The sequence below is a fragment of the Vigna unguiculata genome, chromosome 6 (genome assembly GCF_037176805.1).
Source record: "Vigna unguiculata cultivar grain cowpea cultivar isolate G323 ecotype 2 chromosome 6, ASM3717680v1, whole genome shotgun sequence".
Lineage (NCBI taxonomy): Eukaryota > Viridiplantae > Streptophyta > Magnoliopsida > Fabales > Fabaceae > Vigna > Vigna unguiculata.
This window is the reverse complement of record NC_140797.1, coordinates 2,602,234-2,674,322: the sequence shown is the minus strand read 5'-3', so window position 1 is coordinate 2,674,322 and position 72,089 is coordinate 2,602,234. Positions and strand designations below refer to the sequence as shown.

Below are 72,089 nucleotides of genomic sequence, written 5' to 3'. Positions count from 1 at the left end.
CAACCACATTTGTCTATTTGAGATGCTAGATATTTTACATAATTTACTTGTCTAACATTGTTTGTCAAAATAAATGGATCAAATGGTTGGTACCTTGAGCTCATGTGAATGTCCACAATGTTATATTTAGGATCCACTCTTGTACCTTTTCTATAGGGATCAAACCATTCACAAAAAAAGAGTACTACTTTCTTCGGTTTATTAGAAGTATTGTACTCTAATTCATATATTCAATAAATAATCCCATAAAAATCATCTTCACCTCCTTCGGTAAGGCCTTTCACATGAACACCACTATTTATAGTCTTTTTTCATTTGCTCCATGAATTAGTATGGAACTTGTACCCATTCAGAAGTATGTGTGTCATTCTTTCACACATTTCATAGGCCAATTTGACAAATCTCTTAGTTCTTGGTTCCGAGCACTTAATGGCTCGTTATAAACCTACAAATACAACATGCATAAAGAATTATGTTACGTGAAAGCATAATTGTATATTTAATGGTACGATACATACTTGATATTTAAACCATTGAGTAAACTCTGAATGAATACAAGCAGGAACACTCATCTCAGGTATTTGCTCGGACATAAGGAATGAGCTGCCCAAAATAAATTATTACAATGGTCAATTTAAATAGGCTTATGTATAATTGACCACAAATTTATTCACAAACGAGATTACAACATACTCAAGATAGGATTTGACTTCAGTGCAATTGTTTAACACATGAAGATGAACATATTTGAAAGGCTTTAATATTTCTTCTGAAGTGATGGTCATTAGGTAAGAACCTACGGTGTGAGTCAAACCAAGAACTTTTGCGTCCATAATTTAATATGAATGACTTATTGTGCTCCATGCAATACGGACAAGCTAATCTACCATGTGTGCCCCAACCAGATAACATCCCATAAGCAGGGAAGTCATTAATAGTCCATATCAAACATGCCCTCATCATAAAATTTTGTTTTCTTGAAACATCATACGTGAAGATACCAACCCACAACTTCTTCAAATCATCAATTAAGGGCTCTAAGTAAACATCAATAGAAGCCTTTGGATTGGATGGCCCTGGTATAAGACAAGTAAAAAATATATACGTTTTTTACATGCACAATTCAGGAGGAAGATTGTATGGAGTAACAATCATAGGCCAACAAGAATATGGTGTAGATGAAGCCTGAATATACAAGTTAAATCCATCTGAACATAGACCAAGTCGCACATTGCGTGGATCAGAGGCAAAGGTTGGATGTTTACAATCAAAGTGCTTCCAGGCTTCACCATCAAATGTGGTGCGGTTTGCATAGAAGCAAATATTCTTTGCAATCTTTGGATTATAGACAAATAGAACATTGACTTAGCTATAATTGGTTTTTTGCGCCTTGATCCTTGATGAATTGGGTGATATCTTGGTTTGTGACAAAATTTACATTCAAGCAAAGCTGCATCTTTTTTTCCACTATCGTTATCATAAAAGAGCATACAACCACTCACACAACAATCAATCTTCTTAGCCTCATATCCCAATTTTGAAACTAACTTTTTAGCATCATAATAAATTTTTGGCAAACTCATATTTGGTGATGTGAGATCTAACAAAAGTTTGGTGAAAGCATCTAAGCATTGGTTAGGAATATTCAAATTAGACTTATAAGACAAAAGTCTAACACATACTGACAATTTAAAGTCTACCGCCCCTTCAAATAAAGGTTGATTTTCCTTAGCCAACATATTATAAAACCTTTGGGTGGTTTCGTTAGGACACTCTTCTAAGTTAGTGTCGTTCGGTTGTTGGGCTGAATCAACACTCTTCTAAGTTAGTCACCATCTCTTTGATGTCACACAATTACTCCATTTCAACACTACGTACACCATATCTAAGTACAAAATTATCACCTTCATGTAAATCAACACGTGGTATATCTTCACCGTGTAATGTTCAAATCCAGTAATTTGGTATGAACCCTTTTTTATAAAGATGAACTTTGACAATCTCATCTGTCAAAATCCTTGTACAATCACACTTAATGCAAGGGCATCTAATCCCACCTTCAAGCTCAAAGTATTTAGATTGTCTTGTTGTTCGTACAAACTCTTCAATGCCTATCACAAAAGACTCCTTCAATCCTCTTCTTCCACTATAACAACGATCATACATCCAAGAACGATTGAAAGGAGGTTAGCCCACGTTCTATAAAACAAGAAATGCCTTAAATTAGAAGGGAGAATTGAAATTTGGTGAGACCTATGTCTCCCCGTATTGGTTAAAATCATGTCATTGTGGGGATATATCTCAGTTATTAATTAAGTAAGATATCCTAAGTTTAGCATAAGGCTCTAGTCAATATAAGATATCACTTTCTTAGGTTGTCAAAGTGGAATTTCAACCCGGTAATGATTGTGATATATGGTAGGATTTTTTCATCTAAATGTTTGAAGCAAAATTCACAGTAGTAGGATGCTAAATTCAAGTGCTGGTGATTTTGGTTTTGGTTTTTTGGTGCTGGTGCTGGTGATTTTTTCATCTCCTACAGGTGCTGGTGATTTTGGTTTTTAGACATTATTTGTTAATAATTTTGAGGTAACCTATGTTTCGAAGCAAATAATGAAGATTATCCAGCTTATGTTAAAAAAGTGATGTTGTTTTGGATGCTAGAGGTTCATACTGTTTACGCCATCTAAGAAAACATGTTGGCCATTATGATTTGAAGTTCACAAAGTTACTTTTGTGAATCATTATAAGGAGCAGAACAACTCATCTATGCTATGTTGCGCTATTAGTGCAAAATTCAAGTCCTATCCTGTGAGTTTTTTAGCTTATTATAAAGGGATGTAGTTATCATCTAACCAATTAACATAATCATTTGAGTTTAATAAATTTTATTCAAAATGTTCTTATTCGACCAAAATATGACTTTCTAGCTGAAAGCAAAATAAATAAAAGGAAAAAGAATAGAAAAAGAAGAAGAAAAAATAAATAAAGGGAAAGATAAATGTCAACGGTTGGTCAATGGAGCTTTGAAATGAAAGTTCTGAATCACAATTCCCAGCAATATTTATAAATGCACTTCAACATAATGCACTTCAACATAATGCAATAATTTGTTGTGTTTTCAATGAACCACTGAATTATCAACTTAACCTAAAACTATCAAAATTTTCATTTTATAATTTCCCAAAGTATGTCGTGCATATTATGGCATCCTTGATTATTATAAGAATCCAAGTATCAGCATCTTCTACTTAGCTACCTCATTATATTCACGCAAGCATTGTATACAAAAAAAAAAACAAGTATAAAGTGTTGAATAATCAAAACCAAAACTACACGAAATTAGGAATCAACACATTTAGTTCAAAATTACTCGAAATCCCTAATCAAACAACATCATCCAACCAAAAATAGTAAATTAAGATTCAATTATAGGACTGGCAAGAGAAAGGGGAATATAGACACACCTAGCAATGGCTCAACTCTCTCACAAACGCCTCCCAATATTTGTTGATTCAATGCATGCAACTAGCAATGTCTGGAAAACAAAATCCAATCAGAGTGAAAATTGATGGAGAAGGTAAACCACAGAATAAAAATGGCGGCCAACAGTAGCAAGATCGCGGGAGGACGATAGTGGCCCTAGCTCAAATCGCTCAACCCACAAATGCACAGTCACAGCGGTTTCACGGTAGCCCTCGACAACGTAGCACTAAAGGAATCACAGCGACGACCTGACGAGTGAACTAGTAGGATAACGACATTGAGGGAGGAGGACGATGACCCTTGCTGAGATCACTCAACCCATGAACGCGCAGTCACGACGACCCTCGACAACATAGCACTAGAGGAATCAGAACGACGACTGGACGAGCGAACTGGTAGGATAGAGAGATTGAGAGAGGAGGAGGACGACCCTTGCTGAGATCACTCAACCCACAAACACGTAGTCATTGTGGTTTCACGGTGGCCTTTGACAACGCAGCACCAACGGAAGCACAACGACCAACGTATTCGTGAAGTGGTAGGATAGCGAAATTGAGGGAGGAGGAGGATGACGATTGTTGAGACGAAACTGAAATCGGGGGAAAGAGAAAGAGAAATCCAATTTTAATTTCATCGAGCACTATACCGCGGATATGATCCATCCCTAAACACACATCATCTGTCGGTAAATAACTCAACAATTTAAGTTATGACCTTACTGACGAATATATCCATCGGTAAAATATCCAACCATATCCGTTGGTAATTCCGTCGGTAAATCAGAATTACCGACGGACACATCCGTCGATAAATTATTCAACTACATCCGTCAGTAAATCCAAAAATCTGACGGAATCACATTCGTTGGTAAATACCCGTCGGTAATATGCGATTTTCTTGTAGTGCATGTGTCCTCCTCTTAAGGGAGAGGATTTTTGCCTTGGTCTCCAAGTTTGTAGAACTAGGGTTTTGCTTCTCCATTTTGTGAGGCACCTTTAGGGTTACCTAAGCTTATAAAATGGAGGTGTCTCCCCTATGTAAAAACTGTTGGTATCGTGTAGCAGAATGACTAGACAGTGGTAGAAAACCAAGAGGGGGTGAATTGGAATTTTATAAAACAATAAAAGAATTTCTCAAAATATTAATGATTAACTTAAAGTGACAACTACTTTAAATGCAACTGCAGATAAATAAAGAGTTTAGGGAAGAAGATAAACACTGATATTTATATTGGTTCGGATCGAAAGACCCTTCATCCAGTTGTTAATCTTTTAAACAAAGAGATTAACTCAATCACTATAATAATCAGAGTAAAAACAGATTATAAAAGAGTAAAGGATTAGAAAACACCTCTCTTGAACAACTACAAGAGATGAACAAAAACTCCGCTTGAGTCACATAGAGGATGACCAACTTTCCTAGGAACAACACAACACTCAATCTTCTAAGAACTCACTTAAAAAATGTTATACCTCACTCACACTAAGCTTTTCAAATTTTAAGAATCTCACAGAGTGTAACATCCCTAGGGAATATTACTTAAAATAAATATTTTAAGTAAACATTTTCATTAAATAATCATCTCAATAAAATTCCCAACGTGGGAAAAATTTATTTCATTAAGTTATCGCGTCAAAACTCATAACGGGCTCATAATTCATTATAAGTTCCCAAATTTTGCATTTAAACATAAATTACAATTCATTTAAAACCCTAGAGCTACTCCCATGCTAGCCCCTCACTCCGTCATCTGAACATCCTCAGCACCACCTGCATCAACATCTGCTCCCGTGTAACGAATTACACGATCATCGCCACACACAAACAGAAAGGGTGAGCTGAGAAAATAAAATAACAAGAATATAAACACAAGACAGTTCATTTACCCATCTTAATCATTATCTATAAATCTTGGCCAAGACCCTAACCCCAAGACTTATCAGTCTTCAAATCATACAATTGGTTAGCCTTGGACTCGGGAATCTGATGCTCACACGAACCTGCCCGCTCGTGGTCCTGCCTCTACGAACCTCCCCGCTCGTAGTCCTGCTCTACGGACCTACCCGCCCGTAGTCCAACACATGTGATCCACCAGCCCCCGTACCTCCCCGCACGTGGCATCTCTCAACGTGAGCACGGAACATACGAACCTCCCCGCTCGTATCCCCACGTGAGAGTAACTTGATATGAACCTCCCCGCTCATATCATCACATGTCACACCATCCATGAACCTACCCGCTCATGGCACAGCATCTCCCGATCCAAGCAAAGCATCAGTTTCAGTTAAAAATAGCACACCAAAATACACAGAACACAGCGTTTCCGCCAGGCCAGATCCACACGCCGCCAGGCGAAATTGCTCCAGACCGCCTGGCGGTATTCACCTTCCGCCAGGCTCCTGAGTTCTCCCAGACCCCACTGTTTTCTCGTCACCGCCTGGCGGAGCAAACCTTGCCGCCAGGCGCCACCCAGTGCAGCGCACTCCCCTGTTAAGACCATCGCCTGGCGGTTATCAGCGTACCGCCAGGCACCATACCAGAACAGTGCTTTTCTGGTTTATGATACCCCGTCACCCCAAATCTACCATTTACTCACTCCCAAAGTTCACAGGAGAACTCCAATATTAAGCCCACGCATAGGTGAATTTACAACTAATCATATGTAACCAATTATATGTGTTTTTACCTCTATTATTCCACTCCCTTAAGTTCTCTTTCATCTAACAAAATCGCAGACATATAATAACCACTCCATCCATCCTAAGGCTGCTATCATTTCAAATATTCTGCCATCACACCCCTAAACATACTGCATGCTCTTGTCAACTCTCAGTTCCTTACTTCTCTACTACCCAAACCATATACTCCTTCCCTCTTTTGCTTTCTTCCATCTTCTATTCATCCTTGACCAACATTCCAATACCAAACATTTCCTATTTCCCACCCTTGCTCACATTTTCCTTTGTTTGATCATCAATCTACACTACATTTCCTATTCCCCACCCAACACACTCCAGATTTCTCACACTATCCTGATAGGACACTGTCGCCTGGCGGCCAATCGTCCACCGCCAGGCGGTGCATCAGTTCATGGGTATCATACCCAGATTTTTTTGCACACACGCTCAACACCCAAGATTCCAGAATCTGATTTCCGCTTTCGCCTCTAAGAATAATCATCAATTTCACATAATTTTATTGCGCACGCTCTCCTTCATATCACTCATCCCATTCCATTAGGTTTCCAAACATCGCATTACATACCCCATTTCAATAATCAACGAATTCCCTCTTTTATCCCACGATTCCTACACTAATGTCAATTTAACGCGTGCCAATACCAGAAACATCGGGGTCTTTTACGACCTCGCAACTATAGCCAGAAATTACAATCAACACAAAACAACATACACACAGGGCAATCAAACAGTGTCAATACAGCGTACATCGCCTGGCGGCTCAATCCCACCGCCAGGCAGTTCATAGCAGAAACAACTCAATTAGGTCAAACTGATGTGCCGCCTGGCGGCACCTTCATGCCCGCCAGGCGGTTTCTGGGCAGATTCCCAGAATTTTGCGCGAAACAGCGTCAAAGTGAAAGGGAAACTCATGCATTCTTATACAACAATACATATTAATCAAACACGAAATAAAACACAACAGACAGCTCCCCTAACCTGGATTCTTTGCCCAAATTCGACTTTGTATGCCTATCCTCTCACTAAACCTCCTTAGCCTTTGTTTCCAGTCCAAGCCTCTGCGATTTCAGCCCAACCACTTCTCCCAATCAGTCCCAAAACTTCAGAAACGCCTCTGCTTATGAGTACCACGAACCCTCACTGCTATTTCCTCTCTTTTAACCCTTGCTCTTACTATCTCTCTCCCTTAATTACTCCTTTAGATGCTTATACGAGTTTTAAAATAAAAATGATATTAAGGTTACCCAATTTGCTTAATTACCCTCTATTTTCCAGCCCTTAGGTTACCCCTCCTTGGCTGCTAAGTCTTTAACCTTTCACATTCATGCACAAGAAAATTTGGCAAAAAGAAAAGTAATTTAGTTCTCAACAAGGTTTGAACCCACACCCATGCACATACCAAACCAAGGCCAAACCATTCAACCACTTCATATTTCATGATAATTTCTTACAATTTTAAGGATTTATCATGCCAACACGCATCCAATATAAAACACACAAAAACACACAATTAAATAACATCCAAGTGGCACACATAGGACTCGAACCCAAGTCCTCACACACAATTAAAGTACTCTCAACCACTTGAGCTAGCACTTTTCCACGTCATAACTCCTCGCATTTATTGCTTTAAATATTCTCATTATTCGTCCTAATTAAATAATTAATTAAATAACTATTTAATTTTCCCGGATCTTACATTACACCCCCCTTTTTAAGATTTTCGTCCTCGAAAATAAAACTTACCAGGGAATAAGTACGGATAGGATTGCTTCATGCGATCCTCCATCTCCCAGGTCATCTCCTGGGTAGTCTCATCCCACAGCACCTTCACAGTCTTAATTTCCTTCCCCCGCAGCTGCTTCACCTGTGAGTCCAAAATTCGCACTGGCCCAGTGCTCACCGTCAAATCCTCCCGAATCTGAATATCGTCCGACTCTAGTATGTGTGACGGATCTGCAACATATTTCCTCAACTGGGAAACGTGGAACACATTATGCAGATTCGTCAGGTGTGGTGGTAGGGCTATCTCATAAGCTGCAACCCCAATTCTCCTCAGGATCTGATAAGGCCCAACAAATCTCGGTGTTAACTTCCTCGATTTGATGGCCCTCCCAATACCAGCCGTTGGTGTCACCCTGAGGAACACATGATCTCCAGCCTCAAACTCGAGAGGTCGTCTCCTCTTGTCTGCATAGGACTTTTGTCTGCTCTCTGTAGCCTTCATCCTCTCCTGGATCGTCCTAACCTTCTCGGAGGTTTGCTGTAAAAACTCAGGACCCAACACTAATGATTCCCCATCCTGGTTCCAACACAGTGGCATCCTACACCGCCGCCCATACAATGCCTCATACGGAGCCATACCGATGCTGGTGTGATAACTGTTGTTGTATGTGAACTCCACTAAGGAAGCATCTCACTCCAACTGCCCATATGATCCAATGCACAAGCCCTCAACAGATCCTCCAAGGACTGAATGGTACGCTCCGACTGACCATCAGTTTGAGGATGATATGCAGAACTCATCCTCAGTTGGGTCCCCAACGCTGCCTGCAATGACTGCCAAAAAGCGAGAAGTGAATCTCGGATCTCTATCTGACACTATACTGGCCGGCACTCCGTGCAACCTGACCACTTCCCTCACGTACAACTCAGCCAATCTATCCATTGACCACTTCTGATTGATAGCAAGGAAGTGAGCACACTTTGTCAACCTGTCCACTATTACCCAGATTGAGTCGTGCCCCTTCACAGACTTCGGCAAGTGAGTGACGAAATCCATGGCAATACTATCCCATTTCCACTGAGGGATGTCCAACGACTCAAGTGTACCCCCTGGTCGCTGATGCTCAATCTTGGCCTTCTGACATACCAAGCATGATGCCACATAGTCTGCAATGTCAGTCTTCATCCCATTCCACCAGAAGGACTGTTTCAGGTCGTGATACATCTTAGTCATACCTGGATGTATGCTAAGACGGCTTTTATGGCCCTCCTCTAGAATCTGTTTCTTCAACCTCCAATCTCCAGGCACACAGACTCTATCTTTGAACCTCAGAATACCATCCGTCCCAATCCGGTAGTCTTTCCCCTTCTCAGTCCCTATCCAACTCACAAATTGCTGTAACTCAGCATCATCCTTCTGTCGATCACGGATAACTCCCAGTACATCACTAGTCAGCGTAAGCACTCCACATTTGATGCAATCTCCACTCAGCTGCATACCCAGATTCATATCCCGGAGCTTCCCAATTAACTCCAACTCCTTCACCATCATAGCTGAGATGTGCATCCGTTTCCGACTCAAGGCATCCGTAACCACATTAGCTTTACCAGGGTGGTAAAGCAACTCGAAATCGTAATCCTTGAGATACTCCATCCAGCGCCGCTGTCTCATATTTAGCTCCTTCTGATCGAACAGATATTTCAGGCTTTTATGATCACTAAATACCTGAAATTGGGAGCCATACAAATAGTGTCTCCATGTCTTAAGAGCGAACACTACAGCAGCCAACTCCAGATCGTGGGTAGGGTAGTTTTTCTCGTGCACCTTCAACTGTCTAGAGGCATAAGCCACCGGCCTCTTCTCCTGCATTAATACACAACCCAAACCCTGATAGGATGCATCGCAGTATACCTCAAACATCTTGCTGGTATCTGGAATAATCAGAATTGGAGCGGTAGTCAACCTCCTTTTCATCTCTTCAAAGCATTCGTCACATTTATCAGTCCATGAGAAGGGTTGATCCTTCCTAGTGAGTTGAGTTAATGGACTCACCATCTTAGAAAACCCTTCCACAAACCTCCTGTAATATCCAGCCAATCCCAAAAAGCTTCTGACTTCTGTTACAGTTTGAGGTCTCTCCCATTTCAACACCGTCTCAATCTTACTCGGGTCCACTGATATACCCCGTGAAGAAATTACGTGCCCCAGAAACTGTACTTCGTCCAGCCAGAATTCACACTTGGACAGTTTCCCGTATAACTGATGTTCCCTCAGTACCTCCAACACAACTCGCAGATGGCCTGCATGTTCCTCCCTATTCCGAGAGTAGATGAGTATGTCATCTATAAACACCACCACGAATTTGTCCAGATACGGTCTAAAGATGCGGTTCATATAATCCATGAAGACAGCTGGGGCGTTTGTCACTCCAAAGGGCATCACGACATACTCGTAATGTCCATATCTCGATCTAAAGGCTGTCTTCTGGACGTCCTCTGGCTTGACTAAGATCTGATGATAGCCAGACCTCAAGTCAATCTTGGAGAATACTCCTGCCCCTCTGAGCTGATCAAGCAAATCGTCGATTCTAGGCAGCGGGTACTTGTTCTTTATCGTCAACTTGTTCAACTGACGATAATCGACGCACAGCCGAGAACTACCGTCTTTCTTCTTCACTAATAACACCGGGGCTCCCCACGGTGAAGCGCTGGGTCGGATAAATTTCTTCTCTAGCAGGTCTTCTATCTGACTCTTCAACTCTGCTAATTCAGCTGGTGCCATTCTGTATGGCGCTGCCGACACTGGACCCGCTCCAGGGATTAGATCAATTGAGAAATCTATATCCCGGCTGGGTGGTAACTCGGGTATCTCATCTGGAAATACGTCGGCATATTCATCCACCACCGGTATCTTACTGATCTGCTCTTCTGTACTCATCTTCTTCTCTTGGGCCACTATCACGAAACAAGTCGCCCCATTCTCCATCTCTTTCACTGCCTCTCCAGATGTCACCAACTCTATCCCCTCTGTTTTTGGGAACACAATTCTGCGCCGTCCACAATCAAGTACCACGTGGTTGATAGACAGCCAGTCCATTCCCAGTATGACCTCCAATCCCTCCAAGGGCAGACAGACTAGATTCACCTTGAAGCGTCTGCCCTCCACTTCCATCAAGCATCCAACACAGGCTATGTTTGTTGAAACCTGTCCAGATGCGGGTGTCGAGACTATCAACTCGCATCCGAGGTCACGAGTGGACAACCCCAATTTCTTCACACAGTCATGGGATATGAAGGAGTGCGAAGCTCCTGAGTCAAATAACACTAGCACACTGTTACCATAAAGCAAGCAATGGTCCAGAATCAGATTACCTGACCGGGTGGCCTCTGTGCTAGTCATGGCGAAAACCCGGCCTGCGGCTCTCGGCCTGTCGGAAGAGGATGGCTGAGGTCGTGATGTTGGTGCAGTCTTCCTATTAGGACACCTATCGGCAAAGTGTCCTGGCTGATCACAGGCATAGCACTTACGAGTGCTCATGCCACTGCCTCCGCTGCGGGCGGGTCTAGTACAATTTCACTGAAGATGTTCACCCCCACAGTTATAGCACCTCGGCCTCCACGAAGACGCGGTGGGTCTACTGTAGGGCTTCTTCTGGAATCTGCCCTCAGTACTATTCCTCTGTGTACGGTTCACCTGACTGGGTCCTTTCTCCAGCTGCTCCACACTCTTGGCTTGCTCCACCAAGATAGGGAACTCTCGCACCCTCAGTGGCACTATGAAACGCCTCAATTCATGCTTGAGGCCGCCCTCAAACTTTCTACAGCGCCACTCCTCTGTCACTGTCTGAGAATAGAATCTCGAGAGGTACTCGAACCTCTCCACATAATCCTGCACTGACAAACTTCCTTGCTGCAGGGTGAGAAACTCTGCCTCGCGCTCATGTTTAGCGCTATCCGGGAAATACTTCTCCAAGAACCTCGCCCTGAAGCTAGTCCAAGTCACCTCTTCAGCTCGGTTTATCATCTGTTGTTGCATATTCATCCACCAATACTCAGCCTCGGTCACCAGTAGAAAGGTGGCAAAGTTAAGCTTCTGGGCCTCCGAGCACTCTATCACCCTGAATATCTTCTCGCACTCTCGGAGCCATGCATCCGCCTCATCTGGGGTGGCTTTCCCAGTGAACTTAGCCGGTTTGTGACGCATGAAGTCCTCCATGGTCACTGGTCTGACAGGCGGAATCATAGCCCGCGGGGGCGCTGCCACAGGCTGCATAGCATCCACCATCCTGTGGATCGCATTAGCAATCTCATCAGCGCCAGCGGTATTTCTACGCCTCCTGTTTGCCATTGCCTGTGCACGCCACATATTTCAGCTGTTAAAATCAAACAGCTAAAGATCAAATTATACTCTATTAATTCTAGCAACTAACACACATCAATCAATTTCACACACAAACGTCAACTCACTCCCCAGTTTGCCCCAAAAGCATCAAAACGTTTGCTCTGATACCAAATGTAACATCCCTAGGGAATATTACTTAAAATAAATATTTTAAGTAAACATTTTCATTAAATAATCATCTCAATAAAATTCCCAACGTGGGAAAAATTTATTTCATTAAGTTATCGCGTCAAAACTCATAACGGGCTCATAATTCATTATAAGTTCCCAAATTTTGCATTTAAACATAAATTACAATTCATTTAAAACCCTAGAGCTACTCCCATGCTAGCCCCTCACTCCGTCATCTGAACATCCTCAGCACCACCTGCATCAACATCTGCTCCCGTGTAACGAATTACACGATCATCGCCACACACAAACAGAAAGGGTGAGCTGAGAAAATAAAATAACAAGAATATAAACACAAGACAGTTCATTTACCCATCTTAATCATTATCTATAAATCTTGGCCAAGACCCTAACCCCAAGACTTATCAGTCTTCAAATCATACAATTGGTTAGCCTTGGACTCGGGAATCTGATGCTCACACGAACCTGCCCGCTCGTGGTCCTGCCTCTACGAACCTCCCCGCTCGTAGTCCTGCTCTACGGACCTACCCGCCCGTAGTCCAACACATGTGATCCACCAGCCCCCGTACCTCCCCGCACGTGGCATCTCTCAACGTGAGCACGGAACATACGAACCTCCCCGCTCGTATCCCCACGTGAGAGTAACTTGATATGAACCTCCCCGCTCATATCATCACATGTCACACCATCCATGAACCTACCCGCTCATGGCACAGCATCTCCCGATCCAAGCAAAGCATCAGTTTCAGTTAAAAATAGCACACCAAAATACACAGAACACAGCGTTTCCGCCAGGCCAGATCCACACGCCGCCAGGCGAAATTGCTCCAGACCGCCTGGCGGTATTCACCTTCCGCCAGGCTCCTGAGTTCTCCCAGACCCCACTGTTTTCTCGTCACCGCCTGGCGGAGCAAACCTTGCCGCCAGGCGCCACCCAGTGCAGCGCACTCCCCTGTTAAGACCATCGCCTGGTGGTTATCAGCGTACCGCCAGGCACCATACCAGAACAGTGCTTTTCTGGTTTATGATACCCCGTCACCCCAAATCTACCATTTACTCACTCCCAAAGTTCACAGGAGAACTCCAATATTAAGCCCACGCATAGGTGAATTTACAACTAATCATATGTAACCAATTATATGTGTTTTTACCTCTATTATTCCACTCCCTTAAGTTCTCTTTCATCTAACAAAATCGCAGACATATAATAACCACTCCATCCATCCTAAGGCTGCTATCATTTCAAATATTCTGCCATCACACCCCTAAACATACTGCATGCTCTTGTCAACTCTCAGTTCCTTACTTCTCTACTACCCAAACCATATACTCCTTCCCTCTTTTGCTTTCTTCCATCTTCTATTCATCCTTGACCAACATTCCAATACCAAACATTTCCTATTTCCCACCCTTGCTCACATTTTCCTTTGTTTGATCATCAATCTACACTACATTTCCTATTCCCCACCCAACACACTCCAGATTTCTCACACTATCCTGATAGGACATTGTCGCCTGGCGGCCAATCGTCCACCGCCAGGCGGTGCATCAGTTCATGGGTATCATACCCAGATTTTTTTGCACACACGCTCAACACCCAAGATTCCAGAATCTGATTTCCGCTTTCGCCTCTAACAATAATCATCAATTTCACATAATTTTATTGCGCACGCTCTCCTTCATATCACTCATCCCATTCCATTAGGTTTCCAAACATCGCATTACATACCCCATTTCAATAATCAACGAATTCCCTCTTTTATCCCACGATTCCTACACTAATGTCAATTTAACGCGTGCCAATACCAGAAACATCGGGGTCTTTTACGACCTCGCAACTATAGCCAGAAATTACAATCAACACAAAACAACATACACACAGGGCAATCAAACAGTGTCAATACAGCGTACATCGCCTGGCGGCTCAATCCCACCGCCAGGCAGTTCATAGCAGAAACAACTCAATTAGGTCAAACTGATGTGCCGCCTGGCGGCACCTTCATGCCCGCCAGGCGGTTTCTGGGCAGATTCCCAGAATTTTGCGCGAAACAGCGTCAAAGTGAAAGGGAAACTCATGCATTCTTATACAACAATACATATTAATCAAACACGAAATAAAACACAACAGACAGCTCCCCTAACCTGGATTCTTTGCCCAAATTCGACTTTGTATGCCTATCCTCTCACTAAACCTCCTTAGCCTTTGTTTCCAGTCCAAGCCTCTGCGATTTCAGCCCAACCACTTCTCCCAATCAGTCCCAAAACTTCAGAAACGCCTCTGCTTATGAGTACCACGAACCCTCACTGCTATTTCCTCTCTTTTAACCCTTGCTCTTACTATCTCTCTCCCTTAATTACTCCTTTAGATGCTTATACGAGTTTTAAAATAAAAATGATATTAAGGTTACCCAATTTGCTTAATTACCCTCTATTTTCCAGCCCTTAGGTTACCCCTCCTTGGCTGCTAAGTCTTTAACCTTTCACATTCATGCACAAGAAAATTTGGCAAAAAGAAAAGTAATTTAGTTCTCAACAAGGTTTGAACCCACACCCATGCACATACCAAACCAAGGCCAAACCATTCAACCACTTCATATTTCATGATAATTTCTTACAATTTTAAGGATTTATCATGCCAACACGCATCCAATATAAAACACACAAAAACACACAATTAAATAACATCCAAGTGGCACACATAGGACTCAAACCCAAGTCCTCACACACAATTAAAGTACTCTCAACCACTTGAGCTAGCACTTTTCCACGTCATAACTCCTCGCATTTATTGCTTTAAATATTCTCATTATTCGTCCTAATTAAATAATTAATTAAATAACTATTTAATTTTCCCGGATCTTACATTACACCCCCCTTTTTAAGATTTTCGTCCTCGAAAATAAAACTTACCAGGGAATAAGTACGGATAGGATTGCTTCATGCGATCCTCCATCTCCCAGGTCATCTCCTGGGTAGTCTCATCCCACAGCACCTTCACAGTCTTAATTTCCTTCCCCCGCAGCTGCTTCACCTGTGAGTCCAAAATTCGCACTGGCCCAGTGCTCACCGTCAAATCCTCCCGAATCTGAATATCGTCCGACTCTAGTATGTGTGACGGATCTGCAACATATTTCCTCAACTGGGAAACGTGGAACACATTATGCAGATTCGTCAGGTGTGGTGGTAGGGCTATCTCATAAGCTGCAACCCCAATTCTCCTCAGGATCTGATAAGGCCCAACAAATCTCGGTGTTAACTTCCTCGATTTGATGGCCCTCCCAATACCAGCCGTTGGTGTCACCCAGAGGAACACATGATCTCCAGCCTCAAACTCGAGAGGTCGTCTCCTCTTGTCTGCATAGGACTTTTGTCTGCTCTCTGTAGCCTTCATCCTCTCCTGGATCGTCCTAACCTTCTCGGAGGTTTGCTGTAAAAACTCAGGACCCAACACTAATGATTCCCCATCCTGGTTCCAACACAGTGGCATCCTACACCGCCGCCCATACAATGCCTCATACGGAGCCATACCGATGCTGGTGTGATAACTGTTGTTGTATGTGAACTCCACTAAGGGAAGCATCTCACTCCAACTGCCCATATGATCCAATGCACAAGCCCTCAACAGATCCTCCAAGGACTGAATGGTACGCTCCGACTGACCATCAGTTTGAGGATGATATGCAGAACTCATCCTCAGTTGGGTCCCCAACGCTGCCTGCAATGACTGCCAAAAGCGAGAAGTGAATCTCGGATCTCTATCTGACACTATACTGGCCGGCACTCCGTGCAACCTGACCACTTCCCTCACGTACAACTCAGCCAATCTATCCATTGACCACTTCTGATTGATAGCAAGGAAGTGAGCACACTTTGTCAACCTGTCCACTATTACCCAGATTGAGTCGTGCCCCTTCACAGACTTCGGCAAGTGAGTGACGAAATCCATGGCAATACTATCCCATTTCCACTGAGGGATGTCCAACGACTCAAGTGTACCCCCTGGTCGCTGATGCTCAATCTTGGCCTTCTGACATACCAAGCATGATGCCACATAGTCTGCAATGTCAGTCTTCATCCCATTCCACCAGAAGGACTGTTTCAGGTCGTGATACATCTTAGTCATACCTGGATGTATGCTAAGACGGCTTTTATGGCCCTCCTCTAGAATCTGTTTCTTCAACCTCCAATCTCCAGGCACACAGACTCTATCTTTGAACCTCAGAATACCATCCGTCCCAATCCGGTAGTCTTTCCCCTTCTCAGTCCCTATCCAACTCACAAATTGTTGTAACTCAGCATCATCCTTCTGTCGATCACGGATAACTCCCAGTACATCACTAGTCAGCGTAAGCACTCCACATTTGATGCAATCTCCACTCAGCTGCATACCCAGATTCATATCCCGGAGCTTCCCAATTAACTCCAACTCCTTCACCATCATAGCTGAGATGTGCATCCGTTTCCGACTCAAGGCATCCGTAACCACATTAGCTTTACCAGGGTGGTAAAGCAACTCGAAATCGTAATCCTTGAGATACTCCATCCAGCGCCGCTGTCTCATATTTAGCTCCTTCTGATCGAACAGATATTTCAGGCTTTTATGATCACTAAATACCTGAAATTGGGAGCCATACAAATAGTGTCTCCATGTCTTAAGAGCGAACACTACAGCAGCCAACTCCAGATCGTGGGTAGGGTAGTTTTTCTCGTGCACCTTCAACTGTCTAGAGGCATAAGCCACCGGCCTCTTCTCCTGCATTAATACACAACCCAAACCCTGATAGGATGCATCGCAGTATACCTCAAACATCTTGCTGGTATCTGGAATAATCAGAATTGGAGCGGTAGTCAACCTCCTTTTCATCTCTTCAAAGCATTCGTCACATTTATCAGTCCATGAGAAGGGTTGATCCTTCCTAGTGAGTTGAGTTAATGGACTCACCATCTTAGAAAACCCTTCCACAAACCTCCTGTAATATCCAGCCAATCCCAAAAAGCTTCTGACTTCTGTTACAGTTTGAGGTCTCTCCCATTTCAACACCGTCTCAATCTTACTCGGGTCCACTGATATACCCCGTGAAGAAATTACGTGCCCCAGAAACTGTACTTCGTCCAGCCAGAATTCACACTTGGACAGTTTCCCGTATAACTGATGTTCCCTCAGTACCTCCAACACAACTCGCAGATGGCCTGCATGTTCCTCCCTATTCCGAGAGTAGATGAGTATGTCATCTATAAACACCACCACGAATTTGTCCAGATACGGTCTAAAGATGCGGTTCATATAATCCATGAAGACAGCTGGGGCGTTTGTCACTCCAAAGGGCATCACGACATACTCGTAATGTCCATATCTCGATCTAAAGGCTGTCTTCTGGACGTCCTCTGGCTTGACTAAGATCTGATGATAGCCAGACCTCAAGTCAATCTTGGAGAATACTCCTGCCCCTCTGAGCTGATCAAGCAAATCGTCGATTCTAGGCAGCGGGTACTTGTTCTTTATCGTCAACTTGTTCAACTGACGATAATCGACGCACAGCCGAGAACTACCGTCTTTCTTCTTCACTAATAACACCGGGGCTCCCCACGGTGAAGCGTTGGGTCGGATAAATTTCTTCTCTAGCAGGTCTTCTATCTGACTCTTCAACTCTGCTAATTCAGCTGGTGCCATTCTGTATGGCGCTGCCGACACTGGACCCGCTCCAGGGATTAGATCAATTGAGAAATCTATATCCCGGCTGGGTGGTAACTCGGGTATCTCATCTGGAAATACGTCGGCATATTCATCCACCACCGGTATCTTACTGATCTGCTCTTCTGTACTCATCTTCTTCTCTTGGGCCACTATCACGAAACAAGTCGCCCCATTCTCCATCTCTTTCACTGCCTCTCCAGATGTCACCAACTCTATCCCCTCTGTTTTTGGGAACACAATTCTGCGCCGTCCACAATCAAGTACCACGTGGTTGATAGACAGCCAGTCCATTCCCAGTATGACCTCCAATCCCTCCAAGGGCAGACAGACTAGATTCACCTTGAAGCGTCTGCCCTCCACTTCCATCAAGCATCCAACACAGGCTATGTTTGTTGAAACCTGTCCAGATGCGGGTGTCGAGACTATCAACTCGCATCCGAGGTCACGAGTGGACAACCCCAATTTCTTCACACAGTCATGGGATATGAAGGAGTGCGAAGCTCCTGAGTCAAATAACACTAGCACACTGTTACCATAAAGCAAGCAATGGTCCAGAATCAGATTACCTGACCGGGTGGCCTCTGTGCTAGTCATGGCGAAAACCCGGCCTGCGGCTCTCGGCCTGTCGGAAGAGGATGGTTGAGGTCGTGATGTTGGTGCAGTCTTCCTATTAGGACACCTATCGGCAAAGTGTCCTGGCTGATCACAGGCATAGCACTTACGAGTGCTCATGCCACTGCCTCCGCTGCGGGCGGGTCTAGTACAATTTCGCTGAAGATGTTCACCCCCACAGTTATAGCACCTCGGCCTCCACGAAGACGCGGTGGGTCTACTGTAGGGCTTCTTCTAGAATCTGCCCTCAGTACTATTCCTCTGTGTACGGTTCACCTGACTGGGTCCTTTCTCCAGCTGCTCCACACTCTTGGCTTGCTCCACCAAGATAGGGAACTCTCGCACCCTCAGTGGCACTATGAAACGCCTCAATTCATGCTTGAGGCCGCCCTCAAACTTTCTACAGCGCCACTCCTCCGTCACTGTCTGAGAATAGAATCTCGAGAGGTACTCGAACCTCTCCACATAATCCTGCACTGACAAACTTCCCTGCTGCAGGGTGAGAAACTCTGCCTCGCGCTCATGTTTAGCGCTATCCGGGAAATACTTCTCCAAGAACCTCGCCCTGAAGCTAGTCCAAGTCACCTCTTCAGCTCGGTTTATCATCTGTTGTTGCATATTCATCCACCAATACTCAGCCTCGGTCACCAGTAGAAAGGTGGCAAAGTTAAGCTTCTGGGCCTCCGAGCACTCTATCACCCTGAATATCTTCTCGCACTCTCGGAGCCATGCATCCGCCTCATCTGGGGTGGCTTTCCCAGTGAACTTAGCCGGTTTGTGACGCATGAAGTCCTCCATGGTCACTGGTCTGACAGGCGGAATCATAGCCCGCGGGGGCGCTGCCACAGGCTGCATAGCATCCACCATCCTGTGGATCGCATTAGCAATCTCATCAGCGCCAGCGGTATTTCTACGCCTCCTGTTTGCCATTGCCTGTGCACGCCACATATTTCAGCTGTTAAAATCAAACAGCTAAAGATCAAATTATACTCTATTAATTCTAGCAACTAACACACATCAATCAATTTCACACACAAACGTCAACTCACTCCCCAGTTTGCCCCAAAAGCATCAAAACGTTTGCTCTGATACCAAATGTAACATCCCTAGGGAATATTACTTAAAATAAATATTTTAAGTAAACATTTTCATTAAATAATCATCTCAATAAAATTCCCAACGTGGGAAAAATTTATTTCATTAAGTTATCGCGTCAAAACTCATAACGGGCTCATAATTCATTATAAGTTCCCAAATTTTGCATTTAAACATAAATTACAATTCATTTAAAACCCTAGAGCTACTCCCATGCTAGCCCCTCACTCCGTCATCTGAACATCCTCAGCACCACCTGCATCAACATCTGCTCCCGTGTAACGAATTACACGATCATCGCCACACACAAACAGAAAGGGTGAGCTGAGAAAATAAAATAACAAGAATATAAACACAAGACAGTTCATTTACCCATCTTAATCATTATCTATAAATCTTGGCCAAGACCCTAACCCCAAGACTTATCAGTCTTCAAATCATACAATTGGTTAGCCTTGGACTCGGGAATCTGATGCTCACACGAACCTGCCCGCTCGTGGTCCTGCCTCTACGAACCTCCCCGCTCGTAGTCCTGCTCTACGGACCTACCCGCCCGTAGTCCAACACATGTGATCCACCAGCCCCCGTACCTCCCCGCACGTGGCATCTCTCAACGTGAGCACGGAACATACGAACCTCCCCGCTCGTATCCCCACGTGAGAGTAACTTGATATGAACCTCCCCGCTCATATCATCACATGTCACACCATCCATGAACCTACCCGCTCATGGCACAGCATCTCCCGATCCAAGCAAAGCATCAGTTTCAGTTAAAAATAGCACACCAAAATACACAGAACACAGCGTTTCCGCCAGGCCAGATCCACACGCCGCCAGGCGAAATTGCTCCAGACCGCCTGGCGGTATTCACCTTCCGCCAGGCTCCTGAGTTCTCCCAGACCCCACTGTTTTCTCGTCACCGCCTGGCGGAGCAAACCTTGCCGCCAGGCGCCACCCAGTGCAGCGCACTCCCCTGTTAAGACCATCGCCTGGCGGTTATCAGCGTACCGCCAGGCACCATACCAGAACAGTGCTTTTCTGGTTTATGATACCCCGTCACCCCAAATCTACCATTTACTCACTCCCAAAGTTCACAGGAGAACTCCAATATTAAGCCCACGCATAGGTGAATTTACAACTAATCATATGTAACCAATTATATGTGTTTTTACCTCTATTATTCCACTCCCTTAAGTTCTCTTTCATCTAACAAAATCGCAGACATATAATAACCACTCCATCCATCCTAAGGCTGCTATCATTTCAAATATTCTGCCATCACACCCCTAAACATACTGCATGCTCTTGTCAACTCTCAGTTCCTTACTTCTCTACTACCCAAACCATATACTCCTTCCCTCTTTTGCTTTCTTCCATCTTCTATTCATCCTTGACCAACATTCCAATACCAAACATTTCCTATTTCCCACCCTTGCTCACATTTTCCTTTGTTTGATCATCAATCTACACTACATTTCCTATTCCCCACCCAACACGCTCCAGATTTCTCACACTATCCTGATAGGACACTGTCGCCTGGCGGCCAATCGTCCACCGCCAGGCGGTGCATCAGTTCATGGGTATCATACCCAGATTTTTTTGCACACACGCTCAACACCCAAGATTCCAGAATCTGATTTCCGCTTTCGCCTCTAACAATAATCATCAATTTCACATAATTTTATTGCGCACGCTCTCCTTCATATCACTCATCCCATTCCATTAGGCTTCCAAACATCGCATTACATACCCCATTTCAATAATCAACGAATTCCCTCTTTTATCCCACGATTCCTACACTAATGTCAATTTAACGCGTGCCAATACCAGAAACATCGGGGTCTTTTACGACCTCGCAACTATAGCCAGAAATTACAATCAACACAAAACAACATACACACAGGGCAATCAAACAGTGTCAATACAGCGTACATCGCCTGGCGGCTCAATCCCACCGCCAGGCAGTTCATAGCAGAAACAACTCAATTAGGTCAAACTGATGTGCCGCCTGGCGGCACCTTCATGCCCGCCAGGCGGTTTCTGGGCAGATTCCCAGAATTTTGCGCGAAACAGCGTCAAAGTGAAAGGGAAACTCATGCATTCTTATACAACAATACATATTAATCAAACACGAAATAAAACACAACAGACAGCTCCCCTAACCTGGATTCTTTGCCCAAATTCGACTTTGTATGCCTATCCTCTCACTAAACCTCCTTAGCCTTTGTTTCCAGTCCAAGCCTCTGCGATTTCAGCCCAACCACTTCTCCCAATCAGTCCCAAAACTTCAGAAACGCCTCTGCTTATGAGTACCACGAACCCTCACTGCTATTTCCTCTCTTTTAACCCTTGCTCTTACTATCTCTCTCCCTTAATTACTCCTTTAGATGCTTATACGAGTTTTAAAATAAAAATGATATTAAGGTTACCCAATTTGCTTAATTACCCTCTATTTTCCAGCCCTTAGGTTACCCCTCCTTGGCTGCTAAGTCTTTAACCTTTCACATTCATGCACAAGAAAATTTGGCAAAATGAAAAGTAATTTAGTTCTCAACAAGGTTTGAACCCACACCCATGCACATACCAAACCAAGGCCAAACCATTCAACCACTTCATATTTCATGATAATTTCTTACAATTTTAAGGATTTATCATGCCAACACGCATCCAATATAAAACACACAAAAACACACAATTAAATAACATCCAAGTGGCACACATAGGACTCGAACCCAAGTCCTCACACACAATTAAAGTACTCTCAACCACTTGAGCTAGCACTTTTCCACGTCATAACTCCTCGCATTTATTGCTTTAAATATTCTCATTATTCGTCCTAATTAAATAATTAATTAAATAACTATTTAATTTTCCCGGATCTTACACAGAGCACCACTTTGCAGTCATAACACAAGAACTATGTATCTTAAAGAGGTACTTTTGAAGTTGGAAACTGAGTTCTATTTAAAGGGGTTCTCGAAAGCTAAGTTAAAAATGAGGAGTTGAGCTGAAACTGCCAAGGATAATCGATTACCACTTTAGATAATCGATCATTCTAGTGGTTTTCGAAAACAAAGTTTTGCAGCGGTAATCGATTATCCAAAATGGCAATCGATTATCTCATGTACATTTTTTAACAAATAATTTTATAACTACTAGTGGTAGTCGATTACCAGAAATGGTAATTGATTATTTCTAGTCGTTTTTGAAGAGCCAAGTTATGACTGCCAGTGATAATCAATTATCATTCGTGGTAATCGATTATCTTAAGTGGATTTTCGAAAAATAAAAGTTTTAAGTTGGTAATCGATTATCATAAGTTGGTAGTGATTGCCACACTGATTTTTGCGAAAATTTAGATTTTCTTAGAGGAGTTGCGAGCTGGCTATTGTTCTAACAATCTTACAACTAACTAGAGAAAGTTAAGCCTATTACAAAAAGAACTTTAAATATAAAATGTACTGTCTTCGATATATTCAAGTATTTTCTTCAAAATCTTTATCATCGTCAAAATCTTTTTAAAAAATCTTCTTCTATTGTCAACAATCTCCCCCTTTTTGATGATGATCAAATAATTGTTTAAAGTTTATGTAATTTCTGCATTTAAAAAACTTATAGGAAAAAATATTAATAGTTAAAGAACCCTTTAAATTTTTTCTCCCCCTATTTTGATCAAAAGATAAAAAGGGCTCATGAAAGATACTCCCCATTAATCAGATAAGAATTAGAGTTAAAGAGCATAAAAGACAAATATGACATAGAAAATTGTTATTCAAAGAAATGTTCATAACACAAGAAGTAATAACAGTAAATTAACAACTAGCTGCCCCTAAAATTCTACACTCATGTCATCATCATCATCATCATTAGTATGAGTGAATTCATCAAATCTCTTTTCTAAATTGGAGATCCTAATATTGACTTCTCCAATGGATATAAGAACTTTTTCATGGCGAGAGGTAGATAGAAGGAAAAAGTCTTCAAGTCTTTGGTTCAAACCAAGAATGTGGTCTTATAAGGAGGTGGAGGATCCTGTTGCAGCATTGCTTGAAGAACCAACATTGGTTGGGGAGGGACATGATATGGTGAGGGAGTGCCTTCATCATCTTCATAATTAGGAACATCATCTGTCCCAACCACACTCAAGTATGCGGCCACTAGCAAGCCTTTGGACCGCATACTCTATGCTGAATACTCCTCCTCCAGAGTATACAACCCTCAACAACCCCCTAGGTTGCGCACTCTACACTATATACTTCCCTCTACAAGTATGCAGCCACCAACGATCTTCTGGGTCGCATACTTTATGCTGAATACCCCCCCTTCATGGTATACGGCCCTCAACAATCCAATAGGTCGCATACTATATGTGAATATTCCATTGCATAGTATACAACCGCCAATAATCCCCCTCGGACTACCTACTTTATACTAAAGAACCCACAAGGCAAGTAACCTAAGTCCAACAGTAGCCGCTAAGATGGTCTAGGGCTTACAAGGAGTACTTAGTCACTGAGACTCTCATGGCCGCATACCGGACACTGTCCACTTAAAACCCCTCCTCACGAGCATGCGGTATCCAGCAATGGTAGCTCACGAACGCCTACCACTAACCCTCGAAGGACCTCCTGGTAATTTTTCTCCTAACCATTGGATCCAGAAATAACCAGAAAGGAAATATTAAGCCAGAAAGCCCATTTCACGTAGGACCCACATGTAAAAAGGTATAAATAGCACATTATTCTATGCATTGATTACACATTAAATATTCTCTGAATTGACTGACATCAACAACATTGACTTAGGCATCAGAGTGTCTTCTACAGGCACACCTGCGCCGTCACTAGAGCTTCATCGGAGTAAGAAGACCTCATCCGACTACTCAACACCAGAGTCATCCAGCAGACTTGTGGAATACAACTTGGTCCCCTAAGAACATCATCTTTATGAATGTACCTACCCCCAAATGGCACAATCTTCATTTGCTTGAGGGAAATGTCAAAGATTTCATTAGAAAAAGAGTTGCTTTGACGTAGTTCCCCCTCGGTTGGAACCTATTTGTATTCACATATGCGAGATATGAGAAGAGATTATGGAAGAGGATATTGAGTAAGCTTCCTTGCCTTGATCATTGTTTCCATAAACAACATTGACTAGTCAATCAGAATATGATTTGTTAAGCAATAGATGATCAATAGATCGACTTCACTGCATTGAGCATGATTGGTGCCAGATGGGCACAAAATCCATGCAATTAGGTAGTGAAGCAGCCTTGCTTCAATTATGAGAGGGCCAACCAATAGTTTTTTGCATATCCGACTGCCCTAAGAGAGACAAGTAGGTGAGAATTCTATTAAATCCGTCGATGTGAGTGGACAAGATAGATGTGTGTTCAGTAGAGGGAGGAATTTGTGCTACGTTGGTCCATATATCATCATCCATAATGATTTCCACCCCCTTTACTTTTGTATAGCCGATGTTTCCCTTGAATTTAAGGTTATAATGGAAAACGCGAACAAGATCGGGATAGTAAACACCTTGCATTTATGTGAAGAATCAATTGCCCTGTTCCTCGAAGAGATTAGGACAAAAGAATCCTTTGTTTCAAAACCAACCATTGTTGATATACCTTGGCATTTGTAGTGGTTTTTCTTTGAAGAGAGTGAGATACTCAGGGCGTCTGTTTTCATTAGAGATCCAACCATCAATGGAGGCATATCCTGGAGGAAGATTAGAAGAAGATGAAGGTTTAGCATTGCGTCACGAGTGGGAATCTTCCTGCGGCGTTCTGCCATTGATTTTCAAAAATAGAAAGAGAGGTTTTTAGGGTTTTGAAAGGGGTAAATTGATGTTGGATGTTTGTGAATGAATAATTAGTTTTAAAAGTATGATTTTATAATAGAGAGAAGAAAAAAGTTCTTATTTAGTGATGTGATGGAGAGTCTAGCCATTACAACGACTAGTTGATGAAGTGTTAAGGTTGATAATCGATTACCGTCCGTGGTAATCGATTATTTGCTCATATTTTAGGAACTAGAAAGGTGCAACGAAGGTGGGTTATCGTAAGTGATAATTGAATATTTGCTCATAATTTGGAAAAATAAATGTGCAGAGAAGTGGATAATTGATTATCGTATGTGGTAATCGATTATTGATGCCGATTTTCGAAATTTTTATAAAATTCGAAGTTGTGCATTTTTGTTCAGTTTGGTGCATTTTATTCAGTTTTGGGCATTTTTAAGACACTTCTAAAATTCCCATATCTCTCCTAAGTTCATAAAATCTATCTTTGGCTAAAGGTTTGGTAAAAATATCAACTAATTGATGCTTTGTATCTATATATTATATCTCACAGTTTCCCTTACTTATGTGATCTCTTAAAAAGTGATGTCTAATTTCTATGTGTTTTTTCCTAGAGTGCATTATGGGATTTTTGGTTAAATTAATATCACTGGTATTATCACATTTCAAAGGTATATGATTTAGAAAAATATTATAGTCTTCTAACTGGTGTTTCATCCATGGAATTTGAGCACAACAATTTCCAGCAACTATGTATTCAGCCTTTGTAGTTGATAAAGCCACACATGCCTTTTTCTTGGAATGATAAGAAACTAATGAGTTTCCTAAGAGGTGACAAGTACCACTAGTACTTTTTCTATCTATTTTACAACCACCATAATCAGCAACAGAGTACCCTATTAGACTAAGCGAGGCCCTAGAAGGATACCAAATTCCAAAAGATATAGTTCCTTTAAGATATTTTAAAATTCTTTTTACTGCTATAAGATGTGATTCTTTAGGACTGGCTTGAAATCTAGCACAAACACATACATATTGCATAATATTAGGTTTAGTTGAAGTAAGATATAAAAGAGACCATATCATACCTCTAAACATAATTTGATTTACTTCAATACATGATTCGTCTTTATCCAAATAGCAGGAAGTTGACATAGGAGTACTTGCTGCTTTAGCAATATCCATTTCAAAATTTTTAAGTACTTAATAGTATTTAGATTGGGATATGAATTTCCTTCTTCCATTTTCTTAATTTGCAATCCAAGGAAGAAAGTTAATTCTCCCATCATTGACATTTCAAATTCACCCTGCATTATACTTGCAAAATCTTCTTCTTGTCTGTATCCCTTTGCCACAAGCCTAGCCTTATTCTTAGTAATATTTCCATCTTCATCCAGCTTATTTCTGAACAGCCATTTTGTCCAAATCACTTGAAGTGATTCATTTCTTGGAATCAGCTCCCATACTCCATTTCCTTCAAATTGATTTAGCTCCTATTGCATTGCAATGCACCATTGGTCATCTTGAAGTGCTTCTTGAACATGCTTTGGTTCAATCTGTGAAACAAAAGCTACATTCATACAAAAATTATTCATATAACTAGTGATTACCCATTTCGAAATATTACCAATTACGTTGTCTAGAGATAATCCTCTTGGTGACTTCCAGCATTTTTCAGGATCTTCAGGTTGAGGAGGAGGATTCTCATTTTAATACATTTCATCAAGAGTATCCTGAATATATTCTTCATCACTTGCAGTTTTCTTATTTCACTTAAGAAGGTTCTCCTCGAGGTCTACAACTTTATCAAAGACAATATGCATGGATTCTTCAACATTCAAAGTTCTTCTATTAAAAACTCTATATGTTTTACTAGTAACAGAATATCGTAGAAATATTGCCTCATCAGCTTTAGAATCAAATTTTCCTAAATTTTCTTTTCCATTATTTAAATAAAAACATGTGCATCCAAAAATTTTAAGATAAGCAATATTTGGCTTTTTAACTTTAAATAATTCATAAGGAGTATTTTTTTAAAATAGGTCTAATAAGCATTCTATTTAAAACATAACATGCAGTACTCACAGCATCAACCCAGAAATACTTAAGAACATTATATTCATTTAGCATTGTTCTAGCTAGTTCCTCTAAGGACCTATTTTTCCTCTCTACAACTCCATTCTGTTGAGGTGTCCTAGGTGCAGAGAAACTATACAAAATTTCATTTTCATCACAAAAATTTTCAAATGACTCATTTTGAAATTCTCCACCATGATCACTTCTTAAAATCTTGATTTTCAATTCTTTTTCATTCTGAACCAATTTTGCAAATTTTTTAAATGCTTTAAAGGCTTCGCTTTTTAAAGTAAGAAAGAATGTACAACTAAACCTAGAGTAATCATCAACAATAACAAGAGCATAATAATTTCCTCCATAACTCTTAATCCTAGAAGGACAATAATAAATCCATATGCAAAAGTTCTAATGGCTTTGAAGTAGATATAATATTTTTTGAATGAAAAGATGATCTTACTTGTTTTCCTTTTTGACAGGTAGCACATAATTTATCTTATTTAAACTTTATTTTTGGTAAACCAATTACTAAATCCTTAAAAATCAATTTATTCAAGTGTTCCATGTGAATATGAACAACTCGTTTATGCCATAGCCAATGATTTTCTTCTTTAACAACTAGACATGTTATATTACTAGATGATGCATGATCAAAGATCAATTAAATAGATATTGTTATGTTTCATACCTTTTAGAGCAATTTCCTTATAATTCTTTTGGTGGATAGTGCAATAATCACTTTCAAAGATGACTTTGAGTACTTTATCGCATAGTTGACTAATACTAAGGAGATTGTGCTTCAGTCCTTCTACAAGTAGCACATCCTTGATCTCCAAGGTATCCCCTCCACCAACATCTCCAATTCCAAGTATTTTTCCTTTGTTGTTATCTCCATATGTAACAAATCCTTGATCCTTTCTTTTGAGATTCTTGATCTTCCTCTTATCACCAGTCATGTGTCTTGAGCATCCACTGTCAAGATACCACATTGATTTTCTGGATTTGGAAGTTAACTACAAAATAAGAAAAATAATTTCTTTAGGTCCCCATTAACTTTATTGGGTCCTTGGGGTTAGAGAGACATACTAACTATCTAACAATAGGCATCCAACTATACTTTCCATTCAGAACATCATAATGTTTAATATTGCATTTATTTGATGTATGCCCCTTTTTCATGCAATAAAAACAAGTAATTATACATGTATTTTTAGAGTAAGCAGTTCCTTTTTCTACCCACACTCTCCGAGTTCTTTTAATTTTATTTTTAGGAACATACTTGTGTTTACTTAGATTGTTTTTCTTAAAAACATGTTTTTAAAAAGATTTATTTTCTAAAGCATCTTCAAGTTGTTTTTCTAAAATCATTAAATCAAACATATAACTTTTGCAAGATGCACATTCAACTGTCTCAATTTCTCTATTTTCCAAAATTAAATTTTTTGGTTTTAAGTCATTTTCTTCTACAAGATATTTTTCAAGATTCCTTTGTAATTCTTTAAAATCACCTTTTCATTTTTTGTGAGCAATATCTAGTTTATTGGATTTAGCAAGTCATAAAGAGAATTGTTCCTACGGAAACAAATAACAGATCTTAAGGACACAAATATCACCTTACCTCAATCCTCAATCTCTTGATTTGGATCCTCCTCGGTTTGCATATGCCATCTGTAGATGTACACGGTTTGGACCCTTGAGAGGTTACCTGCGGAGAGGGCTCTGATGATCAAGTCAACGAAAAGATTCTCAGAAAGTAAAATCTCTTGATTAAGGGATTAATGAAAGCATAACTTTAATTGTTGGGGTCCACGTGTATTTATAGAGTTGTTAATTATGTTTTTCCTTCTTGTGGGTTGGGCCATTGCTTGGATCTTAGGTGGGCCTGGGCCTAGCCCAAGCCCTTAGTTAAGGTTTGTTGGTATCAAGGGCCTTGTTTGTAATATTCTAAGTCTGCAGTGGTCAATAGATGTCGTCCTATTTTCTGATGTAGACAGCCTAGGTTGCTATGTGCTTTCGCTTGTCCGATTACTCACTTGATAATTCCATTTGTGGGGTTATGTGTAGGCGGGCTTGGCTGTGTGGTTTTATTAGTCCGCCTAGGTGCAATACACCACTTCTCCAGCCTTTGTCAGTGGAAGTATAGCGACAAAGGATTGGAAGTGAATGAGTTGTTTTCTTGGTTTGCCTAGGTGTAGTACACCAGTCCTCCAGCCTTTAACTGTGATGAACAGTGTTAAGGATAAAGTTTTAAGAGGTGGTAGTAGGTGAAAGGGGGGCAGATGTCAGAGGTCTAATCAGGGGTTTTGTGCCATCGTTTGGGGTGTTGGAACATTTCGCATTTGGTTGTGAGGCTTCGTCTAATCATTATTTCTGGCGGGAAAAGTTGAAGCGTTTGAGATGCTGGTGATAAATACAAACACGGATGAGAAAAAAAATTTACTTTGGTTCATTTGCAAGAAATTTGGGGGCAGCTATCTGTTTGTGTGAGTTCTTGTCTGATACGTTCCTTGTCTCTACCGTCTTCTTGTTGTCTAAAAAGAAAAGGTATGTCTAGTATTAGTGATAGTTATTCTTTGTCGAGTCCAAGTAGTGGGAGTGATCGGTCAGGGGAGGATGGAAGTAGTCAATCTACGAGTAGTGAAAGGGGTCAATTAGGTGGTGAGGGGACAAATCCTATGGAGTCGACAACCGAAGTTAGGGAAGACCCACCAGAAGACTTGGCGGAGAGCAACTGGCCGGTAAAGGCAGGATACGAGTGGGTTGTCGGGGATATGCAGACACAATACTCCTTGTTCTGGTGGTCGCTATTGTTGAGGTCGTGGCTAAATTGCATTCCCATATTTGACTGTGTAAGCCACGATCAAGAAGGGGATACTGAGGAATTTTTCTACGTGTACATGTGTCACTTTTCACAGTTGTACATTAGGTTGCCTTTTGACGACTTCACTATGGGGGTGCTGCGATTGCAAAATGTTGCTCTTACTCAGCTGCATCCGAATAGTTGGGCGTATCTGCAGGCTTTTCGGGTGCTGTGTAAAGCTTTGTATTTACAACCCTCTCTACACTTTTTCCTTCCGATGAGTCCAACAACCTGACTATCACTTATAAGTCGACCAGGGATAAAAAGGTTGGACGCGTTTACCCAGTCCTTTAAACATTTTAAGGATTGGTTCTTCAAGGTTATGGTGAAGCAGACAAGGCGTTCATATTTTTATACCGATGACGAGAGCACTAAGTTCCCTTTCTATTGGACCATCAATCCTTGGCGATATAAGGATATGAAAAGGGAGGAGTTGTCGGTGGTGGATACTTTGATGAAGTTTAACGATAAGATGCCCACTAAGGGCTTAGTTAGGGTTTATAATTCGGTTCATCCAATTGTTGATATAGAAGGTATCTTTTTGTATTTTTAAGTGCCATACTGTGTTTGAGTTAACTGATCGGTATTCGTTGTTGTGTATAGGTCATATGGCACAGATGGGGAAGAAGAATTTGAATCTTTTTCAAAATCTCTGTATGGAGAAGGCGGCAAAGGCAAAGGCTTTTGGGAGCACTAAAGTTCCCAACTTGCAAGAGCCTCTTGTGGAATTTCATGTGCATGGGGGCTCTAACAGGAAAGCTGAGTTGTCGGTCAGGGCTGGTAGGGGGAAAGACGTGAAGAAGGTTAGGGCCACCTTTGTCGGGGCCAAGATCGTCATTTGGTGTGATGGGACCAGAGGTTGGGCTCATCGAGTTACTGGAGATTGTTGTTCGTCGTGACATTGAAATCAACTTGTTTGAGACTTTGGTTAACTCGATTGACAGCATGGAACCGAACGCACTAGTGAAGGCTATTGTGGAGTTTAGTAGCAACACGCTGATATTAGGACGCAGAGTGGGATCTTTGTACCAGAGGGAATTGAAGGAGGGTAGTCGGACTAGAGTGGAGGAGTTGATGATCTAGGTAGACAAGCATGCTAAGGAGAAAGGTACTTGGAAGAAGGCAAGGGAGGAGTGGTTGGAGGAGAAAACAAGGTTAGGGACATGGAAAGTGCGATGCCTGGATTCGGAGAACAAGTTAAAAGGAAGGATAGCGGAGCTTGAGGCCGACTACGACGAAGTGAAGGAGAAGAATGGTGGATTGGAGTTAGAACTAGAATACCTCAAGGGTTGTATTATTCAAGAACATATCAATGGCTTCAAGAAGTGTCTACGACAAGCGACCTTCTTTTACAAGGATATTGATGTATCGGATAGTAAATTCAACGTCAACAAGAATGTTGTTGATGGTGCGTTGGTAAGTGAGGTGGGAAGCAGTCCTGAAGAAGAGACTGATAAGGTGGCGGAGGGACCGAATGCAAAGTTGACGATGCTGTGGAGACGGAGGATGTTGATGAGGAAACGACTTAGGACTTATGTTTTAGGATTCATATTTGATTTTAAGCCTAAGTCTGTAATAATTCATACATTGCTTTAGTTTCTTGTTTACATGTTTATCCACCGTACATTGTTTTATCTTCTTGTTAATATAGATAACGTTTGTGGTATATTTGTTGTTTGCTTGATTCTCATAGTTTATATCATAGGAGCACGTTTACTTGAACGATGAGGGTGTGAATATGGTGCAATGTTATTTGCTGTTGAGATCGCTTAATTTGTTAAGTGGCGTTTTGTGTTAAACATGCTTAGTGTGTGCATGAATTGTTGTAGAAGGTGTAGTATTCATTCTAGGCTGCTTACTTGTGGTAAGGGTGGGGAAGTTAAACAACTAAAATTAGATAATGGGTGATCGACCCAGGCCGCTTACTTGTGGTAAGGGTGGGGAACTTAAACAATTAAAATTAGATAATGGGTGTTCGACCTAGGCCGCTTACTTGTGGTAAGAGTAGGGAACTTAAATAATTAAAATTAGATAATGGGTATTCGACCTAAGCCGCTTACATGTGGTAAGGGTGGGAAACTTAAACAGTTAAAATTAGAGAATGAGTGTTCGACCCAGGCCGCTTACTTGTGGTAAGGGTGGGGAACTTAAACAATTAAAATTAGATAATGGGTGTTCGACCCAGGCCGCTTACTTATGGTAAGAGTGTGTAACTTAAACAATTAAAATTAGATGATGGGTGTTCGACACAGGCCGCTTACTTGTGGTAAGGTTGAGGAACGTAAACAATTAAAATTAGATAATGGGTGTTCGACCCAAGCCGCTTACTTGTGGTAAGAGTGGGGAACTTAAATAATTAAAATTAGATGATGGGTGTTTGACCTAGGTCGCTTACATGTGCTAAGGGCGGGTTATTTAAATATAAAATTAGATAATGGGTGTTTGACCCTAATGAATATCACCCTACAAGGCTTTTCAGCTTGGGCCAATGGCCTGGCCCATTTAGTTTTTTTTTTATCATTAAATAAATACATATTTTTGAATGATTTAATTTCAGTCTAATAAATGGGTTTTATTGTGCAGTGTGTTTGGGCCGAAACCTGGAACACACGTATCAAACAAAAGCCCAATTAAAGCAAGGTTTCTTCAACAACCTATTTCCAGCGTTGACATACAACCCATGACTTCAACCATTTTCTGTCAACTTTCTTCCTTCGCACAAGTTGTAATTGGGCCTGATTTGAAACAACATTCTTTGCTTTCATACATCTTTGGTTCATTTACACAAGGCTCACATTTGAAATAAAAGGAAGCAGCCATAAGCATTCTTTTGCCAGTATATTGGGCCTGTAACAACAGCCCATTGAATTCAGAGTTGGGAATCACAAATCAGAACACCAATATTCATCATATCTGGGAGCGCCGCTGGGTTCATTTCCCTCTGCCCGCCCAAGTTCCTTTTTCGCATCTAGGGTTTCGTCTTCACGCGTCTACTACGGTTCATACCTTCACGGGTTCCTTTCCCCAACCGTTAGGGTTCGTCATGCGTGCCAACCATCCAAACCATTGCCTGGTTTCCCTCACGCATTTCAGTGCATCACGACGTTAGGGTTCCAATTTGCGTGCCAAACCTCAACCCTCCTCTTCAGTTTTCGGGTTTTCCATCTTGCTGTTAGGTTTTGTTAGACGGCCATCCATGTTAAAAAATTTGTTGTTCACGGCAGCTTTGCCGTTAGTTTTCTTCCGCTCTTTTTCTGGCAGCCTTTATCTATAAAAGGTAGACCATGCTTTGTATCGATTAGCTTTTGATTAATTTGAGAGTTTTATCCCCAATTTCAGAGCTCACTTTCACCTTAGATGAGGATTTCTCTTCCTAGGGTTCCAAACACCGCGAGTGTGTGCATTTTAGTGAGAGACGAGAGTGATCCGAACCCCAATCGCGCTTCCGCTGCATTTCCACCGATTAACTGCACGGAGGATCGCTCATCAAACCTAGGCCGCTTACTTGTGGTAAGGGTGGGGAACTTAAATAATTAAAATTAGATAATGGGTATGCGACCCAAGCTGCTTACTTGTCGTAAGGGTGGGAAACTTAAACAGTTAAAATTAGAGAATGGGTGTTCGACCTAGGCCGGTTATGAGGTAAGTGTGGGGAACTTAAACAATTAAAATTAGATAATGGGTGTTCGACCCAGACCGCTTACTTATGGTAAGAGTGGGTAATTTAAACAAATAAAATTAGATGATGGGTGTTCGACACAGGCCGCTTACTTGTGGTAAGGTTGAGGAACTTAAACAATTAAAATTAGATAATGGGTGTTTGACCCAAGCCGCTTACTTATGGTACGTAAGGTTGGGGAACTTAAACAATTAAAATAAGATAATGAGTGTTCGACCTAAGCCGCTTACTTGTGGTAAGGGTGGGGAACTTAAACAATTAAAATTAGATAATGGGTGTTTGACCCAGGCCGCTTACTTGTGGTAAGGGTGGAGAAATTAAACAATTAAAATTAGATAATGGGTGTTCGACCAAGGCCACTTACCTATGGTAAGTGTGGGGAACTTAAACAATTAAAATTAGATAATGGGTGTTCGACCCAGGCCGCTTACTTGTGGTAAGGGTGGGGAACTTAAACAATTAAAATGAGTGAGCATATGGTAAAGAAACCCTTTGTTTTATTCATGAATTTTGGGGTGTCTCATTTAAAATCCCTGGCCAAAACCCTTGTTAGGGAAAAATGTCAGGTGAGGAAAAAGAGTACACACAGGGTTACAAGCGTTTGGTATATCAACTTAACTAAAATAGAATTTTAAATGAGATACATTCCACATATTCGGTATCTCTACTCCTATAAGTTGCTCAAGCTTATAAGTGTGTCCTTCTGCATCATCACATATTCGGTATGGTTCATCGCAATTGGCGGAGAATTTATCATTCTTCTTTCTTGCACTGCTAGCCATTCTCCAGACTAGGTCTCCTTTCATAAACGATCGTGGCCATAGGTTTGCATTATATCTCCTAGCCGCCCTTTGTTTGAATTCCATGTTACGAATTTGTGCTTTGTCTCTTAATTCAGGCAATAGGTTGAGGTGGGTACACATATTCTAGTGGTTCTGGTCTGAATCGTATAATTGGCGGCGTAGAGATGGTTCCCCAATCTCAACCAGTATCATGGCTTCCACGCCGTATACTAAGTTGAAGGGGGATTCATTTGTAGCGAACTAGGGGGCATCTATAGGCCCACAATACTTCCAACAAATCTTCCAGCCATCGGCCTTTGGCTTCATCCAAGCGTTTTCGCAATTCTATAAGTGTGACTTTGTTGGCGGCTTCAGCTTGGCCATTGGTCTGCGGATACTCTACAAAGCTGATGATATGTTTGATTTTGAGGCCAGTATAAAATTTAGCAAGCTCCTTATCTATGAATTGTCGGCCATTGTCGGTTGTGATGGTTTGCGGCATGCCATGCCGGCATATAATATCTTTCCAAACGAACTGCTGGACCTGTTGAGCTGTGATAGTGGCTAATGGTTTAACTTCTATCCATTTGGTGAAGTAGTCGAAGCCTACTATAAGGAATTTCACTTGTCCTTTTCCTAGGTGAAGGGGCCGAGGATGTCCATTCCCCATTTCACAAAAGGCCATGGGGAGATATGGAATGAAGTTGTTCTTATTTCTGATGGATGAGGTTACCGTGCTTTTGACATGGTATGCATTTTTTTACAAAGGTGTGGCAATCCGTGTAAGACCCGGGAAAATTAAATAGTTATTTAATTAATTATTTAATTAGGACGAGTAGCAAGAGCATTTAAAGCAATAAATGTGAGGGACTATGACGTGGAAAAGTACTAGCTCAAGTGGTTGAGAGTACTTTATTGTGTGTGAGGACTTGGGTTCGAGTCCTATGTGTGTCACTTGGATGTTATTAAATTATGTATTTTTATGTAATTATGTATTGAATGCGTGGTGTCATGATAAACTCTTAAAATTGTAGGATTTAGCATGAAATAAGGATTGGTTGAATGGTTTGGCCTTGGTGTGGTATGTGCAGGAGTGTGGGTTCAAACCTTGGTGAGAACTAAATAATTCCTTTTTGCCAAATTTTTCTTGTGCATGAATGTGGAAGGGTTAGAAACTTAGCAGCCAAGGAGGGGTAACCTAAGGGCTGGAAAACAGAGGGTTAATTAAGCAAATTGGTTAACCTTTGTATCATTTTTATTTAAAAATTCGTGTAAGCCACTAAAGGAGCAATTAAGGGAGAGAGATAGTGAGAGCAAGGGTTAAAAGAGAGGAAATAGCATTGAGGGTTCGTGGTACTCATAAGCATAGGCTTTTTCCGAGAATTGGGACTGATAAAGTAAGGTAGTGAGGCTGAAAAACGCAAAGGTTGGAGTGGAAAGCAAGGGCTAGGGAGGTTTGGTGAAGGGATAAGCACACCTACTCGAATTTAGCAAGGAATCCAGGTAAGGGGAGTTGCCTTGTGTGTTTTCGTTAGTTATATCTATTATATCATGTCTCGTGATCGAAATTGTATGTAATCTGTCAGTTTACGCATTGTTTTATCGAAGTTTCTGGGTTTTTCCCAGAAACCGCCTGGCGGTTCAATCCCTACCGCCAGGCGGCTCATCAGTGGTGTGTGATTGTTCTTGTTTTGGTTGAATCGCCTGGCGGTGATGGGTCTCTGCTAGGCGATGCGACGCTGTTGTGCTTGTTTTTGCTGGGGGTGTTTTGATGCTGTTTGTGTGGAGATTGTTATGGGTTCTAAAATTATTGTGTGTGGATGGTGTTAGATGCATGGTTTGATATGAAACTAACCTGTGGTTGGGAGTATGACCAAGTTAGGTCGCATTGGGTATAAAAAGTTGTGATTTTATGTTCAAGCACGAGAGGGAATGTGAGGGTGGTTAAATTGTGGAAGATTAAAGCTAGGAAGAAATTTAGAGTTTGATCGAGAATAGGAAGACTAGTATCATAGAGGTATTACTGCAATTTGATGTACTAGGCAACAAGGATGAATTTGTTAGAGGTATGAAGCCATTCGCGAGTGTGGAGGATTCTGTAAATTGGTGGGCACTGTTGTGCCGCCTGGCGGCGAGCCTAGAGCCGCCAGGCGATAGAGAGCCCAGGGGTTGTGTTCTGAGATTCTGACGGCCATGTTCAGGTCTGTCGGGAAGGCTTGCGAGTTTGTTTGGAGAGAAAGGATCTGTGGATGGATTGTGGCGGAATTGGGTATGAAGTGATCATCATAATAGGAATCTTAAAGTGATTGGGTTATTAAATTGAATGTGATAAGAACAGGTGGGAAGCAGTAGCAATTAACTAAGGGATTAACAATCAATTAGTAAGGATTTAGTGGGAATTTTGAGTCCTTAGAGAGGCTGTGATATATTTGAAGGCAGAATAAAAGGTAGTTGAAATGCTAGCAATTTCATAGGATGGATGAGGTTGTGATATTATGTTAAAGCTATTGTCAAAAATTGAGGAGAACTTAAATCAGTGGATTGATCGGGGTGAGGTACATGTATTTGTTTCCATATGATATTTGTAGGTTCGCCTATGCGAGGTTTGAGATTGGGGTTCTTATGCGATCTACGGAAGGGATTTAAATGGTAAACCGGATTAACTGGAGTGTCATAAACCAGAAAGGTGTTGTTCTGGTATGGCGCCTGGCGGTCTACTGATAGCCGTTAGGCGATAGCCTTAGCGTGAGGGAGTCTGCACTGAGCAGGCGCCTGGCGGCACAGTGTGCTCCGCCAGGCGGTGACGAGAAAATAGTGGGTCTAGGAGGACGCTGGCGCCTGGCGGGAGGTGAATACCGCCAGGCGGTCTGGAACAATTTCACCTGGCGGTGTGTGGGCCGAGCCAGGCGGAAACGCTGTTGCTCCTTGCTTTCTGGTGTGTTGCTTATAACTGACAATGATGCTTTGCTTGGATCGGGAGATGCTGTGCCATGAGCGGGTAGGTTCATGGATGGTGTGACATGTGATGATATGAGCGGGGAGGTTCATATCAAGTTACTCTCACGTGGGGATACGAGCGAGGTAGGTTCGTATGTTCCGTGCTCACGTTGAGAGATGCCACGTGCGGGGAGGTACGAGGGCTGGTGGATCACATGTGTTGGACTACGGGCGGGTAGGTCCGTAGAGCAAGACTACGAGCGGGGAGGTTCGTAGAGGCAGGACCACAAGCGGGCAGGTTCGTGTGAGCATCATGTTCCCGAGTTCAAGACTAACAAATTGTGTGATTTGGAGACTGATAAGTCTTGGGGTTAGGGTCTTGGCCAAGAATTATATATATAATGAATAAGATGGGTATATGATGTATTTGGTGTTCTATATGTTGTTATTTTATTTTCTCAGCTCACCCTTTCTGTTTGTGTGTGGCGATGATCGTGTAATTCGTTACACGGGAGCAGATGTTGATACAGGTGGTGCTGAGGATGCTCAGATGGCGGAGTGAGGGCTAGCATGGGAGTAGTGCTAGGGTTTTGCTAAATTGTAATTTATGTTTTAAATACAAATTTTGGTAACTTGTAACCTGTTATGAATTCAGTTATGAGTTTTGGCGCGCTATCTTAATAAATTGAAATTATCCCGCGTTAGGATTTTTATCGAGATGGCTATTAATGCAATTATTTATTTTAATATTTATTTTTAAGTAATATTCCCTAGGGATGTTACAATCCGCCTCCATATTTGGCCAGAAGTAGCCAGCTCTAAGTATTCTAGTGGTCATGGTTCGTGTGCCAGAGTGGTATCCACATATGCCTTCATGGAGCTCCCTCATTACGTATTGGGCTTGTTCTGCTGTAACACATTTGAGCAGTGGTTGGTCCTACCCTCGCTTGTATAAGTCGTCACCTATCATCGTATACCTTGCGGCTTTAGCCAGCCAGCCTTTGTTAGTATTGGGTAGGGGGTTACCAGTTTTGAGGTATTGGATGTATAGAGTTGTCCAGTTTTCAGTGTGGTCCAGGTTGAGGCAAATGTTTGTTATAGATGGTGTGGATAATGTTTGTTGGAGTAGGGATTTATGCCTTCTCTTTAGCTTTGTGCTTGCTAGCTTAGATAGGATATCGGCTCTGACATTTTCACTTCTCGGGATGTATTGGACGCATACATGGTCGAAAGCATATTGGATGAAATTACGGACCAAATGATAGTATTGCAGGAGAGTGCCATCTTTGATTTGGAATTCATTGTTGAGATGGCCCACAGTGAGCTTGGAATCAGTCTTGCATATGAGTGTTTTGATGTCGACTTTGCGTGCGAGAGATAAGCTGGCTAAGATGGCTTCGTATTCAGCTTGATTATTGGAAGTTTTGAAGGCAAAGTGAAGGAATTTTTCAATGAGGATATCGTTGGGGCCTTCCAAGACGATGTTGGTGCCTGTGCCCTTCGGATTAGAGGAATCGTTTACATAAAGTGTTTATTGGTCTTCCTCAAGGGTGTGTTGAAGGTCGTTGACGAAGTCGAGCACGCACTGGGCTTTGATGGGGCCGTGTGGTTCCTAACGAATGTTGAATTCAAAGAGTTCCACGGCCCAAGACGACATTCGGCCAGCAAGGTCAGGTTTTTTGAGTATTTTTTGGATGTGGTAGTCGATCTTGACAGTGATGTTGTGGTTTTTGAAGTAGGGGCGTAGGCGTCTTGCTGCATGCACTAAGGACAGTGCTAGTTTTTCCACCATTTGGTTTCTGGTATCGGGATCTTGCAAGGTTCGGCTAACGAAATGTATGGGGTGTTGGACGCTAGTGATTTCTTCGACCAGCGCTACGCTTATAGTGTGTTCTATTGCGATGATGTAGATGAAGAGTGGTTGGTGGATATCCAACTTGTGGAGGATAGGTGGAGATGTAAGGGTGGTTTTGAGGTTTTGGAAAACTTGCTCACATTCGTCATTCCAAGGGAACTTCGTGGATTTTTTGAGTAGTTGGATATGGGTTGGGGTTGTTCGGCTAGTTTTGGTGGGAATTTGGAGATGGCGGTTAAGCAGCCTATTAGGCGCTGGACTTCTTTCATATTGTTGGGGCTTTACATTTCGATGATAACAGTGCACTTTTCAGGGTTTACTTTGATGTCGCGCTGTGTTAGCATGAATCCTATGAATTTGCCACAATCGACGCCAAAGATGCATTTTTCAGGGTTGAGTCTGAGGTTGTATTGTCGTAATGCAGAAAATACTGTGGACAGGTCTTGTGCATGTTGGTGGTGGCGTTGGGATTTGACAACCATGTCATCGACGTACACTTCGACATACTTGCCCATTAGGCGTCTCTAGGCAGGCCTTATTGAGGTCCGTATAGTCAACGCACATTCGCCATTTGCCATTTTCTTTTTTGACCAGAACCACGTTGGATATCTAGGTGGTGTAGTGGGTTTGCTCGATGAAGCTAGCGTTAAGTAATTTTTCGACTTCTACTTTTGCTGCCAGTCGATGTTCTTTATATCTGGCTTCTTTATATACGGAGAGCTTGTGGACCGCGACCTGAGGGTTGACACCGGGTAAGTCTACGGTTGACTAGGCGAAGAGGTCAGTGTTGGCGATAAGGGTGGGTGTCAAGATATCACGGTGTTCTTGTTGGAGGTCAGTACCCAATCTGAGAGTACATTATGGAGCTCCAAGCTTATAGTGTTGTCAATTGGCTCGATTCGTGCGTTGCGTCCTACTCTAGGGTCTAGGTTGTCGCCAGATAACTCCGTGCTAGAGCTGGGTGGGCGTTCAATGTTGTTGGTTTGTAGGATTGGTAGTTGAGGGCGCAGGCTTCCCATGTAACATTCTCGTGCGAGTCGTTGGTCGCCATGAATGGTAAAGATGTCTCATGATGGGGAGGGGAATTTCATGGCTAGGTGGGTTGTGGAGACGACGGCGCCTAGAATGTTGAGGGATGGTCGACAAAGGAGGACATTGTATGAGGTGGGTGCGTCTACGACAAGGAAACGGATGGGGATTGTTTTGGTTTGAGATGCTTCCCGAAAGACAGTGTGGAGGTCGATATATCCATAGGTTAAAACCTTCTCTCCGGAGAACCTGAAGATAAGTTCATCATAAAGAACCATGGTCGTGGGTGGAAGTTGGAGTTTTTGGTAAGTGGTCCAGTAGAGGATGTCGATCGAACTGCCTTGGTCGATAAGCACCTTCTTGACCGCATAGTTTTCGAGTTCGACCGTGATGACCATGGGATCGTCTTGCTGGTGGTCGATGCCGTGAAAATCATCGTCAGTAAAGGTCATGGGAGGCATACAACATCTGTGGTGAGAATGGGTTATGTGATTGATGGATTGGAGATGACGGAAGTGTTTCTTTCTGGTTGATGAGGTGGAGCCGCCACCAACAAAGCCTCCGACGATGGTGTTGATTGCGCTGCATAGTGGAGGATCAGCTGTGTTGACGTAAGTGCGGGCAATTTGCGGTTCTTGGCGGGTTTGTTGATTGGTGCGGTGATCGTGGCGAGTATTGCAAAGGGGATGTCGGTTGTCGGATCGTGAGGGATGTGGGGGTATGTCTCTACAGACAAAGCGGCGGAAGTGGCCAATGCTAACCAATTCTTTGATTCTGTCTTGGAGCGCCTTGCATTCGTTTGTAGTGTGGTCGTTGTTTCTGTGATAGCGGTAGTACTTGATCATGTCTGCATTGGGGGAGTTGGATGTTTTGTGAGGTGGTGGGATGAGATCGGCATGGAGGGCTTCGTCGAGAAGTTGAGATCTAGGACGCTTAGAGGAGCATATCTGGTGAAACGTGGTTGTCGAGGCTCTTTAGGCCTAGAGTCAGGTCGTGGAGGTGGCTTATCTGGGCCGGTGGTGGAGGGGTTGTAATCATTGCAGAACTTGGTGTGAAGGTTCTGTATTTCTTCCATGCGTATGTAATCTGCGGCACGAAGCTTGAGTTCGTGCATGGAGGTGCAGGGTGGAGGTAGACATTATTAGCGAACGATCGTAGTTTAAGGGTAAGAGCCATACACTATAGAATCATTTCTTGGTTGAGGTTGGGTGTGCGAAGGGCGGCTTTGCTGAAGTGGTCGATGAAAGCATGCAACGTCTCGTCTTGTTCTTGTCTGACGCTAAGAAGGGATAGGGTGGTGGTTTGATGTGGGCGGCTACCAGCGAAGTGAGTGGTAAACATGTGGGAGAGGGTGTCAAAATAGTCGATGGAGTATGGGGGAAGGGCAGTGAACCATTCAAGGGCAGGACCTTTGAGGGTGGTGGGAAAAGCGTTACAGAAGAAGGCATCGTGGGATGTATAAAGGGCGACGTGGGTTATGTATATTTTAAGGTGCTCGTCAAGGTCGGTCTCTCCCGTATAGTGGTCCAATGTGAAGGGTTCCCACTGAACATGGAGAGGTGTGTTAGTGATGGCGTCAATGAAAGGGTGGCGACGCCTGGGTGGTTGGGGTGGCAACGGGTGTGGTGCAATGGGATGGTGGATGAAGGTAGGGAAGGTAGTGGTGAAATTATGAGGTGGGATATGGGTGGTGGGAAGGGTGGCAACAGGGGTAGGTGTTGCGGGGTGCCTTGGGATGGTGGGATGATGAATGTTTATGTGATGGGTAGAGATGATGGGTGTTTGCTGAGTGGTGGTGAAGGTATTCATAGTGGGGTTGTACTCACTTTCTTCCTCACTAGGCTGGTAAGATGGGGACTTGGGGGCTTCTAACGATTCCTTGGCCTTCCCTTTCTAGGTAGGTTCAGCCTTGATCTTTCTTCTCGGCCTCGAGTTTTCTCGCCTGGGCACTTCCATCTCGTCAGCACTGCGACTACTCAGGTCAGTGAGCTCTTGTTGCATCTTGGCTTGGCCTCCCGGGATGGCGGCCAAGTCTGGGTGACGTTAACAGGCACAGTAGGACCTGCCTCAGGTTGCTTCGTGACTCTAGCTTTGCTACGAGTAGAAACCATTCTCGACATTATGCGGATTGCTAGGTAGGGTGTTGCTTCGTTGCCCACGGTGGGCGCCAATTGTTCCTGGGGAAACAAATAAGAGATGTTAAGGACACAAATATCACTTTACCTCAATCCTCAATCTCTCGAGTTGGCTCCTCCTTGGTTTGCATGTGCCATCTGTAGATGTAAATTGTTTGGACCCTTGAGGAGTTACCTACGGAGAGGGCTCCAACAATCAAGTCAACGAAAAGATTCTTAGAAAGTCAAATCTCTTGATTAAGGGATTAATGAAAGTGTACCTTTAATTGCTGGGGTCCACATGTACTTATAGAGTTATTAATTATGTATGTCCTTCTTGTGGGTTGGGCCATTGCTTGGGTCCTAGGTGGGCCTGGGCTAATGTTTGTTGGTATTAGGGGCATTGTTTGTAATATTCTAAGTCTGGAGTGGTCAACAGATGTCGTCCTGTTTTCTAAAGTAGGCGGCCTAGGCCGCTATGTGCTTTCGCTTGTCTGGTTACTCACTTGATAATTTCATTTGTGGGGTTATGTGTAGATGGGCTTGGCCGTGCGGTTTTATTATTCCGCCTAGGTGTAGTACACCAGTCCTCAAACCTTTGTCGGTGGAGGTATAGCGGCAAAGGATTGGAAGTGTATGAGTAGTTTTCTTGGTTCGCCTAGGTGTAGTATAACAATCATAATCATTTTTATTGTCATAAGAGCTTACCTCACTGGTAGAGAGATCATTATTGGCTATTAAGCAAAATTTTGCTTCTTCCTCATTAGATTCACTAGAGCTGGATGAACTTGAGACATTATCTTCCCATGCTATGTATGCCTTTTTCTTGAAATATTTTCTGTTATTCTTTTCATCACTCCTTTTTGAATTTGGGCAGTCTACTTTTACATGACCAGTTTCTCCACATCCCTAGAATTTAAAGTTTGAGGAGGATCCTTGATTCTCCTGCTCTTGAATTGATTTATGCATTTATTCTTCATGAATTTTGTGAACTTCTTTATCATGAGACTAAGGTTCTCATCATCATCAGAATCTTCTTCTCCTTTTTGCTTATTGCCTTTGACAACTTCAGTTTTGAATGCAATATTCTTCTTTCTTCCTTGATCTTCTTTATCATTCAACTTGCCCAGTTGAAGCTCGTGCTCCTTCAGTTTTCCAAAAAAAAGTCGCCATGGTCATTGTTGCAAGATTCTGTGACTTCGTGATGGGCGTCACCTTTGGCTGCCAAGTCCTATTCAAAGATTTAAGAATTTTTATGTTAAGTTCATCAGTATCAAAGGTTTTACCTAGCCCACTGAGATGGTTGACGATGTGTGTGAATCGCTTCAGCACATCGTAGATGGTTTCTCCCTGCTACGTGCAAAACATTTCATATTCTTGAATCAAAGGGTTCTTTCTAGCCCGTTTGACATCATCAATTCCTTCGTGAGTTAGTCAAAGGATTTCCCACATCTCGCGTGCACTGGTGCAAACACAAATTCTATAGAACTCATCAAGAGTTAAAGTAGATGATATGATGTTTCTGGCTTTAACATTATATTGAGCTTGCCTATTTTCATCAATAGTCCATTGTGCAAAAGGCTTTGGTTCCTGCACTTCATTAATAACGTTAATAGGAACAAATGATCCATTCAAAACAACATCCCAAATATCCCTATCAATTGATTTGAAAAATATTTGCATTCTAACATTCCAGAATGGGTAATTTTCACCGGTAAAAAGTGGAGCTCTATTGATAGACACACCTTCAGCAAAAGTTTTGTTTGACCCTACCATTTTCGAAAAATTTGAATAAATATCAAAGCAAGCTTTGATACAAATTGCTGGTATCGCGCAACGGAATGACTAGACAGTGGTCAAATATTAAGAGGGGGTGAATTCGATTTTTATAAAACAAAAAAAAAATTCTCAAAATTTTACTGATTAACTTAAAGTCATAGTTACTTTAAATGCAAGTGCAAGTAAAATAAGAGTTTAGGGAAGAAGATCAACATTGATATTCATACTAATTCAAATCAAAAGACCCTACATCTAGTTATTAATCTCTTAAACAAAGTGTCAACACCAAATTTTGTCCGGGTGAATAAATTTATTTTCAAAAAAAATATAAAAAAAATAATAAATAATAAAGTTTTTTAGTTAATCGAGAATAAAAAAATGTTAAACCAAATTTTCTTCAAAGATTTTCAAACTTTAATTTTAGAAAAAAAAAAGAAAAAAAAGAGACATGAAAAAAAAAGAAAAAAAGAAGGAAAAAAGAAGGAAAAGTCTAATTTGTTATCACACTCCTCTTCATGAGCCCAACAACTCAACATATCTTCTACCTTTGTTCTGATAGAGAAATTAGTGATATGATTCTAATAATTAAAAACAATATCTCTTCGTATAATTAGAATCAATATTACTAATTAGGATTGATTTTTGTGCTCTAATTTGTTAACGGTTAGAATCAATATTACTAATCTTGATTGATTTTGTGCTCTGATTTGCTATGATTTCTTCCTTATATTGTTCATTACAATTAAGGCTGAGATTGCATTGATATTGCAATGTGTGAGTATAAATACGCCTCTGTCATGACCAAAGAAAGATATTTTCTACACTTCTCTAATTCTTTCCCATCACCACTCCCATACACACCTTCTTTTTTATCTCTCTTTCAAAAAAAAATATATTAAAGGAGGTAGAAAGAGAAGAAAACATTCTCTACACTCTCTCTTTGTCTCTCATTACTACCCACACAAACCCATCTCATTTTTATCTCTCTTGAAAAAAAAACAAAAAAATATTAGAAAAGGAGACAAAGAATAAAAAAAGAGAAAAGGTGAGGAGATATTGAACATTTTTGAAGGTACGTCACTACCAGTTGCTTTTTTTTCTTTTGATTTATTTTTATCAATTATTTTTTAAATCATTAAAAAATATTTTTTCCCATTTCTTTGGTGTCTGTTCAACCGCTCGCGTCGCATGACACCCATTTTAGACTTTCGTTCCTTTTTTTTCTAAAAAATATATATCAATCTAAGAATAAAAAATAGTTTTCTTTGTTTACTCTTTAATATCTATCTGGTTGCTCACGTCGTAATGACATTCACATCCACTTTTAAATAACTTTAAGGTTTAATTACTCGGATGATACCCACTTTGGTACATGTGTGTCAATCTGGTACTCGCTTTTAAAAAAGTGTCAATTGCATCCCAACTTTTGAAAAAGTGCTTCAATTAGGTCCCTTTCAGACAGAGTTGACTAATGCTGTTAGTCAACGTGCCACGTGTCAGTTTGTGGTTTTTTTGAATTTTTATTTTATCTTTTTATATTTTTTTAAATTTTTTTAAATTTTTTTTTAAATTTTTAAATTTTTTTAAAAATATTTTTAAAAATAAAAATAAAAATGCCATGTGTCGGGTCCTTTGTGTGACACGTGGCATTATTAGTGCCACATGGCATTGCAATGCCACGTGTCAGTGTCACTATCAGATGTCATTGTGTTGATTTTGATTTAGTCCCCATATATGCCTTTTTGTTTCAATTTAGTACCTACTTATGTGTATCTCATTCAATCTTGACCTAATTTTTTTAATAATTAAAATCCATTTTTTTTTATAAAATTAAAAGTAATTAAGTATAAAATTTTTACAAAAATTAAGTATTTGATATTTATATTAAAATTTAGTGGTAAAAGTCATTTTTAATGAAAAAAATTAGTATAACATTCAGACAAACAGAAATTTTGATTTAAAATTAGTAAGAGACAATATTTTTCTATTTTGGAAAAAAAAATTAACAAAACATGAGTACTTAATAAAAAAGTAATTAATAAAGTAATATGTTAAAAAGTCATTTTTAATAAAAAATATTAGTAAAATATTTATACAAGTAATAAATTTGGTCTGAAATTGAGAGAAACAAATAAATATTAGTACTTAATTTTTTAAGAATATTTATACTTTATTAGTTTTAATCTTATAAAAAATGGAATAGAAAAATATTTTACTTATTAAAAAAATTGGGACAAACTTGAATTAGATACACATAAGTAGGTACTAAATTGAAACAAAAAGACATATATAGGGACTAAATCGAAATCAACACAATGACATCTAATAGTGACACTGACACGTGGCACTGACAATGCCACGTGGCACTGACAATGCCACGTGGCACTGACAATGCCACGTGGCACTGACAATGCCACGTGTCACACAGGGACCTGACACGTGGCATCACAATGCCACATGGCACTGACAATGCCACATGTCACACACAGGAACCTGACATATGGCATTTTTTATAATTTTTTTATAAAAAATTTTTACAAAATTAAAAAATTAAAAAAAAATCAAAAAATACACAGATTGACACGTGGCACGTTGACTAACGACGTTAGTCAACTACATTTGAAAGGGACCTAATTGAAACACTTTTACAAAAGTTGGGATGCAATTGACACTTTTTTAAAAGCGAGTACCAGATTGACACATATGTACCAAAGTGGGTATTATCCGAGTAATTAAACATAACTAAAAAAAAGGAATTTATTTTCAGTGTCTGTCCGGCCGCTTGCGTCGCGTGACATCAATATTAAAATAATACTAAAAATTTAAACAAAAAGGGTTTCAAAATTATTAAAAAAATTAAATCATTTTTCAAATATTTTTCCAAATAGTTTTTCATAAAGAACTATGTAACCCTGATTCTCCATTCACATGGAGATACGTAGGAGCGAGGATTAATCCTCTTCGGACCCAAAAAACAAAAAAATATGTTTTTTTTTGTAAATTCATTTATTATTATTTTTGGGGAAAATAAATATTTTAAAAAACTACATAACTTTTGCACATTTAATTAAAGGTATCGTCTTAGGACGGGCGTTGTGGGGTGCTAATACCTTCCCCATGCGTAATCGACTACCGGACCCAAAATCTGGTTTTTCGCAGACCTTGTTTTATCTTTTTTGGTTTTTCCTTAGTTTTCCAAAATAAACTATGGTGGCGACTCCTAACTCTATTTTTTGCAAATTTTAATTTTTGGTTCGTCATCTCGTTGCGATTTCGGTTGCGATAGATGGCGACTCCACTAGGGATGCTATAGAGTCAGGCCATTTATTTGGATGTGCAAAATTGATGTGGTTTTTCTTCATATTTTTTCTTCCCTTTTTTTTAATCTTTTTATCTCTTTTTTATAGAATAATTGAATATGTATATATTCTTCTTTATTTTGGTATTTGGAATAATTGTCAGGTGTGGGTTGGGGTATACATTGTATTCTCCCTTCACATAAACACATTTTGTTCATTAAATGAGTGGGGCCCTATACCCGGGTCTGAGTTGCTTAGAATTAAAGGGGATTGTGTAGCAGTGTCACGTTGGATGTACTTTCCAAGTGGTCATTATGAGAACCCCAGCTAAAGTTTGTTTGCTTCATTGGTACTCCCACTTCTTGTTGTTTACCAACTGTCATGGGAAATGCCATGAAGTGGGTCATAGCTCTAGTGACCTTGATATTTAGGTATTAGGGAACTATCCTTGTGAGCACATATACTTTCCCTTAAAATTAGGCCAACATATTTTGTGCCCCGAGACCAATTCAAATTAGGGCAACTCCCTAATTAATCTTTATCACCACATCCAAACATTTTCAAGCCCTTGACAATTTCATGCATGTCATTCAAATAGTGTTTCAAAAGAAATGATTAAAAAAATGATTCATTAGTAGCTAATTAGACTAAAGAAATGATTTCGAAAAGTAAAAAAAAATTCAAAGTAGAATGATTCCATGAATTCAAAATAATAATGAAACGAGGATCAATTCGAATTTGTTTTCAAAAATATGCAAAAGGAAAATTCATACATAAGGCATTTCATGCATCATACCAAGTCATCATCCATATATGCATTGAGTACATCAACTTCATGAATAAGCAACTACATGGTCAACTCAAACTTCTTGATAGTCAACATCCAAGCCTAGTTTCCACACTAGCCCCCAAGCTCAGTTTCCACACTGGCCCCTCAAGCACAATTTTGTCGGCCCCTAAGCTTAGTTTTCATACTGGCCCTCAAGCCCAGTTTTTACACTGGCCCCTAAGCTCAATTTCCACACTGGCCCCTCAAGCCCAGTTTTGTCTGGCCCTCAAGCCTAGTTCCCACACTAGCCCCCAAGCCCAATTTTCATACTGGCCTTCAAGCCCAGTTTCCACATTGGCCCTCAAGCCCAATTTGCATACTAGCCCCCAAGCCCAGTTTTCACAATGGCCCGCAAGCCCAGTTTTCACAATGGCCTCCAAGCCCAGTTTTCACACTAGCCCTCAAGCCCAGTTTTCACACTAGCTCCCAAGCCCAGTTCCCACACTAGCCCCTAAGCCCAGTTCCCACACTGGCCTCTAAGCCCAGTTCCCACGCTGGCCCCCAAGTCTAGTTTTCACACTGGCCCCTAAGCCCAGTTTTCACATTGGCCCCCAAGCCCAATTTCCACTGGCTCCTAAGCTTAGTTCTCACGCTGGCCCCCAAGCCCAGTTTTCACATTGGCCCCCAAGCCTAGTTTTTCCACTAGCCCCCTAGCCTAGTTTTCACACTGGCCCCCAAGCCCAGTTTTCACACTAGCCTCCAAGCCTTGTTTTCCTTGCTTTCAAATTAAAATAAAAGAAAAATGATAAATGAAAAAAAGAAAATTTCACTCATGCATCCACACATCCATGTATGCATCATCATATAGGTTCAAAAAGAAATCATAACATGTTATGTATCATCACATCATGTCATCCATCATACTCCACAAAATCATTGAAAATCATTTCCAAAAAAAAAGTCAACAATGATAATTTTTTTTGTTTAAGTCTCACCAATCTTAGGCATCCACGCAGTGTTTGTCGACACTTCAAAAACAAAATTCAGGTTCTCCTTTTATATATCAAGACCCTCTACAAGGCAATGGTCATTGATTTCCTTATGTTTACATCAAGACCCTCTACGAGACAATGATTATTGATTTTCTTATGTTTACATCAAAACCCTCTACTAAGCAATGGTTATTGATTTCCTTTCTTTACATTGAGACCCTCTGCGAAGCAATATGGTCATCAATTCCTTTACATCAAGGCCCTCCGCGAAGCAATGGTCATTGATTTCTTTGTCACATTGAGACCCTCTACATGGTAATGGTCATTGAATCCTTTAAATATAGACCCTCTCCTCGAGATTGGTCTAATCTCTTTTTCAAAAGGTCAAAGTACAAAAAGAATATGGTTTTTCGGATCGGGAACCTCTATATGGTAATGGTCATCGATCTCTTTGAATCAAGGCCCTCTGCGAGGCATTGGTCGTTGATTTCTTATGCCACATTGAGACCCTCTGTGAGGCAATGGTCATCGATCTCTTTACATCAAGGCCCTCTACGAGGCAATGGTCATTGATTTCTGATGTCACATCGAGGCCCTCTGCGAAGCAATGGTCTTCGATCTCTTTACATCAAGACCCTTTGCGAGGCAATGGTCATTGATTCCTTTGTCACATCGAGGCCATTTACGAAGAATTGGTCATTGATTTCTTTCCTTTCGATATAGACCCTCTCCTCAAGATTGGTCTAATATGTTTTTCAAAAAGTCAGAAAAAGAAGATAATAAAACAAAGTGATTTCTCTACATGGTAATGATCACCGAATCTGAATCTTTTGAATAGACCCTTTCCACGAGATTGGTCTAATTTGGTTTTTTCAAAAAGTAAAAAAAAAACAAAAAGACATAGTGTGTCAAATCGAGACCCTCTACTTGGTAATAGCCACTTAGTTCTTTTCTTTCAGATACAGACCATCTCCTATGGAATGATCAAGTTTGTCTTCAAATTTGTTTTCTTTTGAAATCCGAACGAAATTAGTGTTTTTACCTTTACTTATCTTTTATTATGATAATATGAAAAAGTCAAATTCTCATATTATCTAGTAAAATCTAAGTAAAGAGGGGCAGGAAAAATACAAAAAGATTAACTCAATCACTAATAATCAGAGTACAAATAGATTATAAAAGAGTAAAGAATTAGAAAACACCTCTCTTGAACAACTACAAAAGATGAACAAAAGCTCTCCCTGAGTCACATAGAGGATGGCTAGCTTTCCTAACAACAACAAAACACTCAATCTTCTAAGAACTCACTTAGAAAAAGTTATCGCTCACTCATACTAGGCTTTTCAAAGCTATTTTTAAGAATCTTAGTGAGGACCACTTTGCAGTCACAACACAAGAACTCTGAATCTTAAAAAGGTACTTTTGAAGTTGGGAACTGAGTTCTATTTAAAGAGGTTTTCGAAAGCTAAGTTAGAAATGAAGAGTTGAGCAGAAACTGGCAAGGATAATCGATCACCACTTAAGATAATCGATTATTCTAGTGGTTTTCGAAAACAAAGTTTTGCAGTGGTAATCGATTACCCAAAATGGCAATCAATTATCTCTTGTACGTTTTTTATCAAATAATTTTATAACTGCCAGTGGTAATCGATTATCACTCGTGGTAATCGATTATCTTAAATGGATTTTCGAAAAATAAAAGTTTTGAGTTGGTAATCGATTATCATAAGTTGGTAATCGATTACCACACTGATTTTTTTTGAAAATTTAGTTTTTCTCAGAGGAGTTACGAGCTGACTGTTGTTCTAACAATCGTACAACTAACTAGAGAAATTTAAGCCTATTAAAATAAGAACTTTAAATATAAAATGTACTGTCTTCAATATCTTCAAGTATTTTCTTCAATATCTTTATCATTATCAAAATCTTTTTAATCAATCTTCTTCTTTTGTCAACAAAAACTACCTTTGAATTGAGTATTATTATGTTGTCAAATATATGCCACACTACTCAACTTAGGTAACCAAGGCTAGAACACCTCTTCTAGGTTTCCTCTAGCCATCGTTCCTTAAAGTTGGCCTAACCTCTATTTGCAATGTGAACGGTGAATGGATGTAATATAGCCAAGGGGGTGGACAAGAACAATTACAAACCATATGAAACACAAAAATTAAAACGGGGCAATATGATTGTACTAAAACACGAATGGGCTATAAGTGTGGTGACGTCGAAACACGAATCGAACTAAAGAACGAAGCGAATGGGAGAAGCCACACCACTTGGGGTTAACACCAAGATGAGTGAAGGGGGAGTCGCCACTTGAGCTGAACACTTAAGATAATACCATGGTGAGATTTGACACACTTAAGGTGTAGAGAAAAACTCTTAATTTCATCATATTTGTATTTACAAACAAGGTAGACCTTATTTATAGTTTGAGGGTAAGTTGACCTAAAAGATTAATTCACACTTAGACAAAGTCAACTCCTAATTACAAGACATTAATTAAAGTAAAGTGCGACACATGAAGGCCTTCAAGAAATATGTGACTAGGTGAGCTCATTAGGTACTGTGTTGGTAGTTAGGCATCTTAGAGGAAGCCCCTAGCTTGGGCTGTGTTGGGCCCGGGTCTTTGTCATTGATCATGCATTCATCATAGAGGAGGAGCCATCATCTTATCACATCAAAACCACTATATGTGCACCATATTTCCACCATCATCAAGCTCTCGTAAACCACCACCTATTGGGGAGTCTTCCCTTGGCTTGAGTCATACAACTCGGAGGAGCTTATCCCATAAAAAAGATGACCTCTGCTCACTTATTCATAGCCATGACTACCATTCAACATTAATCTATTTATCACTTGGATGTCAAGAAAGCTTTTATTAATGGTGATTTTCATGAAGAAATTTATGTGGAGCAACCTCCAATTTCTAGTGCTCAAAGGGAGTATTCTATATTGGTATGTCGTCTTTACAAATCTTTATATGACCTCAAGCAGTCTTCTAGGACTTGGTTTGACAATTTTAACATTGTTATTCAATAATTTTGGGTGACTCGTAGTGAGATAGATCATTCATTATTTAATCGGCACTCAAGTGTTGGTTGTATCTATCTAGTAGTATATATTGATGACATTGTACTTACATGCAATTATCACCATGGCATCTTAGATAAAGCAACAACTTTGTTAAGACCTTAAATCTTGAAAAACTTAGATATTTGTTGGTGATGTGGATATCAAAACTGAAGTACATGATGTGGTATCAAGACTGGACCAGGACCCAATTCAAGACTTAAGTGGACCCATGACGAGAGGAAGCTTACAAAAGCCAAAGAGACATTGCAACACAAGGTGGCTCATCTTTTGGAGGCCTAGCTGATGATCCAACACCTTGATGAGACCAAGTTGATTGCATGTATAACATGGTTAGAGTATTAAATAAAAATATTGACATTACGGTTGTACTCAGGATTTGAACCCAAAACCCACAACTTATTCTGTATTTGTAAACCTTTTGGATTTGATAATAAGGTAGACTAATTTTACCAAAAATAACTATGAGGTTCTGTTAGGGTTTTCCTTACATCTTGCGATCTTATCAAGAATTCCCAATTCTTATGGCGGTCACCTTGAGGCTTATCAAACCTTGGTTTGTGGTGCCTCCTCTTAACCCAAGTTTTATCAATTTTGTTTTTAATTCCAATTTTTTGTTCTTAATTAATTCCAATCCCTAAATATTTGCCATCTATTCTATTTGGAATCATATAAGTTGGGGATTGAGGTAGCACAATCCAACAATAAAATTGTTATTTCTCAAAGAAAATGCGCATTGTATATTTGCAAGGTATTTAGGTGAATGAATTCAAAGTCTGTTGATATACCCATGGATTCCAATGTCAAACTCCTACCTAATCAAGTGAAGTCACTCTTAGATCTTGAGAAGTATCGAAGTGTAATTGGAAATTTGAACTATCTTACAAGTATTACCCTAACATTTTCTTGGTAGTTATTGTGGTGAGTCAATTTCACAATTCTTCATATGCATATAATTAGAATGTTGTCATTCATATATTGAATTACATTAAAGGTTCTCCTGAAAAATATTTTTTATATGGGCACATTAATCACACTAAAATTGTGTGTTATTTAGATGTTGATTGGACATGTTCCTTTTTTTTTTAGAGATCCACTTTCGGATATGTCTTCATTGGTTATAATTTGACCTCTTAGAATAGCAAGAAATAAAATGTTATAGTCATATCTAGTGCAAAAGCATATTATAAAACTATGATCTCAACTTCTTGTGAGTTTATTTGGCTTAAACTTGCATTTTGGAGAGACCAATCATATGAAACATATATATGACAATCAAGTTGTCTTATATAAGCTCAAATCCCATCTTTCATAAAAGGACTTAAAAGTATTGAAATTGTTGTTATTTTATTTGAGAAAAAGATTGTATATAGAAAAGCAAGACAGAATTTTATTAATTCTAATGATCAACTAGCATATGGTTTTACTAACACATCACAAAGACTATATTTGATTATATTTGTAACATTTAAGTTGTGCATGAGAAAGAGCATTAGATGTAGTGTGTATAGTCTCGATTAGATTGTTTGTATTTTCTTCTTTATAAATGTATAACCCTATATACTCTACACATATTCAAATTGAATGTATCTCTCTCTCTTGTATTCTAAAATGTATAAATTAAATATTCATGTTAAATTTTGTTAAAGGAGTGTTTAGTTTAATTTTGAAGTTTTAGAGCAGGTTGCTGTCATGAATAAATAAAATGTTTTATTGCATTTGTATTTTAGAAATAAGTGTTGTGGTAGAAGCAGGTGTGGATTTAGGCCTTGCAGATGTAAATATCGACGTAATCGAAATGGGTAAAGAGTGGTGTAAAATCGTAAATGATTATTTTGGAAATTTCAAAAAAAGTAAAACTATTTTGGGGAGCACTGTAACGCATCACCTTCACCTACCTCTCTGCAACCTTCTCTTCTCCCTTTTCTTTGTTATTTGAAGAATTTGAAGAATTTGAAGATAGCACAACACAGATTTTGAGAGTGAATCAACATGGAGCAATCCTCCCACGAGATGACATCCCCTCTTCGTAAGCCTCTCTCTCTCCCTCTCTCATATGCGTTCTTTCTTATCTTACATGCTTAACAACCTTTTCACTTGACATGGTGTGTTCAATGTGTTGTATCTCACAAAGTGGAAGATGAAGGTGGTAGCAACAGGAACATTATTAGGAATAGGAACAAGAATAGGAATGGTGAAGGCGAAAAAGAAGAAGAAGAAGAAGAAGAAGACGAAGAAGAAGAGAACTCGCCGATAAAGCAAGTGGCTATGACGGTGGCAACGACCGACGATCCTTCTCTTCCGATTCTGACGTTTCGAATGTGGGTGCTGGGAAGCCTCTCCTGCGTTGTGTTGTCCTTTCTGAACCAGTTTTTCTGGTACCGCAGGGAGCCCCTGGCCATCACCGCCATCTCTGCGCAGATCGCAGTGGTGCCGCTGGGGCAGCTGATGGCGGCGACAATAACGAAACGCGTGTTCTTGAGCGGGACACGGTGGGAGTTTAGGTTGAACCCAGGGCCGTTCAACGTGAAGGAGCATGTTCTAATAACGATATTTGCTAACTCTGGTGCCGGCAATGTGTACGCCATTCACGTAGTGACCGCTGTCAAAATCTTTTACCGCCAACACATCTCCTTTTTTGTTTCCCTCCTTGTAGTCATCACCACACAGGTTCGTTAATTAATTAATTAATTAATGGATTAATTAATCTCATTATTATGTAGTAATATAAATTTCATTGAATTGAATGGCAGGTACTGGGTTTCGGATGGGCTGGCATATTTAGAAGATACTTGGTGGAGCCAGCGGCAATGTGGTGGCCAACAAATTTAGTTCAAGTTTCCCTCTTTAGGTGATAAAAGTAACCATTATTAATTTACCTCACTCCCAATCAACTTACAAATTAATTCCCAAAAAATAAACATCCTATAACATGTCCTTCAACTTACCGATTACATCCTACAATTTTCCTATAAAGATATTTTTAATCACATGTTTTTACCTAACAAATAAAGAATAAATTAAGGAAAATATTATTAAAAATATATATTACTTATCAAATTTTAAAAGAATGTTTGAATAAAATTATAATAAGTTAACTTAAAGTCTTTAACATCGAATTCGTAAGAGTAGTTCGATTTTTATTTTTCATGTGTTTGTGTAAAAATAGTTTTTCGTGAATATCACTAGGCAGATATTAGATGAATAATTTCTTTGCTTATTGCACCCTGAATAACATGATACTTCATTTTCATATGTTTTGTTATTTCTTGAAAAACTGGATTTTGACCAATGTATAACATTGATTTCCAAAGAAACTTCGTATTCTTGGAATATTCACTCAAGTCCTTTTAAGCCATTTTAACTTGTTTATTGTTGCTACCTTGGATTTTTTTTTTTTTTTTAGTTAGCCTTTGCGTATGATCTAGATAGGGATGATAATGAGTTACGAGGCCTGCAGGTTGACTTGAGGTTTGATATAAAAATAGTGTGAGATGGATTGGACATTTAAGTCCGGAAACCCACATTACTATTAGATTTAGACATTGTTTCTTATTTCTTGGTCTTCCACGGCAAAAGGAGAACCACCGATTAACAAACCATTTTGTCAATAAACGTCGTGTACGTGGACAACTAGCCAAATATGAATCATACCTATTAAATTGTAATGCAAATTTTATAAGAATCTAGGAAATCTTAAGATAAAAATATTGAAATGTAATGAAAGTTGTAGAACAATGTAGAAAAGCCTAAGATAGGAGAGAGAAATCAAGAACATTCTACATAAGTAAAAATCTAGAACATTCTACATAAGTTCTAGTTAGAATGTTTTAGAATAACCATGTAAGTGAGATGAGGTCTATAAATACCCATGTACTTTACCATTTTACGAATGACAACAAGTAAGACAACATCTAACACACCACTCACAACTACATAACATTCTACTTCCAACTACTACTTCCACATTCTACTATCTCCCTAATTTTCCCTATCCCATCAACTATTTCTTTCACAACCTCAAAGTAGTATTAGTGGTACCAGAGCTTCGTTCAGTCATCTACTGGGCGTAGATAATTTTTTCAACTACTTAAAAGAAACTATAACTTCTGCACTACTTCCAAAATATTTTCTCAACCCATGAATACTACCAATCAAACATCATTAATTCCAGTACCTATTTTCATAGGAGAAAATTATGATTTTTAGAGTATCAAAATGAAGACATTCTTTCGCTCCCAAGACTTATAGGACATTATAGAATAAGGATTCACTATTTCAAAAGACACATCTACTCTTACTACAACTTAGAAGAAGGAGTTGAAGGAAAACAAGTAAAAGATTCAATGGCTTTAGTTGCTCTTCAACAAGCAGTTGATGACACAATCTTTCCAAGAATAATAGGTGCCACAAGTGCAAAGCAAGCTTGACACACAATACAAGAGGAGTTTGAAGGAAGTGATGAAGTATGCAATGTTAAACTTCATTCTCTAAGACGAGAGTTTGAATTAACAAGAATGAAAGAATTTTAGACCATTAAAGACTACTATTCTAGAATAAAGGAAATAATTAGTCAGATGACAACCTATGGGGAAAATATTCTTGACAAAAAAATCGTTGAGAATATTTTAATTTCTATTCCCCAAAAATATTATGCAATCGCAATTGAATAAACAAAATATTTGACTACATTGTCAGTAACACAACTAATGGGCTCTCTTGAAGCTTATGAATAACGATTGAAAAGGCATGAAGAAGACTCGATCGGAAATGCCTTTCAATCAAAACTAAAAGTACGGTATCAGAATAAAGAATATGAAGGAAATAAAAGTAGAAGAGAAATTTCTAGATATAAAGAAAATTCTAGAAGCTTCCCTCTGACCCGTCAAGGAAAATATCCTCCATGTGACATCTGTAAAAAGACTAGTCACTTAGAAAAAGATTGTTAGCATTATGGAAATCCTTAATTTCAGTACTACAAGAAATTTGGCCACATAGAGAAGTATTGTTGTAATAAAAATAAGTATCAAGCAAACTTTGCCGAAGCATATAATTAAGAGCAACACTTATTCTAAGCCAATCAAGAATCTCCTAGTAGAGGAGGAAGTTGGTACTTGGATAGTGGATGCAATAATCACATGACCAAAGGGCAAAGCATCTTCAAAGACATTGATAAATCATTCAATGTCAAAGTTTAGTTGGGAAATGACACTATAGTGGAGTCTCTAGGCAAAGGAACTGTCATGGTGGACACAAAGAAGGGTACAAAATTCATCAACCAATCTTAAAGATAATCTTTTAAATATTGGCCATATGTTGGAGAATGGATATTCTCTTCACTTTGAGAAAGATACATGCAAAATTTATGGCAATAGAAGGATAGAAATTGGCCAAGTAAAAATGGAGAAGAGAAGTAAAAGCTTTCCCATAAGGTTCAAACCTTGAACTAATATTACGATGAAGGCAGAAGTTGATGACTCATGGTTTTGGCATATGAGATTTGGCCACTTCAACACACATGCCTTAAAGATTCTATATAAAAAAAAACATGATGAGAGATCTTCCATGCTTGAAGGAGAATAGTGAATCATGCAAAGGATGTCTCCTCGGTAAACAACATCAATTACCATTCTTGACGGACAAAGCATGAAGAGCAAAAGACATACTATAGTTAATTCATATTGATGTTTGCAGACCAATGAGGACGCCTTCACATCACAACAATAGGTATTTCATCATATTCATCGATGACTTCTCTAGAATGACATAGGTCTATTTCTTAATGGCAAAGTTAGAAGTCTTTGGAATATTCAAGAAATTCAAGGCCCTTGTCGAGAAGAAAAGTGAAGAACAAATAAAAGTACTTAGAAGTTATCATGGAAAGGAGTACACATCTTGCGAGTTTGACAAATTATGTGAAGATGAAGGCATAGAGAGAAAACTTATAGTCACATATACTCCACAACAAAATGGTGTGTCAGAAAGAAAGAATCACACAGTCATGGAGAAGGCAAGATCAATGTTAAGAGAGAAAAGTATGCCTAACAACTTTTAGGCTGAAGCAGTCTAATCCTCAATTTACATTATAAATAGATGTCCAATTAAAGTAGTCCAAGACAAGACTCTTATTGAATCTCGAAGTGGAAGAAAGCCATCAAACAAACACCTATGTGTATTTATACATGTTCCTGATCATAGGTGGCACAAACTTGAAGACAAGACTATACGTGGAATATTCTTGAGATATAGCACACAATCAAAAGGCTATAGAGTTTACAACTTAACAACAAAAAGGCTCATTACTAGACGAGATGTTGCATTTGATGAAAATGCTTCTTGGAATTGGGAAGAAGAAAAAATTGTTAAAAGCAACACTTTAGGTACACTTTTCCCACCTCCACAACAACAATAACTAGAAGATTCTTCACCGGAGTCCACTCCAAGACGAGTAAGATCTTTGGTAGACATATACCAAACTTGCAATATGGATATGATTGAGCCTAAATGCTATGAAGAAGCATCAAAGTAAGAAGTATGGGTCAAGGTTATGGAAGAAGAGGTTAAAATGATTAAGAAGAATAAAACTTGGGAGCTCGTAAATTGTCCTTAAGGAAAAGACATCATTGGAGTGAAATGCGTATATAAAACAAAGCTTAATACTGATGGAACTATACAAAAGCACAAGGCCAGATTGGTCGCAAAAGCTACTCACAACAACAGGAATTGACTATAATGAGACATTTTCTCCAGTCACACGATAAGATACAATAAGAGCTCTAATAGCCCTTGTAGTATAAAAAGGATGGAACATCTATCAACTAGATGTCAAATCATGCTTTCTAAATGAAGTGCTCCAAGAAGAGATTTATCTTGAACAACCACAAGGCTTCATCAATAAAGGCAATGAAGGCAAAATACTAAGACTAAAAAAGCTTTAGACAGCGTGATGCAAGTTCCTCGAGCATGATATAGCAAGATTGATCAATACTTTATCGATCAAGGATTTAGGTGGAGCAAGAGTGATCCAACACTATATATTAAGGCATAAGGTCAGTATCATCTCATTGTCTTCGTATATGTCGATGATCTTATCAATATAGGAAATAATATGGAAATGATGAAATATTTAAAGAAGACATGATGAAGACATTTGAGATGACCGACCTTGGCTAGATGAACTATTTCCTCGGTATAGAGGTGAAACAACAAAAAAAAGGTATATTTATCTCTCAAAAGAAATATATCGAAGATCTATTGAATAAGTTCAAGATGTATTATTGTAAACTTGTCGCTACTCCATTAGTGGTAAACGAGAACCTACAAAAAGATGATGGAGCATAAGAAGTAGATGTGTCACACTATAGGAGTTTGATTGGAAGTCTCTTATATCTTACAACCACATGACCAAAAATTTTGTATGCTAAGAGCCTTTTTATCAAGATTCATGCAAAAACCAAGTTAGATTCATTATAGAATAGGAAAAATAATTTTAAGATATCTACAAGGAGCAAAGGAGTTTGGAATATGATACAAAACCATGACTAACTCAAGGATGATCGACTACACTAATAGTGATTGGGCAAGGTCAATAGATGACATGAAGAGCACTTCAGTTATGCTTTCTCGCTTAGATCGAGAATATTCTCTTGGGCATCAACAAAGAAAGCAACCATGACTTCTGTTGCTACTGCTGCTAAAAAATGTGGTTGTTGTTGAAGCAACAAGTCAAGCTATATGACTTTAGAAGATATTCAAAGATATGGGAAAAAACAAAGTGGACCTACTACAATCAACTGTGAGAATAAATCAACTATTGCAATGACGAAGAACCCAAAGCATCTTAGTAGAACAAAACACATAGCAATTAAATATCATTTCATCAGAGAAGTAAAGACAAATATCAAGATTTGACTTGGTATTGCACAAAAGAAGACCAAATTTTAGATACTTTGACGAAGGCGTTACCAAGACTAAGGTTTGAACTACTGTGTGCTATGCTTAGAGTTATCGAATTTGGATCAAGGAGGAGTATTAAAGTGTAATACAAATTCTAGAAGAATCTAGAAAATCCTAAGGTAAGAAAGTATTGAAATGAAATTAAAATTCTAGAACAATGTAGAAAAAGACTAAGATAGGAGAAAAAGAATCAAGAACCTTCTACATAGGTAAAAATCTAGAACATTTTACATAAAAGTTCTAGTTAGAATGTTTTACAATAATCATGTAAGTGTGATGATGTCTATAAATACCCATGTACTCTACCATTTTATGAATGACAACAAGTAAGACAATATCTAACACACCACTCACAACTACATAACATACTACTTCCAACTATTACTATCTCCATAATTTTCTCTATCCCATCAACTATTCCTTTCACAACCTCAAAGTACTATCGATACCACTCCTTTAGACTTAGATCACTATTAACATAAAACCTAGCCTCTTGTTATAGGCTCTTCTTCAAATATGTCAGGACTCTCGGATCTCCCAATGATCCTCACTGTATTGTTGCATGAATTGGACTAGAATATTAACTAACTATATAAGGTCTTGTGAGAGACAAATAATTCAATTTTCCTACAAATTGCTTTTAAGGTGTTAGATCCTCGAGGAATTCAACCTCAGCAAGGTTCTTAAGGTACCCAAGTATTATGCATGATTAGATGAGACGATAGTCTATATATTTACATCCATGATTTTGGTGACAACAAATAGTACCATGTTTTTGTTGTTTAACAAATTTACTTAGTGTATTAGTTTTATCAAATCAAATTTATGAATCTAAACAATAAAACAAAGTATTGGACTAAATTCCAAGAAGATTCTTTTTATGTACAAAAGATAACAAGAGATAGATGAGATTACTGTAAGTGTTCGACACAAAGAAGATAGACATTCAGTTGTATTGAAGCTCTAATCGCGAGTTAAGGATATTAAATAAAGTCTTATAAAAGTAGTGGAGGCAAGTTCCATAAGATCAAACAGTTCTAAAGATGTGTTGGACACTACAAGGTTAAGAAGCTTTTGAAATTGGTAAATAACAAAAAAATATGGATAAGGGTGTCGAAATTAATTTATCCTTCTTGAGTGACTTATGGATTGTGAGGTGAGTAACTTTTGAGATGCAAGACAACAAAATTCATGAGTTGTTTTTGCATTTTTTAGAGTTAAAACGATTGAAAATGATGTCTTGAATTACACTGATCCAGGGCACTGCACGAGAAGGATGAAAGAGAGAAGGGAGGGTTAACGCGGTCGCAGTTCTTTGTAGTGGCGTTTTTGTGCAGCTTCGCCTACTACATCTTCCCTGGATACATCTTCCAAATGCTGGTCTCTCTCTCTTGGGTATGCTGGTTGTTTCCCAACAACATTCTGGCCCATCAGCTCGGGTCGGGCCTGTACGGGCTTGGTATAGGAGCAGTTGGGCTGGACTGGTCGACCATTTCCTCTTACCTCGGAAGCCCACTGGCGAGCCCATGGTTTGCGACCGCCAACGTTGCCGTGGGATTCGTGTTTGTGATGTACGTTCTGAATCCACTCTGCTATTGGTTGAATGTGTACCATGCAAAAACGTTCCCCATTTTCTCCAACAAACTCTTCACCGAGCAAGGTCAGGTTTATAACATCACAGCCATAATAGACTCGAATTTCCACCTTGATCTTGAAGCGTATGAGCGACAAGGTAGACTCTACCTGAGCACCTTCTTTGCCATGACCTATGGAGTTGGATTTGCTGCACTCACTGCTACCATTATGCATGTAGCTCTCTTTCACGGAAGGTATGTGTAGGAATGTGATGAACCATGTTTAAGTATGCAATTGATGAGATTGTTGCACGCAGAGAAATATGGGAGCAAAGCAAATGGAGTTTTAAGGAAAAGAGTGTGGACATTCACACGAAGCTTATGAGGAGGTACAAACAAGTTCCAGAGTGGTGGTTCGTGTGCATACTGGCAGCGACCATTGCAGCAACCGTCTTCACTTGCGAGTATTACAAGGCGCAGCTACAGTTGCCCTGGTGGGGTGTTCTGCTAGCATGTGCCGTTGCCATATTCTTCACTCTCCCCATTGGTATTATTACTGCAATCACAAATCAGGTAAATACATTCAGATATTGTGTTTCTGGGTGCAATAATTTTAATCATGAGACTGATATTTGTACAGAGCCCGGGCTTGAACATAATAACGGAATACATCATAGGGTATGTGTACCCGGGATATCCAGTGGCAAACATGTGCTTCAAGGTGTATGGTTACATTAGCATGACGCAGGCCATCACTTTCTTGCAAGACTTCAAGCTCGGTCACTACATGAAAATTCCTCCCAGAACCATGTTCATGGCACAGGTTAGGTGTTTTAGATATGTTAAGACAAAAGCATGTGAAGTAATTGTACAAGTTTGGTGTTGATTGATTGATTGATTAGATTGTGGGAACGATGATCGCAAGTTTGGTGTATTTGTTGACTGCGTGGTGGTTAATGGAGACAATCCCAGACATATGCAAAGACTCATCCTCTGTGTGGACGTGTCCAAGTGACACAGTGTTCTACGACGCATCGGTTATTTGGGGTTTGATAGGGCCAAGAAGAATTTTCGGGGACCTGGGAAGCTACGAGAAGGTAAACTGGTTCTTCCTGGGAGGAGCAGTGGCTCCTGTAGTGGTGTGGATGGCAGCGAGGAGCTTCCCACAGCAAGAGTGGATAAGACTGATAAATATGCCGGTGCTGATCGGTGCCACTGGAATGATGCCTCCCGCGACTGCAGTGAACTATACAAGTTGGATCATTGTGGGGTTTTTTTCTGGTTTTGTTGTGTTCAGGTACAAGCCAGAGTGGTGGAAGCGTCACAACTATGTGCTCTCTGGGGCACTTGATGCAGGGCTTGCCTTCATGGCAGTGCTTTTGTATCTTTGTTTGGGGTTGGAGGACATTAGCTTGAGTTGGTGGGGAAATGACCTTGATGCTTGTCCCTTGGCTCACTGCCCCACGGCCAAAGGAGTCCACCTTCAAGGCTGCCCCCTTTTCACTTCCTCATTCTTCTAGATTAGGGTTAAACAATCTCTTGTAAAAACTTTTTAGGTTCAACCCTCTTATTACGTCACACGTCACGTTTTTATTTGCTTCACTTCAATTCTCCTCCTTCCAATTCTATGTAATTTCATTATATCCTTTCGGCACAAGTGTAAATATTCAAACATAAACATGACTCAAAATTGTTTTCCATTGTCAACCAATTAGTTAAGTTGACACCGATTGGAATTAATTTGGTTGATTTTTACTTTTTATTTTCATGTTAGCCCAAAGTTTTTAGATTTGCATTCGATACACGCAGTTAATGTTGTTGAAATTTCTTTTATTGAGAATATCTAATTTAATTACATCAACCTACATAATTTTTTTCATTTCATCTACCCGTAACATCATTTGCTTTGTATAACACATTAACACAAATAAATAAAGTGAACTAATACACATATATATATATATATATATATATGTATATGTATGTATAAATATACATATGTACATACATATATATATATATATATAAATATACATATATATATATATATGTATATTTATATATACATATATATATATGTATATATATATATATATATATATATATATATATATATATATATATATATATATATATATATATATATATGTATATATATATATATATATGTGTATATACATATATATACATATATATATATATATATATTAGTGCAGATTTGACATTTTACTTCGTCTTATAGGCCTCGGTTATAGTGGAACCGAAGCTTATAAGGAGGCGGTGACATTTCTGCAATTTTGTCCAACTATATTACCTTGGGTGTGTGCAAAACTGGTGCAATAAGAGGTTTTAGACCTCGGTTGCAAAAGAATCGAAGCCTATAAGGCAGCCCAGTAATCGAAATTTCAAAAATGCCATCAGCGTCAGCACTTTTGGCTTCAGGTGTTTTTGAACCGAGGCAATATGAAGAGGTTTTTGTCCTCAGTTAAAAAAGAATCGAGGCCTATAAGTCAGCCAGTAACCCTAATTTCAAAAATGACACCAGCGCCTTCACATTTGGCTTCAGGTCTTTATTGACCGAGGCCATAAAGGGACTTTAGGCCTCGGTTATTAACTGAACCGAGGCCATATGCCCTATTTAGGTTCCCAAATTCGCGACTTCGCACTGTTCACCTTCGTCCTTGAGCGAACACTTTGCACGTGGTGGAGGCATTCTCGTGTTTGTTTTCTCGTGCGGTGGTGTTTGGTTCGTCATTGGCGAAGGAGGCGTGCTCGCGGCTCACGGCAAAGGCGTGATTTGGTGATCAATCTCTTCCTTTGTTTGCGGTGGTGATGGCGACACAGTGGTAGGGTTGCCCGCAACAGTGGCTTGAAGTTCTGCTTTGAACGGCGGTGCAGGTGCTGGATCTCTAGATCTCTTGGCTCTATTGGTTCATGGTGGTTTGTCGTTGTCGCATTCAGACCGTGCAATGGTAGCATGGGTCTGAGCGTCGCGGTGGGTTGGTCGTTCAATGCTGGTGAAGGTCTGGTCGTGACAACGTTTGCTGACGATCTCAATGGCGAGGATGAGCGCAACAGTGCTAATGGTGGTGCGAGCAAAGTACCCCTATGGCTTCGGGTCCTCAGAGAACCGAGGTAGAAAAGTACCCCATATGGCTTCGGTTGACACCTGAGGCCAAAAACCACCCTTTTTTGCCTCTCCCCAATATGCCTCGGTTCTAGAACCAGGGCAGAATATAAAAAACAACCGGGGCCAAAAGTCCTTACTGCACTAGTGATATATATATATATAAACATCACAATTCAACTTATACACACAAACATCAGAGAAACCCTGTCCTCTGATTCCACAAATCATGGTTACCACCATGTTTATCCTCGTTCTATATATTTTAGATGATAACCTCAAGATCCTCTTTGCGGCCACCACCTACAAGTCACAACTTATAGAACATGTGCGGGAAAACATGCTACGGACCACACTCCATAACGCCAGGTGAAGTTTCCAATACGAACCATAGTTCGTACTCTCGACACAAGATTAGCACATCACTAGCCACAACCTATGATTGTTCAATCAAGTGGACACCCTTTATACGAGCCACAACTCGTGCACTCACACCGGTAACACTCGCCAATCTGAGCCACAACTCAATGAATGCTCGTGTTTATCCACCATCCCGAGCCAGAACTCAAGAGATGTCATTTTGAGCCACAACTCAAGGAATGTCACATGTTTAGCCTCCATCCCGAGTCACAACTCAAGGGATACCATTTCGAACCACGACTCAAGGAATGCTCTAGCAAAGTCCACCTTAAGGTATCACCCAAAGCTCCGAAGACCACGAACATCCACACTCAAGCAGCGCCAGGCGGAAACCAGTTGCAGACCGCTTGGCAAAAGCCACAAGCCGCCAAACGCCATACGCTCTAGAGGTCTCTAGAATTGAAACTATTGCCTGGCGGAACCTTCCCTGTCACTAGGCGCCACATGTTGCAGTGCTCACTACTCTTCCATCTGTCGTCTGGCAGAACCGTGCTCATCGCAAGCGACCCAAAACTCCTTGGTTTAGTAGCTATCGCTTGGTGGTTCAGACCTTACCGCCAGGCGTTACTAATTTTTAGGCACAACAAAGCTTATGCTACACATTCAAACATTAATAACACAATGCACCATTCCCAAGTTTCTTACATCCTATTCAACAATTCTGAAACCTACACTTCTGATGCATTATTAACACACCCATTCTCTCACTCATATCCACTCTATTGATTATGCCAACCCTTAGTTAAAGAACAATCCATACTTCCCAGTCATGTATTCCAGTCAATTCAACCATAATTGAACCCTATCATAGTACCAAAACATCACTGTAAATAAAAATTCATATTATGCCACATTTCAGTTACACCATTTATCGCACCTTAAATTTATACACCTATAACATATTTTCTTTAACTACCATTAATTTTGGGGAAAAGGAGCCCAAATTTAGGATTATAATCTATACTAGTTACTGCCATAAATTTTATTACTACCATAATAATATTAGTCATCCTGCAATTATTTTTCCTCACTTATTATACCTTCTACTTTTTAATTTCTCCCTTTTGGAAAATCACGCCTATGACCTAAGGTATACAAGTTACTAACGATTTCACTTTCACCAATCTTCACACATCTGATTCCACTTAATTTTGCCACAAGAATCCCCAAACTCAAGCATCATAAGATCAGCCACCAAGGCTACTGTCACCGATTATCGCCTGGTGACAAGCTATGAGCCGCCAGGTGGTGCATCACTTTTTGGAAAAATTCTAGATTTGTATTACACCTGCGTGAACCCAAATCTCCAACAACTCATACCAATTTGTCAATTTTACTCACAAGCACTATTTATTACATTCCATTCCATAGGCAAATAACTACCAATCACTTATACAAAGAAATTACCACTATTTGCAGTACAAATCATGCTACCCAAAATTCCCAAATTGATGCAACCCTAACACCAATGACATCTTTAATTCATCCATTTATAGTAATCGAAGGTTCTCTCCACCCAATTTGTCAGTTTACTCCACATCACAGATTACAAAGACTCCCACAACACAAAAAAAAGCAACATTTGCATAGGTCGCCTGGCGGCAGTTCATCACCGCTAGATGGTTCAAAGTAGAAACCCAAAAACTGGGCTTGAACAACATGCGTCGCTTGGCGTCTTTAAATGTCCGCCAAGCGGTTTCTGGAAAATTTCCAAAAACCCAGAAACTCAAGATTTTGCAGAAAGTAATACAACATGCAATTAACTAATTACATCAAAATTACAAGTTCAACACCCCTGAATTAGAAATCCTTGCTCCACGTGAATAAGTTAGAGTCATTCTTGCACCAAAATTTCTCTAGTCTTGATCTCCTCTCTAAATTAGCTCCAGATCCTCAATATTTTCTCCAACTGATGTTAATGAGTTCATATTTATGCCCTCATTTAATTTTTAATTCTTGGGATTTAATTGAATTTTTGTGCTTAAAGAGTGATTTAATTAGGATTTGTGATAATTGGACTTATGGAGTTTGTAAGATAAAAATGACTTAAAAAGTGCTTTTTAGTTGCATAAATTATTCTTGAATGTTCTAACGTTTGTTGATGCAGCTGAAGATAAATCTGGTTCTTTAAAAGTGTGAAATTAAATTGTTTCACGTTACAAAATAAAGCCAAAATCAAATTCTGCAAAAATAAATCAGGAGCTGGATGCACCCCTAGTAATTACATATGCACTTCCTTATTTCAAATGGGGCTTAGAAAACCTACTTCTACACACTTGCCTTTGTAAATTTTCACCCCTCTTTCCACTCATAAACTAAGATGCACTCAGATCATGCCATGTGGCAATCCTCCACTTATTAAACTGACCAATCAGAGAATGACACATGGCGACATCCAAGCATTTAAAATTCAGCCAACAAAATGATGCTACATCATCATCTTCTTCTCTCCCCCACAAACCAGAAACCCTAGCCTGAATCAGCCACCCATCACGATGCCACCACGAACCACCGCACCAACACGTCACAATGGTTGTAGCCAACAAAGGAGATGAAACCTTCTCCATCCACGTGACTCATGAACTCCTCTTCTTCTCCTCACGCTGCCACCACAAAAGCATGCCAGAAATCAAGTTGGTCACCATAAACGTCGCTAGAGCGAAGCCACCACGTGTTAGTGTGCCATTGCAAATCAACGAGTCAAATGGTCAAAGTAGCAGTCAACTCTGAACAAATCTTGGCAAAGTTGGTCAAATGGTCAAACAAGAGGAGTCGATGATGAGTTCATATTTTTGCCCCCATTTAATGTTTAATTTTTAATTTTTAATTGAATTTTTGTGCTTAAAGAATGATTTAATTAATAGTTCTGATAATTAGGCTATTTGAACTTGTGTGTTAAAAATGTCGTAAAAAGTTATTTTTAGTTTCATAAATTATTTTTGAATATTTTAAAGTTTGTTGATGTAACTAAAGTTAAGATTAAGCTCATTTAAGGTAGGAAAATAAATTGATGGAAGTTACAAAACACCTTTAAATAAGGCTAAAATCAACAAGTTCTAGAAAGATCATTTTTACACCCCATACATTACTTATACACTCCCTTCTTTCCAAATGGGCCTCACAAAACCTACTTTAACACCCCCTGTCCTTGTTTATTTTCATCCATTTTTCCACTCATAAACTAGATGCACTTAGATTTTGGCATGTGGCAATCCCTAACTTTCCAATCTATCCAACCACATGATGACACATTTCATGATCTTCCACTCACTAAACTGGCCAACCATACGCTGCCACGTCATCATCATCTTCAACCTTCATCTCTCCCATCAGAAACCCTAGGCAGCCATGGAAACCACCATTACAACGCCGACAACACCTCTTTCACCACTCCTGGACCTTCGTTGACGTCCAAGTATAGCCGTCGCACCTGAGTTCGTGCCTGAAACAGCAGCGCTTGTACCTATACGCACAAGCTTTCATCGCACCTTTGTCAACACCATCCCTGCACCTTGAAAATGCAAGCCATCTTGCGAATACCACGAACCAGATCTGAAAGCGATTCGAGCCACCACCTGCGATGAAGTCCTCAACCATGTGCGTCCATCATCCTTGACGATGCACCAGGCAATGCTAACGCATTTGCAAACAACCATCTTCCAACAATAGCAAATCTGTGTGAGCCTCCATCGCAAACGCCAAAACAACCATTGATTCCTCCATGTGATTCATCGGAAGAATGAAAAACATCGCGCCTCTACCAATAGCAGAGCGAGAACGCGACAGCATTCCTGCCAAGCAGAAGCACCACCTCACGACACACTTGCAGAAAACATGACCACACCAAATCTGCACATGAACTGATAGTAATTCAAGGTTGTGAAAGGGATAGTTGAAGGGATAGAGAAAATGTGTAGATAGTAGAGTGTGAAAGTAGTAGTTGGAGAAGTGTATTTGTAGTTGAGAGTAGTTGTATTGGATGTTGTGTTAGTTGTTCTTGATGTTACAAAATGGTAGGATACATGGGTATTTATAGTCCCATAGATTATTCTAGAAACTCCTAGCTAGAACTAATGCAAATACTTCTAGATTTTTCTACATAGTTGAATGTTCTTGATTTTTCTTTCTATCCTAGGCTTTTCTCCAATACTCTAGAAGTTTCTTTACATTTCAATAACTCTATCTTATATTTTTTTAGATTCTTCTAGAATTTGCATTATACTTTAATACTCCTCCTTGATGCAAATTCGGTAACTCCAAGCATAGCGCGTAGTAGTTCAAATCTTGGTCTTGGTAAGGCCTTTGTGAAGATATCTGCAATTTGATCTTCTGTCGGGCAGTACTCAAGTCGTATCTTCATATTTGTTTCCGCTTCTCTGATGAAGTGGTATTTAATTGCTATGTGTTTTGTTCTACTGTGATGTATTGGGTTCTTTGTCATTGCGATAGCTGATTTATTATCACAGTTGATTGTAGTAGGTCCACTTTGTTTCTCTCCCATATCTTTGAATATCTTTCGAAGCCATATAGCTTGACTTGTTGCTTCAGCAGCAGCCACATATTCTGCTTCAGCTGTTGATTGTGCAACAGTTGCTTGCTTCTTTGATGCCCAAGAGAATATTCCCGATCCAAGCGAGAAAGCATAGCCTGAGGTGCTCTTCATGTCATCTTTTGATCCTGCCCAATCACTATCGGTGTAGCCAATGATCCTTGAGTTAGTCATGGTTTTGTACCATATTCCAAACTCCTTTGTGCCTTGTAGATATCTTAAAATTCTTTTCCCTACTCCATAATGAATCTGACTTGGCTTTTGCATGAATCTTGATAGAAGACTTGTGGCATACATAATGTCTGGTCTTGTGGCTATGAGATATAAGAGACTTCCAATCAAACTTCTGTAGCGTGATGCATCTGTTTCTTGTGCTCCATCATCTTTTTGTAGTTTCTCATTTACCACCAATGGAGTAGCGACAGGTTTACAATCATACATCTTGAACTTCTTCAATAGGGCTTCAATATATTTCTTTTGAGAGATAAATATGTTGTCTTCTTGTTGTTTCACCTCTATACCGAGGAAATAGTTCATCAACCCAAGGTCAGTCATCTCAAATGTCTTCATCATGTCTTCTTTAAATTCTTTCATCATCTCCAAATTGTTTCCTGTATAGATAAGACCATCGACATATAAGGAGACAATGAGGTGATACTGACCTTGTGCTTTAATATATAGTGTTGGCTCACTTTTGCTCCTCCTGAATCCTTGATCGATGAATTATTGATCAATCTTGCTCTACCATGCTCGAGGAGCTTGCTTCAAGCCGTATAAGGTTTTTTTTAGTCTTAGTACTTTGCCTTCATTGCCTTTATTGATGAAGCCTTGAGGTTGTTCAACATAAATCTCTTCTTCGAGCACTCCATTTAGGAAGGCTGATTTGACATCTAGTTGATAGATGTTAGATCCTTTTTGTGCTGCTAGGGCTATTAGAGCTCTTATTGTATCTAGTCGTTCGACTGGAGCAAATGTCTCATTGTAGTCGATTCTTGGTTGTTGTGAGTATCCTTTTGCGACCAATCTGGCCTTATGCTTTTGTATAGTTCCATCAGGATTGAGCTTTGTTTTATATACCCATTTCACTCCAATGATGTCTTTTCCTTGAGGATAGTTTACGAGCTCCCAAGTGTTATTCTTCTCAATCATTTTAACCTCTTCTTCCATAGCCTTGACCCATATTTCTTGCTTTGATGCTTCCTCATAGCAGTTAGGCTTAATCATGGCCATATTGCAGGTTTCGTATATGTCTACCAAAGATCTTACTCGTCTTGGAATGGACTCTAGTGAAGAATCTTCTAATGGAGGTGGAGAAGGCGTACCTGAAGCTTCTGCCTCTTCTTGAATTTCTTCTTGATATTGTTGCACTGGAACTAAAGTGGTGCTTTTAACAACTTTTTCTTCTTCCCAATTCCAAGAAGCATTTTCATCAATTTCAACATCTCGACTAATGACGAGCTTTTTTGTTTGTAGGTTGTAAACTCGATAACCTTTTGATTGTGTGCTATATCCCAAGAATATTCCTCGTATAGTCTTGTCTTCAAGCTT

General features: G+C 40.0%; 3 protein-coding genes across 3 annotated transcripts; 1 reads left to right on the top strand and 2 right to left on the bottom strand.

Moving 5' to 3' along the window:
* Positions 1 to 11,484: 11,484 nt before the first annotated feature.
* Positions 11,485 to 12,258, bottom strand: LOC114187797 (uncharacterized). The gene has a single exon (XM_028076169.2). The coding sequence runs from the start codon at positions 12,256 to 12,258 to the stop codon at positions 11,485 to 11,487; it is 774 nt and encodes a 257-aa protein (XP_027931970.1).
* A 28,643-nt stretch (positions 12,259 to 40,901) lies between these two features.
* On the bottom strand, positions 40,902 to 41,708 carry LOC114187793 (uncharacterized). Its single transcript, XM_028076162.1, has one exon. It carries the CDS (start codon positions 41,706 to 41,708, stop codon positions 40,902 to 40,904), a length of 807 nt encoding a protein of 268 aa, XP_027931963.1.
* Positions 41,709 to 54,730: 13,022 nt separating this feature from the next.
* Positions 54,731 to 64,207, top strand: LOC114189087 (oligopeptide transporter 7-like). Its single transcript, XM_028077794.2, has 7 exons — positions 54,731 to 54,944; positions 55,050 to 55,585; positions 55,669 to 55,766; positions 62,131 to 62,700; positions 62,763 to 63,018; positions 63,086 to 63,268; positions 63,348 to 64,207. Exons 1-7 carry the CDS (start codon positions 54,908 to 54,910, stop codon positions 63,963 to 63,965), a joined length of 2,298 nt encoding a protein of 765 aa, XP_027933595.2. The 5' UTR covers positions 54,731 to 54,907; the 3' UTR covers positions 63,966 to 64,207.
* Positions 64,208 to 72,089: the final 7,882 nt, after the last annotated feature.

What these genes read in the sequence shown, in the direction of transcription:
- LOC114187797 (XM_028076169.2), bottom strand. Translation starts at nt 12,258, where the DNA reads ATGGCAAACAGGAGGCGTAGAAATACCGCTGGCGCTGATGAGATTGCT.
- LOC114189087 (XM_028077794.2), top strand. Translation starts at nt 54,908, where the DNA reads ATGGAGCAATCCTCCCACGAGATGACATCCCCTCTTC. An exon ending in GTAGCTCTCTTTCACGGAAG is followed by an intron (nt 62,701 to 62,762) that starts GTATGTGTAGGA and finishes TGTTGCACGCAG; the next exon opens with AGAAATATGGGAGCAAAGCA. An exon ending in TTACTGCAATCACAAATCAG is followed by an intron (nt 63,019 to 63,085) that starts GTAAATACATTC and finishes ATATTTGTACAG; the next exon opens with AGCCCGGGCTTGAACATAAT.
- LOC114187793 (XM_028076162.1), bottom strand. Translation starts at nt 41,708, where the DNA reads ATGATCAAGTACTACCGCTATCACAGAAACAACGACCACACTACAAAC.